At 41.4% G+C, this 71487-nt stretch overlaps 3 protein-coding genes across 24 annotated transcripts in view; 1 reads left to right on the top strand and 2 right to left on the bottom strand.

Annotated features, from left to right (window-relative positions):
- The first annotated feature begins 20402 nt into the window (after window positions 1-20402).
- Window positions 20403-56977, top strand: LOC103702521 (Tetratricopeptide repeat (TPR)-like superfamily protein). 21 transcript variants are annotated; one of them, XM_088722265.2, is made up of 27 exons: window positions 20628-21125; window positions 21947-22039; window positions 31022-31094; window positions 31956-32255; window positions 32449-32516; window positions 32619-32750; window positions 32932-32973; window positions 33674-34198; window positions 34301-34458; window positions 34538-35093; window positions 36070-36132; window positions 36239-36340; window positions 36451-36768; window positions 36849-36941; window positions 37041-37142; window positions 37241-37345; window positions 38001-38134; window positions 40204-40387; window positions 41140-41271; window positions 41402-41514; window positions 41743-41833; window positions 43299-45867; window positions 47442-47567; window positions 48621-48708; window positions 49000-49063; window positions 49148-49271; window positions 56702-56977. In XM_088722265.2, exons 1-22 carry the CDS (start codon window positions 20934-20936, stop codon window positions 45639-45641), a joined length of 5919 nt encoding a protein of 1972 aa, XP_088578391.2. In that variant the 5' UTR covers window positions 20628-20933; the 3' UTR covers window positions 45642-45867; window positions 47442-47567; window positions 48621-48708; window positions 49000-49063; window positions 49148-49271; window positions 56702-56977. The 21 variants fall into 21 exon arrangements, with proteins under 21 accessions (XP_088578398.2, XP_088578399.2, XP_088578400.2 ...); XM_088722272.2 differs by lacking the exons at window positions 47442-47567; window positions 48621-48708; window positions 49148-49271 and adding an exon at window positions 20403-20621 and having other exon boundaries at window positions 20860-20942; window positions 21064-21125; XM_088722273.2 differs by lacking the exons at window positions 47442-47567; window positions 48621-48708; window positions 49148-49271 and adding an exon at window positions 20403-20621 and having other exon boundaries at window positions 20791-20942; window positions 21064-21125.
- Window positions 56978-58703: 1726 nt separating this feature from the next.
- On the bottom strand, window positions 58704-62897 carry LOC103702588 (zinc finger protein CO3-like). Of its 2 annotated transcripts, none has more exons than XM_039129596.3 (3): window positions 61817-62897; window positions 60667-60840; window positions 58704-58981 (listed from the first exon to the last, which is right to left on the bottom strand). In XM_039129596.3, exons 1-3 carry the CDS (start codon window positions 62204-62206, stop codon window positions 58817-58819), a joined length of 729 nt encoding a protein of 242 aa, XP_038985524.2. In that variant the 5' UTR covers window positions 62207-62897; the 3' UTR covers window positions 58704-58816. The 2 variants fall into 2 exon arrangements, with proteins under 2 accessions (XP_038985524.2, XP_088578402.1); XM_088722276.2 differs by having other exon boundaries at window positions 60667-60780.
- A 5372-nt stretch (window positions 62898-68269) lies between these two features.
- Window positions 68270-71487, bottom strand: part of LOC103702520 (cytochrome b561 and DOMON domain-containing protein At3g61750) — a 5378-nt gene continuing 2160 nt past the window's right edge. The window contains exons 2-4 of the mRNA XM_008784986.5: window positions 70999-71395; window positions 70226-70509; window positions 68270-69134 (exon numbers count right to left, since the gene is read on the bottom strand). Coding sequence (XP_008783208.2) covers window positions 68874-69134; window positions 70226-70509; window positions 70999-71395 — 942 coding nt within the window. The 3' untranslated portion in view covers window positions 68270-68873. The remainder of the gene's footprint in view (window positions 69135-70225; window positions 70510-70998; window positions 71396-71487) is intronic.

The raw sequence follows: 71487 nt of genomic DNA, 5'->3' as shown, positions 1-71487 counted from the left end.
CAGGACTCAACGCCCTCCGAGTAGCGGTCTCAACTCACCACCTGCTGATGCGATTCCCCACCAGCCAGGGAGTCGGTGAAGTCCGAGGGGACCAAATGGTGGCAAGGCGATGCTACCTAGCGACCCACGAGGCAAGACGACCAGCCGAGGTGCCCGCCCCAACGATTGACCAGCCCTCAACTGAAGTTATGGAGGCACGGGTCAACCCCCAGAAAGAGCGGGTAGAGCCTGGTGAGTTGTTAATTCAAGTTCCCTTACGAGAGAACTTTCCCGAGCTAACCGTGCAGATCGGCTCTGGCCTTGGCGAAAACGAGAGGAGTCGCCTCGTCGACTTCCTACGGGACAATATGGATGTCTTCGCCTGGTCGCCTGTAGATATGCCGGGGATAGACCCGGAGGTCATGGTCCACCGACTTCAGGTGAAGCCGACCTGCAAGCCCGTGCGGCAAAAGAAGCGAGGCGCCGCCCCTGAACGACAACGAGCAGCAGCCGAGGAGGTCGGCAAGCTCCTTGAAGTCGGTTTCATCCGGGAGATATCCTACCCGGAATGGCTCGCCAATGTGGTCCTCGTCAAAAAAGCTAGCGGAAAGTGGCGTATGTGCGTGGACTACACCGACCTGAATAAAGCCTGCCCGAAGGACAGCTTTCCACTTCCCAACATTGACCAGCTCGTGGACTCCACCTCGGGTCACGAGCTGCTGGCATTCATGGACGCCTTTTCCGGATATAACCAGATCCGCATGGCGCCAGAAGACGAGGAAAAGACAGCCTTCATCACCGACGGGGGAACCTACTGCTACAAAGTGATGCCATTCGGTCTAAAAAATGCCGGGGCGACTTATCAAAGGCTGGTCAGCCGGATCTTCAAAGACCAAATAGGCCGAAACATGGAGGTCTACGTGGATGATATGCTGGTGAAAAGCAAGGCGGCGCAAGACCACATAGCCGACCTCAATGAAGCATTCTCCACACTCCGAAAGTACCAGATGAAGCTCAACCCAGCTAAATGTGCATTCGGGGTCACCTCCGGCAAATTCCTCGGCTTCATCATTACACAACGAGGAATTGAGGCCAATCCAGAGAAGATCCGAGCCCTCCAAAGGATGACGCCTCCCAGGACGGTCAAGGAGGTACAGCGGCTCACGGGCCGAGTGGCAGCCCTCGGGAGGTTTATCTCCCGCTCAGCCGAGCGCTGCCTTCCATTCTTTGCAGCCCTCAAGAAGCCGAAGAACTTTTTGTGGTCGGACAAGTGCCAGCAATCTTTTGAAGAGCTCAAGCACTTGCTGGCTTCCCCTCCCCTACTCACAAAGCCTCAACAGGCCGATCAAGCAGATCCTGCAGAGATCAGATCGTGCGGGTCGGATCACTAAATGGGCCATTGAACTCGGGGAATTCGACATTGAGTACCGGCCCAGACCGGCGATCAAAGCACAAGCACTCGCAGACTTTATAGCCGAGTGCACCATACCAGATGAGGTCGAGCCTGAACCTGAGCCACCGTTGGAACAGACCCCAAGTTTGACATGGACTCTACATGTCGATGGCTCTTCAAACTCGGGGGGTAGTGGAGCAGGATTTATTCTCACCAGCTCGGAGGGGGTCGTCGCCGAGCAGGCCCTGCGCCTCGAGTTTTCTGCTTCCAATAATATGGCGGAGTATGAAGCGCTCGTCGCCGGGCTTAAGCTAGCCAAAGAGCTAGGAGTGAAGGACTTGAAGGCCTTCAGTGATTCTCAGCTCGTCGTCAACCAAATTGTAGGCGACTTCGAAGCTAGAGACCCGACCATGCAGAAGTATCTCCAGAAGGTACGGGATCTCGCCTCGACCTTGGACTCTTTCCACATTCAACATATTGCCAGGTCGGAGAATCTCAGGGCCGACCAGCTATCAAAGCTGGCGTCCTCTCGCATGAGCGAGCTTCCCAAAGAGGCAGTCCTGGAATATCTCCAAAAGCCCAGCACAGACGAGCCCGAGCAGACTCTCTGCACCGAGCTCGAGCCAAGCTGGATGGATGGACTCATCAGCTATCTGCAAGACGAAACCCTCCCTGCTGATGTACGAGAGGCTCGCCGAATCAAGCGCCTCGCCACCCGATACATACTATACGAGGGAAAGCTCTATCGGAAATCCTTCACCTCTCCCATTCTCAGATGCCTTCGCCCAACGGAAGCTAATTATGCCCTGCGCGAAGTCCACGAAGGAATTTGTGAAAACCATCTGGGAGGACGAGCCTTGGCCCATAAAATTCTGCGCCAAGGATATTATTGGCCGACACTCCAGAAGGATGCTATGGATTTCGTCCAAAGATGCGACCGGTGCCAAAGGAACGCCAATGTTCAGCGCCGGCCCTCGGCTCCTTTGACTTCTATCAGCTCCCCTTGGCCTTTTGCCCAGTGGGGAATTGACATCCTCGGGCCATTTTCTCTGGCCACCGGGCAAAGGAAGTTCCTGGTCGTCTCCATCGACTACTTCACTAAGTGGGTGGAAGCTGAGCCCCTCGCCCGGATCACCGAGCAGAAGATGCGGGATTTCGTTTGGAAATCCATCATTTGCAGATTTGGGCTCCCCCGCATCCTTATCTCTGACAACGGTCGCCAGTTCGACAACATCCATTTCAGAGAGTTCTGCTCCGAGCTTGGCATTGACCACCGCTTCACCTCGGTCGCGCATCCTCAGACAAACGGAGAAACCGAGGTAACAAATCGTACTATTTTGCAGGGTCTCAAAACCAGGCTCGACAAATCCAAAGGACAATGGGTCGAAGACCTATACAATGTCCTGTGGGCTTACCGGACTACGTTCCGCGTCCCCACCGGCGAGACTCCCTTCAACCTGACATATGGGACGGAGGCCGTCATTCCACTAGAGATTGGGCTCCCCTCTCCAAGAGTCGAGCACCACGATGCTAGCTCCAACTCTTCGCAGCTCAGAGGCAACCTCGACCTGATCGAGGAAACAAGGGAGGTCGCCCGAGTGCGTATGGCGAGGTACCAACAAAAGACAGCTCAGTACTACAACGCCAGGGTCAAAGTCAAATCTTTCAGACCAGGGGACCTTGTCCTAAGAAGAGCTGAAACCTTCCGACCAACTGAGCGAGGGAAGCTGGCCCCGAATTGGGAGGGACCATACCGAGTCACGCGCATTCGCCGACCCGGAACTTATCAATTGGAGTCTCTAAATGGGACTCCCATTCTGCGGAGCTGGAGCTCTGAAAATCTCCGCGTGTACCACCAGTAGAACCCTAAGGGGTCCCTCATTATCCAACCAATAAATTCCATTCTATGAATTTCACTCTATGAATTTCATTTCACGATAAACTGATGGTTTGCGGACTTATTCCGAGCTCACCAATTTTCTTGATTATCCCATGGCATCAGGTTTATTCTTCTTCCCTAACCACGGTTGGGATGCCCTGATACCTCGGGATGATGGAGTACCTGCGTGGACTCCCTGAAGATGTCCATGAGTTTATGGTGCGCTCTCCATCAGCGAGCTTGGCTCGTTCTCCCACCCTGGCCACGGTCAGGATGCCCGAGACGTCGGGATATGAGTTAGCGGTCCTCTCTGACCGGGCGAGCTCGGCTCGTGCTCCATCGGCTATGAGTTAGCGGTCCTCTCTGACCGGACGAGCTCGGCTCGTGCTCCATCGACTATTGAGTAGCGGTCCTCTCTGACCGAACGAGCTCGGCTCGTGCTCCATCGACTATTGAGTAGCGGTCCTCTCTGACCGGACGAGCTCGGCTCGTGCTCCATTTATTGAGTAGCGGTCCTCTCTGACCGGACGAGCTCGGCTCGTGCTCCATCGACTATTGAGTAGCGGTCCTCTCTGACCGGACGAGCTCGGCTCGTGTTCCATTTATTGAGTAGCGGTCCTCTCTGACCGGACGAGCTCGGCTCGTGCTCCATCGACTATTGAGTAGCGGTCCTCTCTGACCGGACGAGCTCGGCTCGTGCTCCATTTATTGAGTAGCGGTCCTCTCTGACCGGACGAGCTCGGCTCGTGCTCCATTTATTGAGTAGCGGTCCTCTCTGACCGGACGAGCTCGGCTCGTGCTCTATCGACTATTGAGTAGCGGTTCTCTCTGACCGGACGAGCTCGGCTCGTGCTCCATTTATTGAGTAGCGGTCCTCTCTGACCGGACGAGCTCGGCTCGTGCTCCATCGACTATTGAGTAGCGGTCCTCTCTGACCGGACGAGCTCGGCTCGTGCTCCATCGATTATTGAGTAGCGGTCCTCTCTGACCGGACGAGCTCGGCTCGTGCTCCATATATTGAGTAGCGGTCCTCTCTGACCGGACGAGCTCGGCTCGTGCTCCATCGATTGCTGAATAGCGGTCCTCTGACCGGACGAGCTCGGCTCGTGCTCCTACCCCGACCTCGGCCGGGATGCCTCGAGACGTCGAGACGCCCCGGTTCATCGGGATGCCCCGATACGTTGGGATGTTGTCTTTATTGGCCAAACAAGCACGGCTCATTCTTTACCAGCTTCAACCAACGAGCTCGGCTCGTCCCTTCATCGATGGATTTCTCTGTCGACGCCCTCCAAAAACGAAGTCCGAGCAGAGAAGCATCTTCAGTCGCCTCGGCGCCAGGACGCACACGGTACAAGGTACCTATTTATTTAACGTCTTCACATTACTCATTATTGGATTTCTCTGCCGACGTCCTCGAAGAACGAAGTCCGAGCAGAGAAGCGTCTTCAGTCGCCTCGGCACCAGGACGCATACGGTACAAGGTACCCATTTATTTAATGTTTTTACATTACCTATTATTGGATTTCTCTGCCGACGTTCTCGAAGAACGGAGTCTGAGCAGAGAAGCGTCTTCAGTCGCCTCGGCGCCAGGACGCATACGGTACAAGGTACCCATTTATTTAATATTTTTACATTACCTATTATTGGATTTCTCTGCCGACGTCCTCGAAGAACGGAGTCTGAGCAGAGAAGCGTCTTCAGTCGCCTCGGCGCCAGGACGCACACGGTACAAGGTACCTATTTATTTAATGTTTTTACATTACTTATTATTGGATTTCTCTGCCGACGTCCTCGAAGAACGGAGTCTGAGCAGAGAAGCGTCTTCAGTCGCCTCGGCGCCAGGACGCACACGGTACAAGGTACCTATTTATTTAATGTTTTTACATTACTCATTATTGGATTTCTCTGCCGACGTCCTCGAAGAACGGAGTCCGAGCAGAGAAGCGTCTTCAGTCGCCTCGGCGCCAGGACGCATACGGTACAAGGTACCCATTTATTTAATGTTTTTACATTACCTATTATTGGATTTCTCTGCCGACGTCCTCGAAGAACGGAGTCTGAGCAGAGAAGCGTCTTCAGTCGCCTCGGCGCCAGGACGCACACGGTACAAGGTACCTATTTATTTAATGTTTTTACATTACTCATTATTGGATTTCTCTGCCGACGTCCTCGAAGAACGGAGTCCGAGCAGAGAAGCGTCTTCAGTCGCCTCGGCGCCAGGACGCATACGGTACAAGGTACCCATTTATTTAATGTTTTTACATTACCTATTATTGGATTTCTCTGCCGACGTCCTCGAAGAACGGAGTTTGAGCAGAGAAGCGTCTTCAGTCGCCTCGGCGCCAGGACGCACACGGTACAAGGTACCTATTTATTTAATGTTTTTACATTACTCATTATTGGATTTCTCTGCCGACGTCCTCGAAGAACGGAGTCCGAGCAGAGAAGCGTCTTTAGTCGCCTCGGCGCCAGGACGCATACGGTACAAGGTACCCATTTATTTAATGTTTTTACATTACCTATTATTGGATTTCTCTGCCGACGTCCTCGAAGAACGGAGTTTGAGCAGAGAAGCGTCTTCAGTCGCCTCGGCGCAAGGACGCATACGGTACAAGGTACCCAATTTATTTAATGTTTTTACATTACCTATTATTGGATTTCTCTGCCGACGTCCTCGAAGAACGGAGTCCAAGCAGAGAAGCGTCTTCAGTCGCCTCGGCGCAAGGACGCATACGGTACAAGGTACCCATTTATTTAATATTTTTACATTACTCATTATTGGATTTCTCTGCCGACGTCCTCGAAGAACGGAGTCCGAGCAGAGAAGCGTCTTCAGTCGCCTCGGCGCAAGGACGCATACGGTACAAGGTACCAATTTATTTAATGTTTTTACATTACCCATTATTGGATGCTTATGACACCGACACATTGTTGCAAGTCCGGTGAATCCCCGTCACGGGCTGACGGGTATGCAGTCCATTTGTAAAAAAAGAATCCGGTTCGCCCCGGCAACCCGAGGCTCGGATTCGAAATTCGCTGCATTAAGAAGTACCAAGTCCTAACGACCGCCCTAGGGCTTAGTCGAATTCTGGACTAGGCTCGGAAAAACGTTCCGAGCCCAAACCCTTGGTATAAGCACAAGCGTTGCTACACCATTAGTCGAAGAACCGAGCAATGGAGCTCGGCAAGCCAAACTCTAACTCAAAACCCTGTGGCGGAAAAAGCTCGGGCCCTAGAGCCCATATCCTCGGAACCTAAAACAGATCCGAGCAGAGAAACTTAAACTACAATAGACGAGTTTCCACACAAATGAATATTCATTTCAAAAGCCCGGAGGCCTAGTACAAGAGCTCGGACCCGGCCTTAACAAAGTATAGAGGCCGCTCCGGCTTACAAAAAAGAAAAAGAAGATAGGAAAAAGGGGAAAACTACACAAAGGGCTCAGGCCCGGCGACTTCAAGAACAGTTGGCTCTTCTGCGGCCGAGGCCCCCACGATGGCTTCGGGAGCTGCCTCGGTGACCTCGAGAGCGATCTCGCCTTCTTCAGCTTGACCCTCCTGGTCGGTCCCGCCAGAGGTTGGAACCTCTACCTCCGCCTCCGCTCCTGGTTTTTCGACCCCAGCGCCTGGTTGAAGCAGGCTAAGGTCGAAATCTGGGAGAAGTCGCCGCAACTGATTGCGGAAGTCCTTGAAGCCCTGGATGAGACCATTGACGCCTTCCTCTTCCATCAAGTCGCGAAACTCTTCCGATTCGCGGAAGAGCTTGACGGCGTCCTGGGCCTGCTCCCGGGCCTCCTTCTCCCGAGCCTCGTGGTAGGCGGCCTTCCGCTCCAAAATCTTTATTTCTCTTTCGCGATCCGCGAGCAGAGATTGCACGTCAAGTAGACGGATCTCGAGATCTCGGACCTTTATTCGAGCCTCCCCCACCTCCTGCTCGCGTATAGCGAGCGACGATTCGGCCTCCGTCCGGCGGGCCTCCGCGGCGCGCACTTCAGACATAATCAAAGAGTGCGCGCCCTTCTCCTCTTCAAGTTCGGCGACCAGAGTCCGAACCTCGTCTTCGGCCGCCCCTAGCTTCGCTTGAAGCACTTTCTGCTCGGCCTCAGACGCGAGGAACTTTGTTTCGGCCTCCTCGCGCCCCCTTTGATGCCTTCGGGCCCGGTCCCGATAGTCCTGGATGATGTGAATCATCGTCTCGGTCTCGTGGAGGCGCTGCAAGAGGGACATGTAAGAAACAGTTTTAAGCCGAAACACAAATTTGCACAGAGATAAAAGCTGACTTACTCGGATGGAAGAGCAAATAGCGGAGTCCATGAACTCGCCGTAGTTCATGGACCGAATTTTGGCCTGGTCGGCCGGGAGCAGCGCGACCCGAAGAACTTCGCGCGCCACTTGTGCATTATCGAGGGCCGAGTCGTCCTCGAAAACAGCCCATCCAGGAGCGTAAGGCACCCGCTCCTGAGGACCCGAAGAACCCGCCAGACCGGCCTCAGCTGGCCTGGGTGCGGCCGACCCCGTTGCTTCTTGGCTATTCCCCGGCTCAGAGCTGGGGAATTGGGGTCGAGTAAACGGCTGACCGGACCGCTGCGTGGTAGAGGTGGGGCGTGCGAGCGCCAGATCTGTTGAGGTCCTCCCTCCCTGGTCAGAATTTGGAGCTTCCCGCCGACCAGGGACTTGCGAAATCGGCACCGGACATGGAAGTGCCGTCGTGGCTCCGCCAGAGCCCACGCCCTCTCCCCGACCAGCCTCAGGGCGCACGGGGCGAGAAGCGCGCGCCTCAACTGTTGTGGTCGTCGAGGTCTTCGCCGAGGTCTTTGCTTTCTTCCTCGGCTCGGTCGGTTCTCCTGAGAGTTCGGCCGCCCTCTTCTGGAAGCGGGCGTAAAGGACTTCGCTCTTGGTCACCATTTTTGCGATGTCTGCAAAGATAAGCAAAATTAGAACATTAGAACAATAAGGAAATAAGAAATTGCTGTAACTATCCTTATCCTGAGGACGTGCCGAGCTCAAGCCCACGTTCACCAGGGCGTCCTCGCTAATGAGGCCGTTCAGCCAAATCCCGTCCCCAAGGCTGCGGATGGTATCGAAGATCTCCTGCTCACGCGGAGAAAGCTGGGGGAGCCTGTTGATGGATTTAAGTTGGGCCGGCCTCCACCTGGGGTCAAACCCCCAGGACCGTTCAGAACCCAGGAAGAAAAATTTCTCCTTCCAACCATGAATGGATGAGGGGGCACCATGAAAAAGTGGCCGACCCACCCGGAGGGCGATGTAGAGCCACTCCCCGTCTCCCGGGTTCGACTTGAAAATAAAAAGTCGCCGGAAGACGTTGACAGAGGTAGGAATCCCCTGTAGTAAACACAGTGACAGGAAACCCATCACTGCCCTCCAAGCGTTTGGAGTGAGTTGCGCCGGAACCAACTGGCATACTGCCAGCAACTCATTCACAAAGCCGTGAAGAGAAAATCGGAGGCCAGCCCAGAGTGACTCCGAGTGCACTCCGATCCAGCCTACCGGAGGATCGGTTACCCGATCCCTTCGCCTGGCGGGTTCCAAACGGAACCCGTGAAGAGGGAAAAACCACTCTTCGGTCATCTCGACCTCCAGGACACTCATGGTGGACACTACTTCACTAGGCAAAGAACCCATTACAAGAGAGGGAAATCAAAAAGAAGGGGGACCTGGGAAAGATGCCGGAGAGAAGGGACTTCGGTCTGAGGAAGACTGGAAGAATAGGAAGCTGGAAGCAGAAAGCAATAGAAAGAGGACAGGGGGCCGGGGGAGAGTTTATATAGACCTCCCCAACGGCCCGGATCAGCGAAGAAAACGCTGCGTCCCGGTTAGATGATAACACGTGTCGGTCTAAAAGACAGAACGACGCATTTAATTAGGGCTAGCGCTTCGAACATCGAAGCGCCCCATCGGATCGTGCGGAAAGGCGTCCGCAATCGAAGATCATGCGGCCCCATCATGAGCCCACGACGCGAGGACGCTTCGCAAAAAGTGCCCCAATAATGAGGCTTTTCGGAAAAGAAGAGACGCCGCCTATTAAAGGCACCTCGAAGCTTCCGATAATTTAAAACGCGCAGTAAATCGAAATTTTCGGAATTCGTAATGACCCAACTAAAGCTACTTCCCGCGCTCCAGCTGGTGGCCAACTGGAACTCGGAAGTCGGGGGGTAGTGTTGGGGAAAAAACCCCAAAGTCATACATCCACGGAGGCGCTTAGCCAAAGAGCGCCGACCGGAAAGCTGCTCGGTCAGAGAGTGCCGACCAGAGAGCTGCTCGGCCGAAGAGCGCCAGCCGGAAAGTTGCTCGGCCAAAGAGTGCCGAACGGAGAGCTGCTCGGCCAAAGATCGCCGACCAGAAAGCTGCTCGGCCGAAGGATGCCGACCAGGAAGGCGCTCGACTAGAAGGCGCCGACCAGAGTGCGCGCCAAGAGGTGCCTAACCAAAATAAGCTGCTCGACTAGAAGGCGCCGACCAGAGTGCGCGCCAAGAGGTGCCCAACCAAAATAAGCTGCTCGACTAGAAGGCGCCGACCAGAGTGCGCGCCAAGAGGTGCCCAACCAAAATAAGCTGCTCGACTAGAAGGCGCCGACCAGAGTGCGCGCCAAGAGGTGCCCAACCAAAATAAGCTGCTCGGTTAGAAAGTGCCGACCAAAGACAGCGCCGAGGCGCTCTGCTAGAAGATGCTCGCCTAAAGGGCGCCGACCAGGAGTACTCAAAGCAGCCCCGCCACAGGGCGCCCCATTGGGCGATCAGCTCGGCTCGGCACCCTTGCCGAGCCGATGCCTTAACCAAATGTTCAACCTCCGCCTAAAGTCCAAGGGACTTGACAACTCCTACGGCTTGCGACCTGCCACTATCTCCAAGCCATCAAGGCATAAGATCTCCTCAGGCGTTCGGCACGACCTGCCATTAATGCATGAGACTCCCTCAAGTCTCCGATGCACTCAGGCATTTAATGAATACGGCCCAAGACGATCTCCGGATCACTGAACCATCAGAACGTATGGCTCTCCCTGACCGCCGGTTCATTCGGTAATAAATGCACTTACCATCTACGGACCCCAGGCCCACCGCAGCCGGCGGTTCAACCACTCCAACAGGTCCGATCGACCGTGACAACTTCCTGATTCCGGTCTGATCCGGTCCCGTTCTCCATTACGCCATTAATGGGCCACATGGTGCCCAATTATTACAAAACAGGACAAACCTCCTGTCACCTCCCAGGTAACAAAAATCCTCCTATAAAAGGAAACCTGGAGGGAAAAGGGAAAGAGGACCAAAAACCAGAGAAAAAACCCGGAGTTGGAGAGAACCCTCCTAGACCGGGGAAAAAAGGAAGAAAACAGCACAGACACAATCGAACACGAGATTCTCTTTGTCTTCTCCACATACTCTCTCCCCTGCTCTCTTCACATACTTGCCCCCTCTGACTTAGGCATCGGAGGGCCGGCGCCGGGGAGCCCGGCCACCGGTTTTCTTTGCAGGACTTGCACACCCCCCCCGCAGCGGAGGACGCAGCCAGCCGGCGCACCGCCGTCCGCCCCCTGCAGCAGCGGAGCTCCTCCTTCCCCGGCTTCACGGTGGCCCCCGGGTCCAATTTCCAGCAACAGCGTGGGCGACAGAAATTAGATTAGAATGGGTAGGAGGAAAGGGTTTCCCGGTAGGTTTGTATTTGCTTTCTATTGAAGACTATATATGTTTATCCGAGCGTTTTTGATGACGGACACTGCAGGGGAAGAGGAGGAGGAGGAAGAAGAAGGGAAGAGGAAACCCCTGAAGTATTTCCGATGCCTGAGGTTTGACCACTCTTACTAAACATGTAAGAAACCTCTGGTGCACCCCTCCCGCACTGATCCATCTCCCTTCCCCAACACTCTCCACCCCCACAAACACAATACTATGAAGCTCACCATCCCCACACCTCCTCCCCTTCGAAACACTCTGTCTTCTTATCCATCATCTTCTCCCCAAGCAACCTTTAGAAAGATGGAAGCAGAGTCATCCACCACTTGCCACTGCAAGGCTTTCTTGCCTCTCACTTATCAAATCATCTTCCAATATTTCCACTTGATCATTTTAAGATCTTAAACAAAAAAAAAATAGTGTGGCTTGGATTTTTTTTTTTTTTTGACTTATCAATCCAACTAAATCATGAAAGATTTGGCAAGTCTCACCAAAATTTTAATAATTTTTTTAATATTTTTTTAAACTTTATATTCTCTTAAATATATAAAATTATATAAATATTCTTACAAGGTTGCTATTTGAGTGTATACACTTATAAATTTTTCTTTTTATATGTCTGCCCGTAAGGGTATTTCAATCTTTTTAATTACCTTTTATTTTTAACGGCAATAGATCGTATATGTACATATGCTAAAAAGAAAAAAAAAATAAAGGTATACATACAAAATAAGTATTTTATGAGGGTATACATGCAAATAGCAATTTTAGGAAGGTATTCAAATAATTTTACATATTAAGAAGAATATATATTAAAAAAATATATATTAAATTCTAACATATAAACAAAACCCTCAATGTTCATAAGGCATCATCGATCTTCACATTGCACGCTGCCAGCTAAATTGAGAGGGAGAGGATGCTCAAATGATTTCATGCACTATTGATCAGCTTCACCCGAGCCTTGCAATGCTCACATATAGCAGAGGTTTAGCAGGCTACAAGAGATTGCATCGATGCGAAGCACCAGCGAGCATGTGATAATTAATCCAAGAAGCCATCCAAGCTTCTTTTGGGGTACTCCTACGTCCATGAGTCCGAAGGACACATACGATACCGACTGTGGATATGGCTAAAATATTTGACCTACCCTTGGAAAACCTCGTTTTCCTTTTTTTTGTTAAAAAGATATGCAAACAACCAGCACTGGTATAGCATCAACAGAGAAACTTAACCAATCAGCAGTACTGTTACAAATTCTAGGGGCTCAGGAGGTACATGCAGAGGCTTACAAATTCTCGGTGGAAATGGCCCTCACGTTACATTGCTCCCTTCCGCATGAAAGCCGCAACGTGGTTTGTCTCTACGTGGACTTCAATTGCAAATGGAGGACAAGAGCTAGACGCCACTTCAGAATCAGTTGATCCACGCATTGAAGGCTCCCTTAATTTGATCGTTACTTTGTACCTTTGTTGCAGAACTTGTGACGAGCATCGATTCTTTCAAAGGTTAGATTATTTAAGGTTTGGTCATTTTCCTTCACATTTTATATATGAAATACGCAGACGCAATAGAGATTGGGAGTGTAGTTGGCCAGCTTTCGGCAAACCAAACACATGCATGTCTGTGCTGCATATTTGGATCAATGGCCTTCATATTTTCAGTTTTAAGAATCTTGCACTGAAACTATTGGCCATGTGGATACGGAGAAGAAATTGACGTAGTGCATGTTTGGGTGCGCGCGCGTTTGCATGCACTTGTCAAAGGTGACTCAAATTTTGAGTGTTTCGGTAAAAAAATTTCAGCTTGAATCTGATAGCCTTAGTATGAGTCTTGATTCATAGGTCTATCTAAATCAGTCAAACTTCGTCTGATTTAGCTATGTTGTAGCAGAGAATCCGGAGGAAGAGTTCCCCTTGGGAGTTTTTGAGACTCCGGATCGAGTCCTAGCTACTATACTGTCTCGCCGCTTCTCATGAGACAGGTTAACGGTTGAAATGGAAAAGCCAATGACAATAACGAAGGGCAATCCTCTAACTATTCCTATGAGAAGCTCCTTGCAAGTTTCATGTCCTTGGTGCCATAATTGTCGAAGCTTTTCCTTTGTTCATGATGAAGCTCATAGGCACCAACTGTGTGGATATTATAATTTCACAGTATATCCATCTATCTGTGTATATATGTGAAAGCAAATTAATGAGAAGTAACATCACAATAGTGGCAGCTGAAGAATAGTTCTAGATTGAATCCAACTGGAGCAGTAGCGTCACGTAACTACCAGCCTAAACTAAAGGACGTTTATACTGGCTGTCGTTACGTACGGCATGCATTTATCAGAGGGTTTGGGCTGTATCTTACGGTATCGATGTTAGACCACACCTTTCATAAATGTCAAAAACACACCTAACCCCTTCATTTATCTATCTGCACAGATCTCAAAGTGATCATTGCAAAATCCGATAATGGATTCATACAAAAGAAGAAAAATTCTTCCACTTCAAACCAAACCTACATCTTAGACAATTCATGTGGCAAATATGTAGAAATATACATTAGAATTTATCTGCTCAAAATAGTGTGTGTGTGTGTGTGTGTGTGTGTGTGTGTGTGTATGAGAAGTTTCAAAGCGTGTTGCTTCTTCCTATCTGTTTTGTTGAATATTTTGTCATAAACAAAATTAATCATTACTTTTTTCAAGTTTTCTATAAAAGTCTGAATTCAGATTTTCAACCATAGATAACATCAAGGAAGCAAATTCCAAGCCTCACTAGAATTGTTTCCCCCCCAGCAATCATGGTCAATCTCAAGCGAGGACATTCAGAATGAGATGAAGGAGCTTGCTTGGAGTCCTGGTCAGGGAATTTTAATTGTGCCATAGTGGATTAATATCCCCTAACATGATGCAAACTTGAGCACTGCAAGTTTCTTATAGGTAGCGATCGATTTGCTATTCAATTTTAGAAAAGAAAAAAAGCTCAGCTCCATTATAAGCAATTCATGAGCTTGCAGTCCTCACATGAGCTGCCCAAAATATCTGCTTGGTGAACATTGTTGATGGTCCGGGTATTAATTGCAACAATGTGTTAGAGCTATTGAGTCGTCAAAACTTATTGATGAGGGTGGGTGGGGGTTTGAAAAGGCGAAATGAAAGGATGAATAAATGCATAAACATTCACAACAAGAGAAGAGGATGGATAAAGTGAGCTACAAGCTCAAGCTATATCATATATCAAATAGTTTAGTAATCACAATCTGCCCTTCACCATCTACCACATAGTCTATTTATACTAGTCTAAGCATTAATCATGCTCTAACTTACTAAGCATCCATTACAATTTCCAAACCCAAAATAAATGCAGCTCCAACTTACTAAGCACCCATTACAATTCCCAAACCCAGAATAAATGCAAACACAACTTACTAGAAACACAACTTACTAAAAATTAAAGAGATAAGACTGTGACTTCATGACCAAAGGTTGCTTCTTCTACACTACATCATCCTCCCCGGGTGAGAAAGAACTCGTCCTCGAGTTGTCATCCAAAATCGCTATGATACGCCAATATGTGATGCATATGAAATGCAAGAGGAATGTAGAATCTAAACCCATAATTCAATTTGGCTTGCAAAAATGTCGTGTCCATTTTTTGCCAATAAATTTCAAAGTCTGGTAAAGCCTCGAACCGTGACCAAAGATCCTTGAGAATATCATCTTCAATTGAAAGTGCTATGAATATCTCCTCTTGACATAGGATCTTTGGATTGTTATTAAGGAAATCACTCAATAACTTTTTGAAATCAAACGAACCCTTCAAGCATTTGAACTCATGATTTCTGAAAGATGGAGTTTGGTGCCACATCATCATGTTGAAATAATCTTTAAGCTCTTTGAAGTATAGTTCTCCACATGTCTTATGAAAGCCTTCATTAAAAATGTCTACTCCTTGAGAAGGGAGTAAGAGCAACTCCTTACTCTCATCCAAGACAACAACATTAGTATCACGATAAATTTTTTCTAATGACAAAGACAAATGCTCTGAGAACATTAGACTGTTATTCCGAATTTGTTCTTCATCTGGATAAACATCATATACCGGTGGAGAATCCCAATCCACACAACATTCTTCTTTCTTAATGTCACAAACATTTTCTTGAAGATTGAAAATATTTAAACTATGCCAAATTTCATTTGAATCAAAACTTAGAGTTGCAAGCACTCTATGGATCATAAGACTTTCATCTTCTTCTAGTTCAACCTTCACATGCTTAATGTCACCTTCTTCATCATACACGGGCTGTTTTGAGCTATCAAGATCTTCTTTTTTTATAAGATTTACGTGAACATCAACATGTTTCTTTGGGCAAGTGTAGTGATAATGACCAACCTCTCCACACTTGAAACAAGAATTAGATTTATTGCCACGATCATAAAAATTTGAATTAGTACTCTTAGCATGAGAAGAGTCTCCTTTGGAGGGTGGGTAAAGACTTTGCACTTCCACAAATTTCTTCCTTCCACTACGAGCAAGCTTAGCCTCTACCTTCAAGGTTAGTTGATACGCATCATTGAGATTCCATAATCGATGCATTTCTACTTCATCCCGAATTAAAATTCTTAGACCTCCAACATACCACGCCACAAGTTGTTCTTCGGATTCTTGAAGATCATTGTGAGCCATTAGCTTGTAGAATTCTTTAGTGTAATCAATCACACTTTTAGACTCTTGACGAAAATTGTTGAATTGAGAAAAGACAATTTGAGCAAAATCCACCGGAAGGAATTTCTCCTTAAGCCTAGATTTCATTTTCTCCCAAGAAGAAATCTTAGGCTTTCCTTTGCGAAGCCGCATCTCTTGAACTCTATCCCATCATGCCGAAGCATAACCACGAAGCCTTGTAGCAACAAGCTTTACTCTTTGAATCTCCTGTGTCTCCTTGTATTCAAAGAATTTTTCAATGGTGCTAAGCCATTCAAGAAACTCTTCGGGTTGAAGGCGACCATAGAATTCCAGTAAATCAATCTTCAAAGTGCCAGAATCACGACGGAACATCCTTTTCATTCGTCCTCCATGATTGGCAAATGGATTCACATCCGATTCGTCAATGAAAGACCCACGGCTTGAACCACCTCGCTCATTACGAGCTTCTCGGCGTTCAAGATGCAAAGTAAGTTCCTCGACTTGTCTTCGAAGTGCTTGAAGTTCATCATCCCTTTCGTCCCTCATTTGGTTGCCATGTCGTCCTCTACCTCCTCGTGCCGCCATGAGAAGGAAGAGAATAACCCAAGAGTGTAATCATAAGCTCTGATACCAAATGATGAGGGTGGGTGGGGGTTTGAAACGGCCAAATGAAAGGATAAATAGATGAACAAACATTCACAACAAGAGAAGAGGATGGATAAAGTGAGCTACAAGCTCAAGCTTATATCAAATAATTTAGTAATCACAATCTATCCTTCACCATCTACCACATAGTCTATTTATACTAGTCTAAGCATTAATGCAGCTTCAACTTACTAAGCACCCATTACAATTCCCAAACCCAAAATAAATGCAAACACAACTTACTAGAAACACAACTTACTAGAAATTAAAGAGATAAAACTTTGACTTCATGACCAAATGTTGCTTCTTCTACACTACATCACTTACTTTGGTTCAACTGCTTAAACACAATATATGGTGGGTGTTTAGATTCATTTTTAGGGTTCTTGCTTGTGAGGCTGTTCAGGGTCATCAGAAGTTATCAAATTCTCATGTCCAACAAAGAGAAAGTTATCGAACTCTCAACACCATCTCAAAGCCCAAAGTAGTTAACAATTAAAGTTTTTGCTATGCAATGGACCTAATCCCACCTATCAAAAGCACAACAACAAGATTGAGAGTAAAAGTCTCTTCCAAAACTCTTCCACATGAGCACTACTCTTCCTCGCTTATCTTCTTTCGTCTGCTTGTCTCTCCGTTAATTACATGTCCCAATAGATTGGATAATATTCGTCCAAATCTGTTTTACACATGAATCGTTGTATGTATGTATGTATGTATGTATGTATATATATATATATATATATATATATATATATGTATGTATGTATGTATGTATGTATGTATGTATGTAGTATAAAAACATACATACATATATAGGCACATACAAACATGCATGCATTAAAAGGAAATCTGATTCTATTTGCTATCCAATAAAATCATATATAGCTCTCATAAACTTAAAAGGAAATGAGTGATGACATTTATATCTTTAATTTGATTTATCTTTCATAAAGTGCTATCTTTGATTTGGAGGCTGATAAAGTTGAAGTATCCAATTTATTTGTATCGGTATTTTCAATATCCTGTTTGTATCCACATCATTTTAAATAAAGTATATATAAGTATAAATTTTAGCACCAATATTCATATTTGTATCTGCCTAATAGAAATGAATATGGATACAAATTTTCCTCCTTAGCATTGATGCTATCAGAATGCGATGACTAGGAATTCATCTTCCTTTTCATGCCTTATGCCAATCCAACGTTGTCATTCCACTGTCTCTTGTAACTCCCGTGACATTCTATGGCACTGGATCAGCTATTTCTTTTTTTGAATGAAGAAAGATATTGCTTTCATGGTTGGGTTTTTCTCATACTTGTAGCAGTTGACAGTACAAGAAAAAGGATGCTCGCAGAGATCATGCTGAAGATTTTTCTCTTTCCCGTTTCCCAAAAGTCTTTCTTGGTTTGGTTTTCTCATGTACATGGGAGGAGGACAACTTGGCTCTTAACCACTGTTTGATATTGAGAGGAGACTGAACTACTGCTTATTGGAATCACAAGCTTGCAGTAGAGTAGCTCGCTGTACGTCCATGACTAATACATGACATTTCCAAGCTTTGCGGTCCGTGCCAAGTGGCAAGATAGTGCCATATTACTAGACAGCTTTTGGATGTGGCCTTAGCTTAGCTCTTTGGTTGTAGATTCTTCTAAGGGCTTGGATGGCCTTGCTTAACAACCATAGTTGACTAAATTCTTTCAAATATGGTTCTTATGGGATCAGATGATCACTTTGATAGCATATTTTCTTAAAGACTGAAATATATAATTTTTTGAGGCCAGAATTGAGCATGGGATTAACCCGACTTAACCCATTAGAAAGTAAGTCCTAACTGAATAATAATGCAGCTTTTTCTTGGGCAAAAGCAAATTGATTCATGAGCGTCAAAACTAAGCCATAGTTGAAGGAAAGAGAATTTCAGGTGCAAATTATGATCAGTTAAGGTCTGATTATTTTGTTCCTTCCGGATGGACTTGCAAATGATGAGGGAAGTCCCAACCCGATCGATCTAGGTTAAATTTAATCATCTTCTTGCATCCAAATGGTTCAAGGAGCTTTTTTTTTCTTAAAAAAAAAAAAGAAACTTATGGCTTTTCTTTGTCTTTTTTTTATGATAGAGCTTCTTTTTTTTTTTTGAAAAGACCTTTTCTTGCCAGTGAAGAGGCAAGAAATCATTGTCTGAGGTCTCCCAAGTGTAGAGAGCATACAAATGGCATTGACCACTTTCTCTCGTGTTCTCTCCATCAAAAAGATTGTTCTCTTAAAGCTAGGCAATACAAGAGTTTGATCTATGGAGGAACTGAGAATTCTAGAGACGCGTCGCCAAAGCTTATATGATGTGATGCTCACAATGTTGAGGAGTTAAGAAAGGACTTGGTGGAGAGAAGGTTGGTGATCCTCGTAGTGCCAGGTAGGTCTATCATCGACTTCAGTGGGATTGGTTCCCTTTCAAGAGCTCTATAAGAACAGGAGCCCTTGTCTTGACTACTGTTTCCCTTTTTATAAACCTTCATTACAGTGATTTCTCAATTCACTCCATGAGAGGTAAGGGCTAAATACATCTCTCTCTCCCTCTCTCTCTCTCCCTCTCTCTCCAGAAATGATTCTTTGATCCATTGCCTAGCACTGGAGATCGAGAATCTAGTACAACTTGATCATAAGTTGAAAGATTGCTTCAAATCTAACTTGGCCACTATCTTCTGAACTTGGCGAGCCATACTTATTGACCTTGCATCTTATTAAGCATTGGCAGGAGGAATATACACCGAGGAGATCACGGAAAGAAGAGGGTATTAAAGAGGGGCCAGTAGAGACCCGCCTGGTGACTTCCAAACTTGCCCTTTCAAACGAAAAAATTTGCAAACTTGTAATTGAAACCTCACCCATGCTAGTTGGATTGACATTATTCTTGCTATCTATATATAATGAAACTATATAATCGATACAAAAAACCCAATTATCATTTAAAATACAAGCCTTTTGTACCCAATCGAGTCCCTTCAACAAAGATGTAATGCCTTATCGATTACTTGATATTTCAAAAAGTAGGAGTAAATTTCATGATTTAGTTAGTTTGTCAGCTTAATATTTTGAGCCCTAAGTGAATTTCTAGCTCGCATTTCATTCCTTAAGAGATAGCTATGGCAATCTTGAAGCTTAGGTACGAAATATTACTGGTATTTGATTTTTTTTTTCTTTTTTTGGGTTGAGCTCGGAGAGGTGAGAACCATTCTACTACTCTCCACCGGATAAATATTTTGAGATCAATAGCGCATAGGATGCGGAAAAATCTCTAGGCTTGATCTCTCGCCCGAGTATCTTTTTGCAACCAAAGAACTCTCATCCATGTATGATGAATTGACTGCTACGCACCTAGGCTCTAGCTAGTGTTGTTTGTCGACAAAAAGATTATAATTTTTTTACATGAGGAAGAAAGAAAAAAAAAAAAAAATCTTCTCACCAATTTTTTGGAGCAATAAATGTGTAAGGCACTAAGACAACACTCATTTACCCACTGACTTAAACCAATTTTGGGTCCAAACCTTTAAGAATTTTGCCACCCTCTGATGAACCTAACGTAGTTGCACATTGGAATATTGGATTGGCAAATCTAAACCTCATTTTATTTGTGGAAAACCCTAGTCTAGCTAGGCTAGCATGTACAGCCAATCCCATAAGGGAAACACAAAATAGGAGGGGTAAAATTAGAAAACCATTTCCTCCGCAGATGGTGCAGCCGCGGAGCCTTTTGGGGAGCAAACGAGATCGAGCTGTCCAATCCGCATTGGACGGCTGGCATTGGTGGAGCACCCATTAGCGGCCACCCAACCACTCCAGTCCATTGGACGGCCCTAATGGCCCTCCGAAGGTAAAATTATTTCAATTCATTTTTTAATTTATTTATTTATTTATTTATTTTTTTACCTCCACAATTCACCCCCAACGAATAAAATTAAAAAAGAAATATATATATGGTAGACAGGACAAAATAAAATTTTCAGTGAGATGGCTGATGAGCCCCGATTTATCTATTTATGATTTATGAATGAGTGAATAAAAACTCCGTGGTTGATTGATTGCTGTCCCACAGGGAAGACGCCAAACTCCCGCCTGACGTTAAATCTCCACCCTTCCTCCCTTATCAGGACTCGCTCACTCCCCTCTCGTTCCTTCTCCTCTATCTTCCTATCCCGGCGTCGCTCTCTCGTTTTCTTCATTGGCGATTCCCTCTCCTTCTTCTTAGCCTCCTTCAGCTCCTTCAGAAGAGCCAGTATACAAAATCACTTCTCTTTCTCGACGCCGAGCACCGCCTTGAAGGAAGTCTTAGTCTCTTTAATTAATTTCTCTGCCGAGGTTAGAATCTTGTTAGTGCGATTATTGGAGCTACGTTTTGAGTCTCTCTCGCTCTCTCTTTTTTTTTTTTTAATGTATCTATATTGAGTGATATTATTATTTAACATGAGTGGGCTTTGAGGTAAGAGTATTCGAACACCGTCCTTCATTCATATAATTCCCATGACAGCATCTCTTCCATATAAGAAGCCATCGGCTTGTGTAAATTAGTTGAGGAATTGCTGCATCTATATTTCAGAAGGCGGCAGCGAGCACAGGAAATGTCACCGAAGGGCGGCCGAGGGAAGGCCAAGGGCGAGAAGAAGAAGAAAGATGAGAAAAGCAAGCAAACAAAAAATTCCCTGCGGCTTATTATTATTCTTTTTAATTTTAATAGATACGCGCTTCATGGTATTAGATTTGGTTGGCAGATTGCTAACTTTTTGTCTTGTTGCATTTCTAGTTCTCCCTGTGGCCATGGACATCTCCATAAATCTCCCTGATGACTCCAATGTCATTCTAAAGGTATAGATATCTCCAAACTGTCCCTCCATCATCCTCTCTGCTGTCTTTTTTTTATTTTTTTTGGGTTTTGATCCTCTCTGTTTTCTTTATCCACTGTGAAATATTCAATAAATTGTGAGTCATCTAAACAAATTATTAAAAAAAAAGCAAAAAATACTCCAGTTCGAATCGGAGATAATTTGAGCTAAGAAACGAAGGGTTGAGAGAAGAGCAGTCACGTGAGAGACGCGGTACACCGAAATTGTGTGAAGGGAGATTACCGGATTCAGAATATTTCAAAAAAAAAAAAATAAAAAAAGAAAAATAAAAGGCTGCATCGGCGAAAGCCGAATGGAGTCGTACGTCGGCGAGCCCATGTTTTCCCCGAGCTCGTCTCCCCTGCAGACTTTAAAGGTACGCGAGGGCCCTGTGTGACCGCGACCCACGTCGTACCCGGAAAGCTCAGACTTTTCTTCTTTTTTTTATACACACAAAGGTGCAAAAGTCTGAAAAGTTATATATATATATATTTAGATTTCTCTTGGAACAACTTCAAATTTTGTTCCAGCTGGTGAGAGATCTTTGCATTAGAAAGTGAACCGCCCCGGTCCGATTAGTACGGTGTTCCAACATTAATTGCATGCCCACCTTGATGGAGGAACCATTACATCTTTTTTCTAGTTCATGGAATAGGATGGTGACGGTCCTATTTGTTCGCTACCTTTGGCTTTTGTGTGTCTCCCCTAATTCCTCATAGCCATTCAATTGCAATTACATCTTTCCTTGCTTCTATTTTTCTTTCGGATGGTGGATGATGGATATTGGATGTGGGAACTGCGCAGGGGATATCGACGGACAGGATAATAGATGTACGGCGCCTGCTTTGTGCGAACACCGTCACCTGTGCCATCACGAGCTTCTCTCTGTGTCACGAGGTACGCTACCTTCCTTCCTTCGTCACTCGTTTCCAAAGATTTTTTTCCTTTATTTGGACCTCTGAGTCTGATGAGGGAACATGGAAGGGATTGTGGGTTCATTGATGCACTTGCGGTGTGTTGTTATTCGGCTATGAGATTTGGCAAAATGAAAGAAGAAATAATTAAGTGATGTAGATTTCTCAAAATGAGCACTTTCGTGGAAGTTGTGCAACTCTTCTGAATCCGCAGGATTTGTGGATATGTTTCGTAATTAATACCAACCGTTCAACTCATGTTTCATGCTTTGGAGATCGTCTCTCCTTGATTGGTGATGATGACATATAAGGAATAACAAATGAACTGTTAGTATTGCTCCATCGTCTGCCACATGGCTATAAAATGGTACTCCCCCATAAGAATGGTGTCCCATCGTAAAGAAACTTTGGGTTAGCAAGTAACGCATGTAAGATATACAATACTGATACTGATAGACGTACTGGTCACCTATCAAACCAGTACGGTACTGGTTCAGTATGTTCGGTACTGAGCCCGTACCGAGAGAACTCAACTAGAACCGAAGAAAAACCACGGGGCCGATGGAGGCCTCTCTTTTTTCCTCCCTCCTCCGCTTGCTCTCTTCTTCTCTTTTTCTTTTCCTTCGGCTTCGGTTGAGTTATCTCGATACGGGCCCGGTACCGTTTTCTACCCTCGTATTGTACCGGTCAGGGATCAGACTTGTACGGTGCGTGCTGAACAGGCTGATATAGACCGGTTTAGCATATCATGAGCGCATAGCGCCAAAAGGTTCATGCAAAAAAGATCATGATAGTCTCTCTCTGTAGGCTAGCTAGTAACCTATATAAGATTAGTTCAAAGCTAAGCAATAGAAAAGTTCCTTGTTAACCATGCGGTTCTATGGTGACGTTTCTATCTTATAAATGTTATTGATGCACGCGTCATTCCTTTTATATGTTTATGTTGAAGTGGATGTGTTCAACTCACACAGGTCAAAAGTTCGACTTTGGTGGATTCTAATAAGAAATGAAGCAGAATTACAAGTTTATCTTTTTGTTTTTTTTAAATGTGCCACCACAAAGTCTAGAACACCATGATATGCATCAGGAGTGTAACTTCACATGCTGGTCACTAACCACCCTGACATGGACTTGCAGTTCCAAAGCCAATTAATTTTATTTACCAAAAAAACCAATTAATTTCAATCATAATGCAACATGTATGACTCTCAAAATTGATTTAAATTAATAGCTTCAAAGCAAATATAATTACTGAGAAGTCAATATAAAAGACTTTACAAAGTAGGATTCGAGGTTTTATGAGTTGGATCGTATATCATTGTGGCATTATATCAAATGCATGTGTGGATGTCAAATATTTTTTGTAATATCACATGGATTAATTGCATGTGGGTGCCATATTATTATGATAAGAGCCTAACTAAATCTAAAATCTTAGGCCCGTTTGGCAAAACTTTTGGAGGGTCAAAAATCACTTTCTGGCATCCAAAAGTACTTTTAGATGAAATAAGGATGTTTGATAAAAATTTCAAAAAGTTGTTTTTAACTTTTTGAAGAAACTCTATTTTGGAGCATTTCGAAAAAATAATTTAGGCCCCATCGGATAACTATTTTTTTGACCAAAATATCCGTGCTAAAATATAACAATTTCGCAAAATATTCCTTTATAATTTTGGAAGTCTGCATGAGTTCCAACAAGAAACCCTAGTCACCGAACAGATTTCTTCCTGTGAAGAAGGTATTCCTTTTTACTATTTTTGTATGCATCCTTTTGAATCCCATTTAGAAAAATTAATATACGCTAATAATATATTAATATGTTATGTTAAATAATTTAATATTATGTTATATTATGAAAAATTAATTTATGCTAATAATTATAATATTTTATACCTTTATTATTGTATTATACTATAAATATAATATTATATTACATTATATCATAATACATTGATATGTTATGTTAAATAATTTAATATTATATTAAATTATTATGCTATAGTATACAATATTATATTACTATATTATAATAATATTATATTACATTACAGTAATATTATACTATAGCATATATTTATGTATTAATATATATTATATTTTATTATTTTCTATTGTATAATACTATGCAATGTTCTTTGTGATCATTTTGTTATACTAAAAGTAATTTTTCAGTTTGTTTATCAAACACATGGTAAAGTACCATAATACTTTAGAAATATAGTTGCCAAACAACAAACAACTTTTTATAAAATCTCTACTTCAGAAAGCTCTACTTCTAAAAGCTCTATTGCCAATAGTTCAGCCAAACAGGGCCTTACTAGCAATATGTATCCCAATTGAAAACCAAACCCCATACTTGGCTTTAAAATATTTGGGAAATATCATCTAAGGTTTCGATTAATTTGGAAACTGGGCAGCAAAGTACGTTATAGATTAAGCATCGAAAAAAAAGCTTGTGTACCAACCAAAGTAACCATGTTAGATTCATTATGATCATAATTTAAAAATTATTAAAATTTATGAAAAATATTAACTAATGCAAGCATATAAAGGTCAAGGATAAAAAATAAAGAATGAAACTTGTTGTGGTTCAAATTTGCCCCGAGGGTGACCACGCCGGAGGACTCGAAGGAGCTGCCGGAGTGTGGAGGAAAATGATGAGAGTCACCTCCCACGATTGGCGGTGTACCTGCACAAAGCCTCACCAGTAATTCCGGTGAGAGCCCTCCGACGCTCAAGTTAGAGTGGTTCTTAGTTGGTCCAGCCAAAAGTCCCTTAGGTATTACTTGATGGGGTTATTTATAGTCCCGGTAGGGGCGCCTAGGTGGCGAAGGTATGATCCGTTCCTATCATGAGTGGGGATGGCGCACAGCCAGAGCTTGCTTGTGGCACATGGTGTGGTTCGTCCTTGCGAGCGGTAAGGTGTCAACAGTCGTAGCAGATATGGCTGGAGTAGCATGGCGCTGTTTTTGACTATCGTGGGCCAGCAAGTAAAGCATGGTGTGGTGGTGTCGCAATGTATGGCCACGTAGGAGGGTGTAAACACGCACATGGGTGCGGCCGTTGGCAAGGACGAGCTCGTCAAGAGGTCGCATCATGCATTTGGCTAGGTCGGCTTGACGGGTGCTGAGGCTAGCCTGACATCCCGGATTCCGAGGTATGCTCGGCAGAGCGCTCCGAGCTCAAGGGTTGGGGCGTATTATTGGAGAGAGCGTCCCGAGCTCGGTCGGGGCGGGCCGGCGAATAAGGAAGACGCCTCGAGCTTGGTCGGGGCGGGTCGGCGATTATCCCTGAGGTCGAAGGAGCTTTTGGCGGGATCCGAGGTCGGGCTTGTTCTGGGCCGGACCAAGGTTCCGTCTGGCAGACATTGGTGTCGATTGGGCCGAAATTGGGTGGCCCTTTTGTTGTGGCCAGGATGATCTATTTTGCCCCCATCATTTGCCCTCCGATTTTCGTGGTCGAGTGGCTCTTTAGCTCGGGCGAAGGAAGTAGCTGGACTATTGGTCGTCCTGCGTCTTAGCTAAGTGCTCATGAAGATGCGCACACCGAGCTGGGTATGCATGTCTTATTAGGGACCAATTGCTTCTAGCCGTACTTTGTAAGGTGAGCTTGAATAAGTTAGGTCGTCACATCAATCGAAGAGGAAGTGGCTGTGGAAGCTCTTTAATGCGTTGCGTGCGCGCTTCCTTTTCGAAGCATCGCTGGACAGAATGCGAGGGGCCAATCATCAATGCCCCATTTTTTGAGAGCGTCCGCCATAATGATTGGCTTTTAGTACTGTGATCTGAAGAGATTTGCTAAGACGACTCCGTAGCTTGCCGCGTGGTGAAATCTGGCTGCCCCGTCGTTTAGGGAAGTCGATTGGAGCCGTTGAAGCAGGCTATATAAAGCCTTGGGGAGACCTCCAGGGTTTCTATTTCCTCTCTTCTTTCTGGCCGCCGTTGTTGCTCTCGAGCTTTCTGGGAGGCCTTTGGAGTATTTGAAAGCTTCTCAGCAAACCTCTTGGCGACTTTTCTCCTTTTGCTTTCTTCGGTAAGAACTCTAGGTAGGTGTCTTCATCCTTTTCGGTTGCTCGGAGGGGCTCTTTTTCTATCTTCTTTTGCTTTGTTGTGAGCAAGGCGATGAGGTCGCCCTCGAGAGCCATTGTTCTTGGTGCAGGCCCATCCCGGGCTCAGGTTTCTTCGTCGTCGGAGGAAGCCGAGCTCGATGGGAGTCATGACCTGTATGGGATCGACTCAGCCATGGGTGAAGAGGAGCTGGGCCAGATTCGGGCTCGATTCTTTATTCCCTCTGGGTTCACCCAAGAGCGCCCAGGGCCTAGGGCTCGAGTCGATAATCCTCCTGAGGATTAGATCAGGGTGTTTGCAGAAACACTTCGAGCGAGGCTGAGGTTTCCCTTGCATGGGTTCATAAACGAGCTCCTGACAACTTATCACCTAGTCCCGGCACAGCTCGCCCCAAACTCGTGGAGGATGATAGTGAGCTTCTTGGTCCTGTGCCTTGCACATAACCTACCCTCCTCGGTCAATGTCTTTCGGAGTTGCTTTATGTTGAAAGCCAACTCTGCGGATAAAGGGTGGTGATACTTCTCCCCTCGAGGAGGTTGCACACTCTTTCGAGGCGCGCCTTCCTCCATTCACGGGTGGAAGCGTAGATTTTTCTTTCTTTCCTCCGAGCGGCCGTGGGAGTTTGATCCAACCTGGGGTTCGCCACGGGTCGCTGTTAATAACAAGCTCCCCAAGTTGTCATAGCTCGAGCCGGCGACCTTAGACACGCTGCTCGGTCTGGAAGAAACTCCAGGGCTCCCCGATTTGCTTAATAAGGAAGTCCTGATGAATATCGGTTTGAGCTCGGCTCATCCCGAGGGTAAGGGTGATGCAGTCTCCTTCTTTCCTTTCTTTTTCTTTTTTGTATTGAATTTTGACCAAATTCTGTCGTCAGAAATTGCAGAGATGCTTTTCAACCCCGAGACTCTAATGGCTAGATACCATAAGAGGGTGGCTGCCTCTGATGGAGCTCGGTCCGAGCAAAAGAAGAAAGCCCAAGTTACTTCGGGCTCTGGCGCTGAGCAGCGCCAACTTGGGATCGTCATTGCTGAGCCTGCTTGGCCTGAGCCTGAGCAGGTTACTCCAATTGAAGCTAGGCCGCCCCCACAGGCAGCAAAGGGGGCGCAGTGAAGTGGGCGGTTGCAGCACCCGCAGGAGCTCGTAGTGCCCGGAGGGTCGTTTGGTCTCCCTCACCGAGCCTTGTGCCGGGGGACAGGTTCGGGGCTCGGTCCTCTTCTAGGGTCGTAGCTCCGCCCGAAGTTCAGTCCGCTCCCTCGGAGTTCGGGAGGAAGCCGTTCCGCCCCGAATGTCAACTGTTTGAGGACAATGCAACGCTAGAGTCTAGCGAGGTCGCCCGTGAAGTCATCCGTCGGGCCTCGCTTCCGCATGACCGGGCTCAGCTGGTGGAGCTAGGGTTGATTGGGGTTGTCAACGAAGCGTACACCACCAGTATTTTGGTAAGTGATATCACTCTTGCGTAGATATTTGACCTCGACTAACTTCTGTTTTCTTGTGCCAGCTGCTCCATCTGATCGACCTGCTAGGGAACGCCACGGTCAACTCTCGGAAGAAAATTTGGGAGTTGTGGTCAGAAGCGGTGGTCGCGGTGCGGCAAAGGAAGGAAGCCGAGGCCCGAGTCGCCGATGCTGAGCAGCGGCTGGGGGAGGCAGAGCGAAAGTCGGCGGCCGCCGAGCCGGGGTGGCAGCGGGCCCAAGCTCTTGTCAAGGCCAGGCTCGCTCGAATCCAGGAGATGGAAGCTGAGCTCCTCCAGGTACATTCAACTACCGAGGGTCGTATTTTGGAGCTCGTTTCCGCACTAGCCAACTAGAAGCGCGAGAACGAAGTTTTAAAGCTGAAGGCCGAGGAACTCGACTGGCTTGCGAAGGAGCAAGTCCTGGTGGCCGTCCAAAACTTCTGCGAGTCCGAGCAGTATCTGGATGAGCTGGCGGAGGGGGCGACTGACACCATGATCCAGGATTTTGGGAACTGCTGGGATCAGGCCCAGAGACTATGCCCTGGAGTCGACTCCAGCAACTTGCGCCCATGTCTGGATGGGGTTGCTGAGGAGGAGGTCGGAGCCGGAGTCAAAGAAAGTGAGCTTGCGGAGGCGCCTGAGCCTGTCGTCGAGGTGGTGGACCTTGTTGAAGTCACCTCAGAGGCCAAGGCAATGGTTACTGCCGAGGCCGAAATGGAAGCCGCCACTGAAGTCGAGGCGGAGAAAACTGCCGATGCTGAGGTGAAAGCCGTCTCCGAGGTTGAGCCTGAAGCGATCCAAGCATGCTAAGCCTTTTGCTTATTTTTTTCCTTTTTGTAAAGTCGGCCACTTGGGCCTCTTGTATTTTATCTGGCCTCAAGGTTGGTTTTTTTTGGTACTCGACCCTTGGCTTTTTTGATATCAATGAAGTATGCTTTTTTTTTTTAGCACTTTGTACCTTTTATCAAGTATTTGAGCTCCTTTTGCTTTGCCTTTGAAGTCCGGCTTGGGGTTTGAGCTCGTCCTGCTTTGTGTCTGGTTACCAAGATCCGAACTGCGCAGATTACGTCCGAGCCCAGCTTGCATAGCAAGAGCTGTGTCGAGTTATCGCCGAAGTCCTTGTGCTTGGCGTTCACTTCCAATTTGATCTCGGAGAGTTGGAGTCTGCTACTCCCGAGCTCGTCCGTTGGCGCGCTTTAGGCGCCCGGGTCGAACTGGCCCTGTTCCAGCTCTCGCACTATAGCTTAGAGCGTCTTTAAGATAGGAGGCCGTTGCAAGCTTTGATGTTCTCACTTCTCAGCCTTTGAGATTTCTGTAAGTCTCGCTGGGGCATTCGGACCAAGGTCGGGCCGCATTCGGACTTTTCTTGAGGTCGAGGTAGTTTGATTGACTCAGTTGCCATGTTGTTGTGCCCCGGGCTCAGCCGCGGCATCATTTCTCACAAACGGTCAACGGTGCCTTTTTGGCTCTTGGTCGACTCTGCGGGGCGTCCCCCCACTCAAATCAGGAGCGTGCATTGTCTATGGCTACGGTCGGAGGAGCTCTTCAGCGGCTTCCCGTTGATGCCGCAGGGCGGCCCCCACTCAGATCAGGGGCGTGCTTTGTCGGTAACTGTCGTGGGCCAGCAAGTGAAGTATGGCGTGGTGGTGTCGCAATGTACGACTATGTTGGAGGGCGTGGGCACGCATATGGGTGCGTCCATTCGCAAGGCTGAGTTCATCGAGAGGTCGCATCATGCATTTGGCGAGGTCGGCTTGACGGGTGCTGAGGCTAGCCTGGCATCCCGGATTCCGAGGTGTGCTCGGCAGAGCGCCCCGAGCTCAAGGGTCGGAGTATATTATTGGAGAGGACGCCTCGAGCTCGGTCGGGACGGACCAGCAAATAAGAAAGGCGCCCTGAGCTTGGTCGGGGCGAGGCGGCGAATACGGGAGGCGCCCCGAGCTTGGTCGGGACGGGTTGGCGAACACGGGAGGCGCCTCGAGCTTGGTCGGGGCAGGTCGACGATTATCTCTAAGGTCGAAGGAGCTTTCGACGGGATCCGAGGTCGGGCTAGTTCTGAGCCGGACCGAGGTTCCGTCTCGCAAGCGTTGGTGTCTATTGGACCGAAATTGGGTGACCCTTTTGTTGTGTGCAAGACAATCTATTTCGCCCCCCATCAAAACTATTACGCTTTCCTACCAACCTCCTCGAAATAAATGCAAATAATTTGCCAAACAAAGAATGCTAAGTTTTTCTAAATCAACTTTGTGCTTTGTCATTCAAAAAATAATTATGAACGAACATGTTTGATGGTAATTTTAGGAAGTACGATGCATTTTTTGGTCAAAAAAATGAATATCATGTGCAGCAAAAATGGGTAGTTCTATATACACCCCCCCTATTGCTCAGGACACCCCCCAAAAACCAAAAAAAAAAAACCCACACTAACCTTTAGTGTAATTACCATATTGCCCTTGAAATTTTCTCATACACCCCCCCTTCCTCCTCCGTTTCGTTTTGAAAAGAAAAAAAAAAACACCCCTCAAACCCCCCTTAAACCCCTCCTCCCCCGTTCCCCCTTCTCCCTCTCGTCGCCGGCATTCTCCCGATCTCCGACCACCTCGCCGGCTTCTTCCGGAACCACCTCGCCGGCTTCTTCCGAAATTTTTTTTTTTCACGGTTCGTGCTCCGTTTTGCACTGGATCGCCGAACAAAAGGCTTCTGTTCGGCTGAACAGTGCCGAACAGAAGCCTTCTGTTCGGCAACCCTCAACCGAACAGATCTGTTCGGCTGCACAGTGCCGAACAAAAGGCTTCTGTCCGGCACTGTTCAGCCGAACAGAAGCCTTTTGTTCGGCGATCCAGTGCCGAACGGAGCACGAACCGTGAAAAAAAAAAATTTCGGGAGAAGCCGGCGAGGTGGTTCCGGGAGAAGCCGGCGAGGTGGTCGGAGATCGGAAGAATGCCGGCGACGAGAGGAAGAAGGGGGAACGGGGGGTTTTGGGCGTTGGCGAGGTATTTTGGAGGGGAAGAGCGGGGTGGGGGGGGGTTTGGGGGGTGTAGAGAGCAATTTAGGTGAGGGGGTGGGGAGGGTGGGGGGTAATTTAGGAATTTTTAATTTTTTAGGGGTGTCCTTAGCAAATGGGGGGGTGTAGAGAGTATTTAATTTTTTTTTAATTTTTGGGGGGTGTCCTGAGCAATAGGAGGGGTGTATATAGAACCACCCAGCAAAAATGGATGTCATTATTATATAATCTTTTTTGTTTTAATTCTAAAATAAATTGAAACTGAATTGTTCCCTACTAAGAATTTGATCATGCGAGACCAATTTGAAGAATCACGTGGCCAGGGAAAAAAGGTTTTTATTTTTTTTATCTTATGCTGCATTTCTCCTCTCTGCCATGCACGTGGCCCAGAGAATTTTTTTAAACAATACTAGTGTCTCAGCATCAGGCCCTCCATTTCAGGTCCGAGGGCCGAGATTAAAGGACTCCGTGGACGTGGCCGCTTTAAAGCCGTGCACTCTTACCCTGGTCGAAGGTAAATACTAAACTCGCCCTCCTCCTTAATTTTTTCCATATCAATTAATAGTATCGAAGGTAAATCCCAAAGATTAAGAAAACGCCAATTTATAAAAAGAGCAAAAATAATTATTTTATAGATTTTTTTTACATACATACCCTCCTCATACTGAAATTTGCATAAATATCCTTCTAAATTGACATTTCCATGTATATCCTCATCAAACACTTGTTTTGTATATATATCTTTTTTTTTTGGCGTATATATCCATACTATCTAACGTCATTAAGAAGTTAGCGATTTAAAATTAAAATGATGAAAATATCGTTATTGAGTAAACATGCAAAAAAAAATCTTTATAAGGATATACATACAAATAGCAATTTTGAAAAGTATTCATACAATATCATACATTTAAGAGGGTATACACGCAAAAGAATTTTTAAATTTTTACATAAATATCCTTCTAAATATTAAATTTTTATGAATACTCTCTATATTGATATAAAATTTGCATTAATAGAAAATATAAAATTAAAATTTTTTGTATGTAAACCCTCTTAAATATATAAATTTTTATGAATACTTTTGTAAAGTATTATTATTATATATGTATATATCTTTATATTTTTTTTGCATATTTATCGAGTAAGGGTACTTCAGTTATTTTGAATTATAAACCACTAATTTCTTAATGGTGTGGCCATATATGTAAGAAAAAAAAAATGAAGGATATACCAGCAAAACAAATATTATATATATATAAATATTAATTTTAAAAAGATATTCACATAAATTTTAATATTTAGAGGATATGTAGGAAAAACAATTATTTTATTTATGAACTGACCGGCCGTGGCGTCGCTTTCGCTGGTGCAGAGGACTACGATGAGGAGAGTGCCGTCGCGCACGTGAGGAGGCTTCTTGACATCGTCGCCTGCACCTCCTGCTTCGGCCCCTCGCCCGCCAAGGACTCCGCCGGCAAGGATGCCAAGGACTCCGCCGGCAAGGATGCCAAGCGGAGCGCCGCCGGAGCCGGTGGTGTCGCGTCTCACAAGACGTCTCCGCCGCCCAAGGAGGCGCCGGCGGACGTCGAGGCGGAGATGAACGGCGCGTGCCCCAGGCTCGGGGCCTTCTACGAGTTCTTCTCTCTCTCCCATCTGACCCCTCCTGTCCAGTGTACGCTTCTCTCTCCTTCTCTTCTTCTTCGGATCTTTCTTTTCTGATCCACGAATAAAGAAGTGTTCTTTTTCCCAGAATCAGGAAGTGTTATGTTCTTTTTCCAAGAATCAAGAAGTGTTCTTTTCTCTCTCCGTTTCTGGGATTCAAGAATCAAGAACCTTTTTTTTTCCGTGATTGATTTCTCTTGCAGTTATAAGGCGAACGGAGAAACCTCGGCAAGAAGAATCTCCCTCTGATGACCATCTCTTCTTCCTTGAAGTACTTTTTTTTCTTGTTTTTTCCTTTCAAGAATCATTTTTCTGAAGATAATTATGCATTGTTTACTAATCCTGATGCAAAATTGGATCTAAAATTGGAAAGGCGAAGCTTTGCAATGGAAAACTGGTGGTCGTGGAGGCTCGCGCCAAGGGGTTCTACAGCCTGGGAAAGCAGCGGGTGCTTTGTCATGATCTCGTCGATCTGCTGAGACAACTCAGCAGAGCTTTCGACAATGTTGTCCATCTTCTTCCCTTCTTATTACTTCTCCCGTTGTTTTCAAATTTTTTGGATTAACGATGCTTTTTAGATGGAGTGATCCTGGAATTCGAGCATTATGATTTTGTTGCCTTGTTACATTACACTAGCGGAATCAAAATCCTAATGCAAACTTCAACACTTTCTTATGTGCTGACAGGCTTATGAAGATCTCATGAAAGCTTTCTCGGAACGTAATAAGGTTGGTATGTTGTCTAGAGAGTCTGATTGTTTCTTGTCCTTGTAAAAGGCTTGCATTGGATTTATGCTAAGTTTTACTTCTTGGCCTATACTCTTATTCTTGCAGTTGGAGATGTGTTTCTATGTAGAGAAAAACTTGAATTAAGTTACTTGGTATAGAAACCTGCTCGTGGGCTTAAAAATTGTTAGCATTTTTGTTGTTTGTAGATAAGACTGATTTCAACCTTTGCAACGGAGGATCTTATGCAACATTTGACATAATCACTTTCTTTATTCCTAGACTCCTACCTCGGTAGTTTTATTGTCCCTTACTTCTAGAATTTTTTTATGGTACCTTACGCTCTGCTACCACACCCTCTGGAAACAAAAAAAAAAAAAGAAGGAAAAAGTGTTCTCTATGTGGCAAAGTGCTAGATGGCTAAATTATATTGCTTATAAATGTCCTGATGAGTTTCTGGGTTCATCCCAGGAGCTCAGTTGGTATACATTTTATCATAATACTTTTGAATGATCTATAATATTCTGAAAGATTGTGCACCATCTTAATCATGTTGCTGTTGATGCACATGGTTGTCATAACCAGAAATCTTTTTGTTTGTTGGTGTCGATTTTATAACATGTATATCTTCGCCTTGCCAATTTGATAAATACAAGCTATCACTAGTAAATTAAGAATTCATAATTTATCTCCCCTTTTGTAGTTTGGAAATCTTCCTTATGGATTTCGTGCAAACACATGGCTTGTTCCTCCAATTGCTGCTCAGTCACCATCATCGTTTCCTTCCCTTCCAGTAGAGGATGAAACATGGGGAGGCAATGGGGGTGGTTGGGGAAGAGATGGCAAAAGTGATATGTTGCCTTGGGCTAATGAGTTTCTGTTTCTCACAACTATGCCTTGCAAAACAGCAGAGGAGAGGCAAATCCGTGACAGGAGAGCTTTCCTGCTGCACAGCTTATTTGTAGATGTTGCAGTCTTCAGAGCCATTGCAGCTGTACAACATGTTATGGGGAGAAAACATGTTATACCTTTGGCAGAGGCAGATGGAGTTTTGCACTTTGAGACAGTGGGGGATTTTAGCATCACTGTCACTAAGGATGCTTCAGATGCGAGCTGCAAGGTGGATACTAAGATTGATGGGAGTAAAACAACAGGGATGGACTTTCAACATCTTGCTGAGAGAAACCTGCTTAAAGGAATCACAGCAGATGAAAATACAGCGGCCCATGTATGACACATTCTCAGCTTTATTTATTTATTTTTTAAAACCATTTTCTCACCATCATGTACATTAGGGCCAAAGGATAAACTTGTGGGCTATTAAGTGCAGGATATTACTACATTAGGTGTTGTCGATGTGAGATACTGTGGTTACATTGCGGTCGTGAAAGTCAATCATCAGGAGAAAAGCAAAGCCAATTTTCCTTTGCAATCTGTTGATATCACAGATCAACCTGAAGGGGGAGCTCATGCTTTGAACATCAACAGGTATTCATAATTATCTTTTCTGCTATGAAGAATACTTGACATGGCTTTATTTTGTTGAAGCAATCATTGGTTATTTCAGTTTAAGAATGCTACTTCACAAAAACCGTACATCGGGAGAGAAGAGAATGTTGAATCAGTCACAAAGTTCAAAGCAAGAAGAACTCACTGCAGCACAAGCTTTTGTAGAGAAATTGTTGGAGGAGAGTCTAGTAAAACTTGAGGAAGAGAAAGCTAGCCCCAATATTTTCATGAGATGGGAACTTGGAGCCTGCTGGATACAGCATTTGCAGGATCAGAACAATGCGGAGAAAGAGAAGAAACAGACTGGTGAAAAAGATAAGAAGCAAAATGGTGCAAAGGCTAAAAGTGAGACAAGAGTTGAAGGCCTTGGGAAGCCTCTTAAGATTCTTAAGAATCTGAAGAAGAAAGCAGATTCAAGTGAACAAGGATCTTCATCTCTTGACAAAAAATCATCTAGTGAATTAGTTGGTGGGGAAAGCCAAAATGCCAATTTGCCTTTTGTGGAACCTCAGGGAGATGGCAAAGCAAGTGAGAATGGATGCACACTTAAAGATCTGTTACCTGATCCTGCATTTACACGTCTGAAGGAATCGGAAACAGGACTTCATCTGAAGGTAAGAATATTAGTGAAGAACTAGCTTCCTTGTCTTCTCTTGGAATTAATCACTTATATATCTTTGCTTCTGATGTAATGGAAATAGAACTTGCATAAAAAAGGCACTGCTTTTCAGCTTTATATGAAAGCATAATGCAGTGCAATATTTTATTTTTTAACTGTGTTATCGACAGCAGGTTTTTCATGTTCAATTTCTGATGTCAAATTCTCGGCTTTTGTTCTAATTTGGCATTTAGGTCTTTAAATTACACATCAAAGATTTGGTGCAATGCCCATATCAAACATTTTCATTTTAAAGTACCCAAGTATGGTTTTCCAGGTTTTGATGAGCTCAGATTTTTCATGCCAATAATTATGTCGCCTACCTACGAATTGGTTCTTTATGTTTCATAATTGGGCCCTTCTGGTCCCACAGGTGCTTAGTTTAGAAATTTAGAACCAATCGATGAAGAATCAATATTAGGTTGAAAACCAATGTGAGATTCTCTCAAACTTTTTTATATAACCATATAGATGGATAAGGTTGCTGTTTTTTCTTCCCTTGATATTTAATTGCTTTCAGTTGTCTAATTGTAGCCAGTTGCAACCAAATTGACTACATGCTTCATGCTAATAAATTCTTCCCAAACTGATTACTCGACTATGAAGTTAGTAGTTTTGAAATTTGGACATGGTCATATGCCAACTGTTCACTGATTTTCGCTATCATCTTATGTTTTGGTAGTTAGTTTCACATGCAGGTCACCTTTATTTTTTTCTCCTTATACTATGCTGAGAGATAACCCTCTTTCCATTCATTTAGTTATTGTACGATGTTCCACTATACCAAGCATCTGTCATAGTTTTCTGTTTCTCAACAACTAAATTGCAAGAGCTCATGGAATGTGGGTTATACCATTTATACATCAGCTAGATTAAGAATTTTTGATGTGACATCAGTGTGATGGTGAAAGAATAATCTCTTGTATCAACAGTCTCTGCAGGAATTAACTGAGATGGCTCTGAAATATTATGATGAAGTTGCTATTCCAAAGTTGGTAAGCTTCAATATTTGATTTGGCCGGTATATATTCTTTATGTACTTATTTCATGAGGGCATGATGACTCTACATCATGTTATTTGGTCCATGGCATGTGTTTCAGGTTGCAGATTTTGGCTCATTGGAACTTTCACCTGTTGATGGTAGGACTCTGACTGATTTCATGCATACTAGAGGTCTACGAATGCGCTCTCTAGGGCAAGTTGTAAGTTCGCTGTTTATAAACTGTCATTTTTACCTGGACAGGCCAACTTTACATATATTTATATCCTGCTAATTATCATTGATATCATGCATAATGATTAACTTTATTAGGTCAAGCTTTCGGAGAAGCTGTCACATGTGCAGTCCCTCTGTATCCATGAGATGATAGTAAGAGCTTTCAAGCATATTCTCCGAGCTGTGATTGCTGCTGTTTCTGATAGTGGAGAGTTGGCTATATCAATTGCTGCGGCACTGAATTTACTCCTTGGTGTTCCTGATTCCGGAGTTTCAAATTGTGCTGCCAATGTGCATCCCCTTGTGTGGAGATGGCTTGTAGCATTTCTGAAAAAGAGATACGAATGGGAACTTACAATCACAAACTTCTGTGAAGTGAGAAAATATGCTATTCTGAGAGGACTATGTCATAAGGTAACACATTCTTGTGTTGTCCGAAAACTTGTGGATGACCTGTAATTAGCCACTGATTTCACATTTTCCTTTTTCTTTAGGTGGGTATTGAACTGGCACCCAGAGATTTTGATATGGATTATGCATTTCCCTTTCACAAATTGGATATTATCAGCATCGTGCCTGTGCATAAGGTAGAAAACATAAATTTTGTTATGATTTTGGATCTGTTATTTGAAGTCAATTATACTGTAAATATGAACCACAGCATGCTGCTTTTGGATGTTTTGCAGCAAGTTGCATGCTCATCTGCAGATGGACGGCAACTTTTGGAATCTTCAAAAACAGCTCTTGACAAGGGCAAACTTGAAGATGCAGTCAACTATGGCACAAAGGTAGTTTTGTTGTCAAATATCCATGTAGATGACACTGCTTCACCATAGTTGTCCTGTCTTTTTCTTAATTTTGCATATTAAACTTTATGTGAATGCAGGCTCTAGCAAAGCTGATAACAGTGTGTGGTCCTTACCATCGGATGACTGCTGGAGCCTATAGCCTTTTAGCTGTTGTCCTCTACCACACTGGAGACTTCAATCAGGCATGTTTTCAATGTTCTTATTTATTTTCTAGCATCTCTACAAAACCTTGGCAAGGTTTGGAGACCATATGATATAGTTCTCAGGTTATCATTAATGAATAACTTTATAGTAGCCAAAACTTAGAAAAATTTTGATCCTGACTTCGAAGCAAGGTAGGTGTGCCTTGATAGTGCATGATATCTGTAACCTGAGTGCTTTAGTTTACATCTTCCATCTTTCTCTTCTCTCCCTGAACATGTTTCAGTTATAGTTTACACACTCTGGAATGCAATCAATATAAGGGAAAAGAAGAAAGCTGTTCGATTCATTGTACAGATAAGGGCAAAACTTAGTTGCACTCCCACTAATCATAAAAAAAATTATGGATAGTTCACTTCTACAGGTATGTGGATGAAGTTCATAAAATATATGACTGATAGGATTCTTCATGATGAATGTAGCATGCATCTCTTGACTTCAGATTCTAGACCATTGTTGTTGATTAAATATTACAAGTTACTGCATTTATGTACTTATTTTAATTAATCATCTTCCCTTTCTAGCTTGCTATATCCATAAAAGTAAAATTAGATGGTCTATGCAAATTTTACTTGTGTGGAGTAGATTGATTTCTCAATTTGAAACTTAAACCTGGTGTAGTTGTAATGTTTACAGGCAACAATTTATCAGCAAAAGGCATTAGACATAAATGAGAGGGAACTTGGGCTGGATCATCCAGATACGATGAAGAGTTATGGGGACCTAGCTGTGTTCTATTACAGACTTCAACACACAGAATTGGCTCTAAAGTAAGATTCCACATTTTCTGAAAATTAAAGTTCATCTAGCATGGACTTGTTTTGATGTTAATGTGATCAATTACTTTCTAATTTTCTGTCATTGCCCTTCATATTTTCATCATGTAAGAAAAATAATAAGGTTATATTTTTTTTGATTATGAAATAAGTAACTCTATTTCTGTCTGGTTGGCTCAAAAGACTTTCATATATTCATTTTTATGAAATTTATTGCACTCATGTACTTCAGGCTGTATAATCTTAGGGCCTTTAAATGATACATTTAGTGTGTAAATGAGGCTGATGTGGAGGCTTTATAATCTTAATGTCTTTAAATGATATATTATTGTGTAAATAACGCTGATGTGGTTGACAACTTAGGGCCTTTTTGGCATCATTTTTATTTCTTATTTCTTATTTTTAAAGACAAAATCACAAAAACCGAGGAAAAAATATATTTGGTGCCATTGTTTTTATTTTCTATTACTAAAAGTCATGTTCATTATTTTAGAAAAAATAAAGTAAAAAATTCTTACTTTCACTATTTTCAAAAACAAGAAACTTATATCTTTGCCGATGAGTATGAAAATGCAGCATATACACAAGGGTTCCATGCAGGTTTTCAATCCATGCTTCAGTTGGGTATCCAAAACCGGTCGTTCTGAAACTAATTGCATTTATGTTCATTTTAATGCTATACATTTGACATGATAGTACAAGAAAACAAAGGGGTTAAATATGATGCATCTTTTAATTTGCTTTAATGATGACTGGGGGCTTAAAATTTGTGTCAAATACTCATTTATTGTCTTCATCCACCACTGCATAGAGCTAGTAATGTTGGAAAAAACATATTTATTTGTACAATAAATATTGAAAAAGTATTTTTCAAGTCCTCCTCTCATAAATGCAATAGTTCAGTATATTTGAATTGTGTTGATATAGTAATGTATCATGATGAAAAAGTAGTTAGTATGATGCATTTGTAATAGAATGATGTATTTCTTTTCGCTGAAGGGAGTAGCACAGAGTTGCATCATCCGGCACTTTGTGAAGGAGCTGAACTAAATAGTTTAGGAGGAATAAGATGCAAAGAGTATCCAGATAGGAACATAATTTTAAACAGAAGGGCAATGTCACTAACCCTCATTAATGATTTAATTAATGCATATAATGCTTGGTGCTGGGTCCATTCAGTATTTCAAGTTTTGTCCAGTACTGGTAGGCATCAGATGGAACGATACATGACATTGCTGAAGCATCAACTTTAATTAGGCTTGGTTTCTCCATTTCTAAGTATCCCTGGTTTCCTTTGGATGCTTGAACTTGCCCTTTACTTGTTTTGGGTTTTGTGGGTGGAACATGATGCTTTCCCAATCCATAAAAGCTGCTTAAGTATAGCAGCAATTGTTTTCAATGGTTAATTTTTAATAGAATTTAGTTGATATATCATTCGATATTTGGCACCAAGTTAATTAGCATCATCAGGTTTTTAAATATAAAAAAGTACATCATTACCCTTTGTTGTAGTGCAATGCTATTAGCGACCCAATCAGCAACAACTAAGTTTCCCTGATTCAATCTGTGTTTTCCCCTTGGTAGCCAGAATCTTCTATCTAGGGTAACTCACCTGCTTTGAAATCTTCTTGCAATCTCAAACCAGCATGGCTTCCTAAGCACTTCCTTACTAAAAGAGTTTCTAATATATCTGCTTCCCTACACCCACACTCACATCCACTCCCGCACTCCCTCTCAATTCTGGCAACTAAAAGTTAGACCTCATCCATGAAGCCACTTAAATATGCCATCAGTTGTTTTGCATGGTAAGTTAATCTGGTTGTTTTCTGTATTGATTTTAAGGTACCAACATTTTTATTTTGTTGAGAAGGTACAGAATATCTAAAGGCTACAAAGATAAAAACAAAAAGCTATCAGATTTCCTTTAATTGGATGCTCGTACATTACTTTTTTATTTGTCATAACTTTAGGTTTTATTTGAAATTTAATTAGGCAGCACCATGCTTTCGTGAGATGTTAATTACCATCTTTTTGTGCTCCTTTTGTTTTTTTAATGTTCTCAGGTATGTGAAGCGCGCATTATATCTTTTACATCTTACTTGTGGACCATCTCATCCAAACACAGCTGCAACATATATCAACGTGGCCATGATGGAGGAAGGTCTAGGAAATGTTCATTTGGCACTTAGATATCTCCATAAAGCTTTAAAATGCAACCAGAGATTACTTGGCCCTGATCACATTCAGGTATCCTTTTGTTCTCATTCCTTAAAATCTTGGAAGCACGGATACTTCAAATCACCTGCTTGTGTTTGTATCTTATCTGAATCTGATAGCAATACTCGTCAAAATCAAATACTTCTTGCATACATTTTTAGTAATTGTGTTAAGTATCCTATTTTTCAAAATTAAAAAAAAAACACTCTAGATACTTTCTGGATACACTTTAGATAATACCTCCAACTCCAAAAATAAAGTGGTAGAAGGTCAATTTTGTAGTCTATTATGATATTAACTTTACAATATGAATTATGGAGTATGGTCTATCAAATAATGACTAAATGATGATCTTGTAAATGTTAAGTTAATTTTACTATATAAAGCATGGACTATGTTATTTTGGTAGGTATAGCCTACTATGCCCTATGGATTCTTTTTTTATATACATATATATGAATTTATGTGTATGCATGTACGTATAAAATATATACATGCGTATATGTACATATATAGATGTATACATGCATGCATGCATGCATGTGTTTACACTGTTGGGCTTGATGGTCATGATCAATAAGAAGGTGATTCTAATAAGAAGGTTAGGTCAAGCTTCCTTGGCAGCTTTTGAGTTTCACCAAAGGGGTTTGAATATTGAGCAGTGGAAGTGAAATCCTTGTGGAACCTTCTGATAACAACCTGTAGGCTTTTGATGTACTCTTTTTATGTTAAATTTCACATGTAGCCTATATTAATCTATATACCTTACCGTGAATATTCAGACTGCTGCTAGTTACCATGCCATAGCAATAGCACTCTCCTTGATGGAAGCTTATCCTTTGAGTGTTCAACATGAACAAACTACGTTGCAAATTCTTCGAGCAAAGCTTGGTCCTGATGACTTGCGAACCCAGGTACCTTGCTTGCAAATTGGTCCAAAGGAGACACTAACAGATCTTTCATCTCCTTATGTTTCTTCTCCCTGCCCTTTTCTTCTGTTTATCATGTTCTCATGCCTGGAATTTTTCTTGCTGAATCTTGCAGGATGCTGCTGCATGGCTTGAATACTTTGAGTCAAAGGCAATTGAGCAGCAAGAAGCTGCTCGCAATGGTACTCGGAAGCCTGATGCAACGATCGCCAGCAAAGGCCACCTAAGGTACAGATTGCAGAAGTTTGTGACTAGAATAAATAGCTAGACAAGATATTCTCGAAACCAGACTCGCTAACAAGCAGATTCTGTTAATACTCTGCTAAATTTCAGTACATACTCATACAGAAGAGCGAGTACTGTCATTCACTGGATATGCCAAGTTGAGCTTATTTCTTGTTTCCATTGACTTTTTCCTATAAGGAAATTCTAAATTTTTGTTATTTTGCTTGGTAGTGTGTCGGATCTCCTTGATTACATAAATCCCAACCAAGATACCAGAGGAAGAGATAGTGAGTCAGCAAGGAGGAGAAACCTCGGTTTAAAGGTGCGTTGCTCAGTAGGATTTCCAGTTTTTTTTTTTTTTAATTAAACCCTAGAAGAGCCAAGCAGCCTAACTAGCTAGACTTAGACAGTAGTAATAGAACAAAAAATGTTCATGTTAATCTTTAGGGCAAACCAAACAAAAGAGAACTACTATAATATTCTAGAAGATAGTTTTCATGTCTAAAAACAAGGAATACAAGAAAATTCATATAAAACAATATTATCTACTGTCCATACAGAGTACACTCTTGTTACCTGCTGTTAGCACCAATTGCTCAGTGGTCGGTACCGTGCGAATGTTCCTATTTCCTTATCCTTCACTTGTTTGTTTGATCCTTAACTTTTGCAAGAAATGGGAAACATGTGAATTGACATCAAACCTGTCTACAAGGTTTTGAAAAGAAGGATCATGTAACTGAACCCACAATGCATGCTAGAATTTTCGTGTAGAGATCTTCTTTCATGGTAGGTGGATAGGCACTGCAGACTTTTTTATATGGCTGTGAAAGCCCCTGGCTCTGAACTTATAGGAACCCCAACCATACCTGACTGATCTTTTGGGTCATATATGGTAGTAGTGATATGGCCTACTCTGACAGCCTCTTTTAAATTCTTCTTTTTAAATATATTGGTCTCCATATTTTCTATCATCATCATCTTAACTTCGGGAAATTATTCAGAGAGAAATTACCTGCTGCAACTGGACCCATATGAACCAACTAATATTTAGTTGACTAAAATTACTAAATGTTGTTAATTTCAGTTCATCCTGTTTTATAGATTATACAATACTAGGTTTTCAAGTGCTAGCCCATGCTGGCACATTTTTTGCAGGGCCAGTATTGACACCAGCATGTGTTGGGCTGCACCAATTTATTTTTTTTCTAAATATTTTTATCAAAAAAAGATATCCAGCCCTTTTTATTTTTTTTTTATCTAACCATGGCACATGGAAAGTGTGTTGGCATGCACAGCATGTGCTGGTGCTTAAATTCTTGGCATAATAACAGCTAACCATTAGCTGATGGGATTTGGTGCAATTTCAAAGTTGCAAGTTGCAACTGAAGTGTGCACACTCCACTTTACTAAGTTTTATGTTTCCCAATATAGCTCTTTGTTTGTTCAAGTGCTCTGCACAAAACATTTTTAACTTTGGATATATTTTCTTGCTCAGTTTAAATCTGAAATGGGATAGTACTTGAAACTTGCAAGTGATATTGCGATAGAAAACTGCTGGGAGTACCAGACGCTCAACTAGTTCATTCTAGTTGTCTAACTAAAGCTTATTGGAAATTCGATTGCATATTGCTATTTTTTCCATGCCTTCCTTAGGATTTTATATTATGTATGCTGAATCTAATGGCACCTTATATATTTATTATGTATTCATTAGAAAATGCCAATATAGTATTCTTAAATCAACCTTTCTTACAAGACCATAAGCAAGCGTTGTTATATGGATTCAGGTCAAAGGACGATCTGCTCAAAATGTGAATGTAGCAAGTTCTGATTTATCTTTCAATGACTATAATACAACTTCAGATGAAGAAAAGAAAGTCAATGAACACAGTTATAGCCAAGATAATACCCAAATGAGCAGTCAGCATGTTGAGCCTAAGCATGAAGAGGCTGATGTTAAGGAGCACCTAGCAATTTCCCAACAGCCTAAAGGACTAACTCAGGCAAATTTCACTTTTGTTAATGAGGTCTTGGCAGAGGTAAACACAGAAGCAGAAGATGGCTGGCAACATGTTCAAAGGCCAAGGTCAGCTGGTGGTTCTGGGCAGCGAATTAAGAATCAACGGGCAAATATTGGAAAGGCCTACAATTATCAGATGAATGAAGTTCCCACTGAAGCTGCTTGGACTAAGCCAAGGTTTACTTATCCAAATGGTCGTTATTACCTACTAAAGAAACGGACTGTAGTACCTGGAAGCTACACAGATCATCATCATATGAAAGTTCAGTCACCTGGAAACAAAAGTGGTCGGAAAAAATTCAGGACTGTGGTGTACAAGGTCAAGTCAGTGCCTTCATCTGATAAGACCAAAACAGCAGATAACTCTAGGAGTGCTGGTGAGAAAATGATCACTCCATTAGAACCTGAGGCAACACATTCACCTATGGATAATTTTGTACTGAAAGACCAAAGGAATGCTATAGGTGAAGTTACTGAATCACACAATAATTTAATTGTCAGTATTGGAAATTCACCATCGTACAAAGATGTAGCACTAGCGCCTCCTGGAACAATTGCTAAGACTCAGATCCAAAAGTCCAAAGATGATATCCCACTGAACCGAGAACAATTGAGCGGTAAAATTGGAACTGAGTCAAAGGAATCGTTAGCGTCCGAGAATCATGCTCAGAATTCAGCTGCTCTGGCAGAGACAGATGATTCAAAGCAAGAAGAGAGCTGTGTTCAGGACATTTGTTTGCACTCACATAAGGAAATAGAAGCTGTTGAAAAGGAAGAAGAAAGCCAGAAAACGGGTGAAGAAGAAGGTCTATCCAAATTGTTATCTCCAAATACAGAAGTGGCTTCAGCTGGCAGCGTGCCCACCGAGTGTAATTTGGATAATTATGCTTTTGGTAATGAGGTTCAAGAAGTGCAACAAAGTAAAAACCTTGATGATAAAAAATCTACAGATACACCCAGCAACTTCGAAACTGAGTGTTCAATTTCTGATGAACCTGTAGGAGAATGTCTTGATGAAGTTTCATCTGGCAGCATTGAGCCCCAAAATAATGCATGCTCTAGCGATCATCAAGAAGATCAGGAAAAGGTTGACAACCCTGATAAAACTGGTGGCAAGGATCCAAGGACAAATTTGTCATTGAACACCATTGATGTTAGAGATATCCCTATAAAGAAGTTGTCTGCCTCTGCTGCGCCATTTAGTCCATCTTCGCCGGTTGTGCTTAGTCCTGTGGCTGTAAGTGTTGGCCTTCCCCCCAGTGGTTCTATTCCTGCAGTCACACCATGGCCTATGAATGCCACTCTTCACCATGGGCCTGCAGCTGTCATGCCAACAGCGTCTCCTATATGCACCTCTCCTCACCACCCCTATCCATCTTCCCCTCGACCTCCAAACATTATACATCCTCTGCCATTATTTTATGCACCATATTCCCAGCCTCAAGCAGTACCAAACAGCACATTTTCCATGAATAGCAACATGTTTCACCCAAACCCTTACGCATGGCAACACAATATGTCTCCAAATGCTTCTGAGTTTGTGCCAGGACCAGTATGGCCAAGCTGTCATCCAGTGGATTTCTCTGTCATGCCACCTGTTGTCAACCCAATTTCTGAATCCATGATTGTGCCAAATGTGCAGTCTGACATCACTAGGGTAAGCTTAGCCCATCCATCAGAGAGTAGTGTTGGAGAAGCACTTGAAAAACAAGAGGGTACTGAGGTTTCGAGTGAGATTTCAGAGGTCAATGGTAACACAGTGGCTGAGAACTGGTCAGAAAACAAGCAGGAAGATGGAGAATCTGATGGAAATGAAGCAAAGAAAATTGAATTGAAACCTGAAATTGCTTTCGCAGAAAGCAGACATACTAGTAACAAAAGACCCAACTTGAGAAACAGTACAAAGTATGAGGGTGAGGGGAGCCTCAGCATATACATAAAGGGTAGGAGTCGTCAGAAACACACTCTTAGAATGCCTATGAGTTTGCTTAGTAGGCCATATGGATCACAGTCATTCAAAGTTACTTCTAACAGAGTAGTTAGAGGAAGTGATGTTTCAAGACCTGCCGGTCTGTCTTCCAGTGAAGATGCGGTAACCAGCAAGCAGTAAGCAAGATATGTTGATGAGATTCAGCTAGCGGCAAGGGCAAATTTTAAGTGAGGATTCTAATTTTACAGCCAGGAGGACTTGACAATCAATATCTGGCATTATCAGTCTTCAGTTTTGCTGCTGTTTTTTGGCATGTGTATCTTTTGCACAGTAAGTCAGCTATATTCATTTCTGACTGAGCTTTCAGAAAAAAACAGGGATGAGTCTCCTACGCTATCAAAGCTAGGTAATTTTATTACTTTGTCTATTAAACTTGTATATGTAAAGAAATCTGTGATGATATTCTGGATAATGAATTTATATCACCCCAGATAGATGTGGTATGTTGAAATTTAATTACCAAAGTGCATGATATTTGCTGGACATTGAATTTCAGGTAGAGGATAATTTTCTCCTTTTATACTTATTATAATTCTTGAGGACCCTATCTTGTTTTCCACTTTTCTTCTATTGCAGCACACTTCACATTTTTTTGGTGGAAAGCTGGAAAATTGCTGTATGGTTCTCGAGTGAAAAGGTTGTATCTGTTTTGACTTATAAATCAGAAAACAATGAATTATTTAAATGAGATATTAGGTGAAATCTATGTATTACGAATCATTTAATTGCTAGGTCTATTGTTGCCCTACTGTGGTGGATCTGCATCACTATAATATGCCTGCAAGCATAGATGGGGTCAAGGAGAATTATGGGAATTCAGGAATACAGAATTCAATATGGGGAGAAAGAAAAGAAATCAAAGAAATGGATGATAAAAGAAGTGGAAGTTCAGCAATGCTAAATCACATAGGACAGAGGAGAAATCTATTTGTTTGTCTCTGAAAATTTAAAGAGAAACCTTAGGATGCTGATGTAGGGGTTTGATCTCATGGAAATCTGGAAGCATGATATTAGAATGTTGTAATGATTCATTATTTCCAATTACAACTAGCAAATTCCCTCTCACAGCCCTACATGCACTAAATATTTACAAACTACAAATGTGAAAACTGAACTTGCCCCTTGCACTATACCAATGCTTTATTATGTAGGAAAATTCATCCTTTGCTTTGATCAAGACCTAAAAGCAAATATATGATGGATATTCAAGCATATTGAGGTTTTACTTTATTTGTGTCCTCGAAAACTGAACTTGCCATACTTTGATCTCTAAAGTTTGTCTACCTGTTGAAGTGTTGCATGTGCCCTCTCTTGTGTTGCTCTGCATTATTTTAACTGTTGGCATGTCATGTCTATCACTTGGCTATGTTTTCCTATTTTAAATGCTCGACATGGATTTCAATATATCGCATACAATACATGTCTGTGTTTTGATCAAATTTTTCACGTGCTGGTTAATAAAATGTCCACTTTCTAGTTTTCAGTTCTGTTTGGTGGTCTACCACATTTTAGATTGTTGGTGCTCCTTATCCATTGCCTGATGATGTATTTCGTATTTTCACATATAATATTTTTGCATCTACTCAACATATCTAATTGGATGGATTTGATGACATTCCAGTTTTCTGGTGATTAGCTCCTGTGTATGAATATTGCTTTATTATGGTAACAGAGTATGCAGGCTTTGCTTATTTCATTAAATTATATGCACCTGACATTCTTTTGCATTCTCCATACTGCAACCATAATCCACTAATTCCTTGTTTTAGATGCTAATTGGATTTTATGTTTGTGCATGACCTGCTTGTGCCCTGCATCTTTTTTGCTTTTAATTGCTTTCTCAACTGTCTGCTATTGTTGTGTTAACTAACTGTTTTTTATGATGGTTACTTAGGCCTGCCTCTTTTTTAATGGGTTCAGGTTTGTACTTGTTCCTCGAGTTCTCTAGTCAAGCGTTATTATGGTTGAGTTTAAGCCTTGCCGTTTTTGTATCTTGGCCGGAGTCTTTTTTTATTGAGCAGGGCTATAAGAGGGCTTTCTTTGCTGGTAAAAAATTTGTCATCCTAGCCAAAGCCAAGAACTAAACTTGTCTTTTTTAACAATGCTAGCACTTTCTTCTCTCTTAACTAATCCATCTTTCCTTCCATGCCTTCCATTTTAAAGTCTCGTCTACCTCTGTTTCATATACAATATTGCATAAGAAGAAGTTTAGCACTAGCTGATTATAAAATTTGAGGACAGTAATGGTGGGATGTGGGATGGTGCAAGGGGGTGGGTAACTGATACTAATAATTATGAAAGAGGTACTTTGGTGACAGAAAAAATGAAGCAAGGATGCAGGTAGTTTGATTGTGCATGAGATATGAGAAAGGAAGGTTAAAGAAACAGCTTGCTGTTGTATTATGATGTATGCTGGGAGAAAGGAGGTGATGGATGGTGGTAAATCATGAGATAGAAATGGTAAGTGATCCTGTTTGAAGTACTAGGAAGGCCTAGAGCATTGGTATGATTTATAGCATTTTATGCTTAGTTTTGACATCAGTGCCAAGCTAGGTTGATATAAGTTTATCTTGAGCTTGAAGCATTTTAAATAGTGGCATTGCTAGTTCTAAAATGAGCTGCAAAACAATCTAGCTTTGTCTGGAGCTCACCAATTCCATACTTATATTTGGTTGTCTAAATTGCAACTTAAACCAAGCCTTTCCTGGAAAATTACATTTCCCTATCCATCATGAGTGTTTGTGCATGTATTTGGTGTACACTGTACACACCTTGATACCAGTGTGAATTTTTCCGAGTTTAGTCTTTCTTTCTTTTTCATGCTTGCATCAAAATCTTATTAAATTCTTTCATTTTCCATCGCAAAAGGCTTACTATTCTCCCAAACACGAACTTCTACCATTGAGCTTCATGTAGCAAATGTATCCTTGCCCACTTTAATTTTTAGCCTCTTGTTCTTATTCAAGCAATTCTTATATTTTTCCCTATCAATCAACCATGGGGGAAATTGTTTATTGAAGGGCGGTGGTAGGGTATATGTACATTTAAAAGTTGTACACAAAGTTCTCATTTGGAGCTTAAATTTTTTCATGTGTATAGTGTATTTATGCGCATGCATGTGTATGTGGTTGCTTCATTCGATAGTTCAGCATAATCATCCACAGCTCAGATATGTCTGGACCTTGTGGTGAGTTACATGATAAATACACATAAAAGCTTTGCTTTACCCTTGTTTAATTTGGATTTCCTATTATATGCCTTTGTATTTTATTTTCTAGAGACATCTTTGATCTTATATTTTTTTTCTTCTATGTTATGTGTTGGTTGAGATTTGTGAACCCTAATAAGTTCCCAAATTATACAATGTCATGCCATAGCCTTTTATCACATGATGATGCTAGGATAATTGGCAAGTAATTTGATGTTTACTCTTAAAGCTATTCATGAGTTTCACTAACATGCAGTGTTGTTAATGCAGGTGGTCATCTCTAATCTAGTGTCTGCATAATGTTAATGAGCCATGAAAATGTAGTTTAAATGAGGTATGCATCATCAGCTGTTCTGCCATTAAACTATATTGTTGTATTGCCTTAGATTAGCCATGTAAGCAAGGTTCGCTGTGCCAGTGCCTATTGCTCCCTACCGGGCATATTATATTGTACCGGTACTGAATCAATACTTGGTAAGAGGAGGTATCGAGTGTTGGTATGCCGAATCAACCTGTACCAATAACATACCAACATAATACTGGTATGTGTCTCAAAACCAGTATTATGAACCATGCTTGTAGGTATCCAAGCTTTAGATATTGCAAGGTGTGCATTGTTAGATCTGCACATATATACGCTGAATACATGCATAAAATGTTCACATTTATTCAGACTACACCTTAGTACACTTGGATGCATGTTGTGTGATTTTGACTTAATGAGATGTTTTACATTTCCTCACTTGCTCCAGAATATTTTGAATGATAGATTTGGGAAGTTTTCCTAGAGTAAAAGTTATTTTGACAACATGACTCTATTGAACAAGTATCAAACTGCTCCTTGTGTGCATGCATGATCCTCTCAAAACCCGACAACTTGTGCATGCTAGGGTGCCAAAAAGTTCACACTAATCCTCTGAGTGCTCATGGGTGTTGGGAGCTTTTCCAAGCAAGGTTTGCCATACAATAATTTACCATACCGAGTGTACCATACCGGTATGGAATTGATACACAGTCTCATACCATACGACACTTGGTACGCCTCGTCGTCTCGTACGATACTCCGTGTCGACATTGTAATAGGATGTTACTGGTACGGGGTTCGGTACATATGGCGAACCTTGTTTCTAGGAGGAATTAGTGCTACAATTGAATCTTATAGTGAATTGTCTTTTAAAATATATTATCAACCTTCTTTTTTCCTAAGAATAGTATTGGAATCTTCCACCTCCAGTGGATCTATTTTAGCTATTTTCTGGGCATCATCCATGCACCTTTACCTAAAGTTAAACCTTCTCTACCTCCTGTATGCTTGAAGCATCTTCTCCTTTATTTTATCTAGGAGATTAATACATCTTACTTGTCATGTGCTGACCACAAGAGTGATTATACCAATAGCTTATGTGACTAGACCTCCAACCCTACAATTCTGTTTCTTCTTTCATTCAGCTCTCTATACCTGCTAGTCTTTTTAATCATATTATCCTTTTTTCCTCTTTTCCTCTTTTCCTCCCTCTTTAAGCTTTCTTGGTTACTACTATCACTTTTCCTACGTTCTACCATTTATTTATTTTCTTGATATCATTCTTGATATTTAAATTTATGTAAAACTTAACCTTTTGATATCGTATTCTTGCACTTTTCTTTCATTCTTTTTTTCTAGGGTGGATATATGGTGAGATTTTTCTTAATTTTTTTGAAGATTGCTTTTGCCTTGATCCCACCCCATAGATGGAGATGGACCATGGTGCGGAGGCTGCAAGTGATTGACAATTTATTGATTGTCACAAGTATGTTTTTATGTAGTATATCAAAGTTGTTTTTTCCTAGCTTCTTGCCTTTTCTTTGGCTAAAGCCATGTGGGACCATCTTTGGGTGAGGTATGGACAACCGGGCACATTCATGAGTGCTAGCTCACCTAATTGCCATGTGACACTCTAAGATGATTACCATTTAGGATTATTTTTGTTAACTTGCTAAGTGACCAATTGGGGTAGTATTGGCTTGAAAACCTGTAATTGATATGACTTATGATTTCAATTGTAGCATTACATGGTTGTGGCAGTGTCACTGAGGTCAATGACCATTCTAATATATGATTTTTTTTTTATATTGTGAATTACTTGGACATTATTCGTTACTCTCCACAGGTGAATCCAAGCCCATTTTTGAGGAGACTCATCTGTGCTTACTGTAATCTTCTGGAGTACTTAATCCTGCAATGGTGTTTGTGGCTCCAAAATATTCAAGTTGCATCTGTAGTACTTTCCATTCTTCCTTTAGATGCCTCTGGCTCAACCTTTTGCCATTACCATAAAATTGCTGGCTCCATGATTGAATCTTAGAGCAAGTTTATGAAGCAATACCTTCACAAGTAATATACCTCTGTTGTTTTGGGTACATCATCTCCCACCCTGAGCCTGGTCTTCACACTCAGATTAAATCATTCCTTTTATATGATCGAGTTCACTATTCATGCTATATAACTGCAATCCACCTTGGCTCTGCCTTCACCACTATATATGAAATATCATTACTGCTCTGGCCTTAATTTTTGGTATTACTCATTTATTCACGTCACCCTCAGTTTTGCACCAAGTATTAGGATCTTTACATGAGCAACCCTTGTCTCTGCTATCATGACCTTGACCTAGCTTGAGGGTATCTATTTTGACCGCAATCTCAATTTTTTTAACACACCATGGCTGTTTCTATTTTGCATTATAGTTTGAGATAATGAGATGCATGAAGCAAACTCAGTATTCCTTAATGCATTTTGAATTGACTGGTGGCTTGTCACCTTTTAAGTGCTTCCTAGCATGATATCTATCTACCTCCTTTGCGATTTTTGGTGCTCATTGGTTTTTCATGTACCTTGAGGCATTCATTGCCTTTCCACGTGTGCTGCTTTTGTAGATCAAGTCTTGTCTCCTTGAGGCATTCACGGCCTTGCTCCTTCATGCCGGTCTACATCATGTCTAGTTGACTTCACCATCTCATATGCTGTGCTTCTATTTGCTTCTGTTAGCTAGATTATACTAACACTTGCCTTTGCCACATTCCTCATCAACTTGTTTTCTTATATGCTGACGCCACCATTTTTAGCACTTCAACTTTTACCCTTACCGTAGCTTGATTGGTCATATCTATCTACTCATTTTAGTCCCTATGTGTTTCTTTCATGGATACTGTTTCATCTTCAATACTTTCCTAGTACCATCTTAACTTGCCTGCTTCCCTTGCAAGACCATTATACCTTCACTTCCTTGACTTATTAGCTACATTTGTGCAGTCTAGCTCATGGCCGCATCTTTGGTGAATGGAGATGCATCCATAAGTATGCATGGGATAACAAATCTGCGTCTTAGTGTTAACCTTAGAATAGATATATGGTGCAAATAAATTTGGTATGTTCCTTCAAATTCATCTTCAGATAGATTTTATTACTTTATATGGGTTCTCAGTTTCCAATAGACTCAAGAGCTTGGTATTCTAAACCGTGCTGAACCGGCCGATTCAGGGCGTATCGAATCGGACCGGTTGGCTTCCATCATGGTTTAATTAAATGGTTCGGTATATAAATAATCCCAACCCACAACGCCTTTAGTTTTTTTTTTTTTCCGCTTCGATTGTTGCGCCCTTCGAAGGGCTTCTGTCCCTGGTGCTCGACAATGATGCCGAACGATGTCGTGCCGCCGCCGAGGTACATCCTTCCTACCTCTCCCTCCCGTCCTCCCTCTCCCTCTCCCTCTTTCTCTCTCCTCCCTTTCTGGCTCTCCATGTGAATATACCCTAAAATGGCATGGTACGGATCCGTACCATGCTGAATCAATCGTCGGCTGGTATCCCCTCTAGCACTGGTTGCGAAACTTGCTCAAGAGTCTTGTTAATTACCCCATAAAATTAAGGAACCTCTTTGATTAAGCAACCTTTTATGAATACTGAAAGAAAAGAAGACCAATTTAAAAGAAAATTGAATTTTATTATATTGCTGACTCAGTATTTACATGGCGTAACTAAGAGCATACTACCGGTGTACATAAATGAGTATATCAAAACTCATTTACATCTATATTTAAATTTCAAAGGCATTTACAATATACATCAAATTTAATTATATCCAGTTTAACGACATGGATATCGTCACATTATAATTTATCTAGTTAATGACAAAAGTTGCATTGGTTTGGATATGCCCAGTTTTGTGGCATGGAGGTCATTGTTTTATTTTTCATTTAACTAGTTTAATGACCTGATGATATCATCCTCATTCAATTTAATGACATGATTGTCATATTGTTTTGGATTTGTCCAAATTATTTGCACGGGGCTACTTTATTTTGAATTTGTTCGGTTTAATGACATCGTGGTTATTTCATTTTCAATTCATCCAGTTTAACGACATGGTGGTCATCATTTTGGATTTATCCAATTTAATGGCTTGGAAATATAATTTTGGATTTTTCCAATTTAATGACATGGTGTTGATTTCATTTCAAGTTTGCCTAGTTTAATGACATAATGGTCATTTCATTTTGAGCCTTTCGATCAACAGTAGCTCTTGTTTTTAAAAGTTAATTTTGATATACACCATAGAATAGACAAAAATAGTCTTTAAGATATTGGATGGATAAAAGCCTAGGCCTTGTAACAATCTCAGGTCAAATATCTAAATGCCATTGTGATATGATCATGTCATGATGGTATATATTTTAGAAAATGAATAAATTTGAGTTTTGAACATGTGATAGAAATCATCTTGATCTATCAAACACATTCGATGGGTCATTGATCAAGGATCATCACGAAATTTTAAAGATATTACATCCTTTATCAAAGCATTCTTTTGAACCCTTTGGATCGGTGATTCTATATCACTTAGATGCTTCATGACATGCCGTTTCTCTATTATTTGAGTAAAATTTTATAGAATAATATATAAAAATTCCAAAGGAGGATTATGCCACAACAGCAATCCAATAGATTGCACATGTAAGATAGAGCAATGCTCCTCCATTTTCTTTAGACCAACAGTCTTTATAATGAAGTCGTGCTCCTATTATGAGATTGATATTCCTTTTGAATGGAATGGTACTTCTTCGATGAGATTGATGCTCTTTTTTTTAGTGATATTCCTTATTCAAGGAAGTACTTCTAAGAATGCTTCTTTATAGAAGAGTCTTCCAAGTTTCCAAGAAGGTATTTTTCATGATGGTAATCCGGTGGATTCCTCATATTTGATAGATCAGTATTCATTTTATTAGACTAGTGCTCTTTAAAATGGAGCAGTGCTCCTATTATGAGATCAGTGGTCTCTTTGAACGGAGCGGTGCTCCGTCTATGAGAGTGATGATCTGTTTAGGCGTTCCTTGTTTAAGTGCTTCTAAGAGTGCTTCTCTTACTGAGGAGTCCTCCAAAAATTGCAATAAGAACTCTTCCATGATGGCAATCCATTGGATTCCTCATGTATGATAGACAATTCTTTTTTATTGTAGTGGTTTATATATATATATAATATAAATATATATATATATATATATATATATATATATATATATATATATATATATATATGTAAAGCAATAGAAGGTTTTGCAGAAGATAGGAGTAACTTCTCTTTCTTTTCCTTGATCCAACTCATCTTTGGAGAAGGCTCGTTCAGATCTCTCTCCCTTCTTTATTTCAGATTGCATTGGTTCGATATTTACAAAAAGCGCTCGATAACTTCTCAAAACTGCACAATCATATTAATAAGCACTTCCAGGGCATTGGATTTTGTATAAGCATAGTATGAGCCCTTAGATTTGATGTAGGAAATCATCTCCATCGCTAGATGGTTGATTTCAAATAAGAGCAAACCTTCCTGTATTATGGGAGTATGTAGAGGGCTTGTTTATGTTCTCTGTTTAGTTTCAGCTATGAAAGAATCCATATGATTTGGTATGATGGAAGCAGAACCGTTAGATTTGATATTTTACTCCCATGTGATAATTTAAGTTGGTTTGAGCCTTTAGTTTTGACATAAATAAACTATAACCATTGGATTTGATAGCCTTTCTATTATGAGGCTATAGTTAATCTCAACCGTTACATTAGACATGCATTCCTCATCATTACTGGATTTGGTAGAAGGGTTTTGTGATCATAATGGTTTCCAACACTTAGATTAAACATACACAAATCTACTGCCATTAGTTTTGATGCTTTTCTTGTTGGCTTATGAGATCCTAATTGATCTCAGCTATTAGATCTAACATAAAGCTATTGCTGTTGGACTTGACAGCCTTTTGAATGTCTATGAAATTAGAAATGATCTCAAACTTCCGATTTGTTAAAACAAATATATATCCATGACATTTGATACGGCTTATTCTATAACCATTGGATGATTCGTGGAACTAATAAATTAAATCAAATCCCGTCCATTGATTCTGTATTTTAACTTTATGGACTTTCAGATAAATAACATGTTTATGAGTTTGAGGAAGTAATGTTTTCAAGCTAGTCCAATTAGGCATGCTTAAAAGCCATGTGATTGACAAGATGGTTATTTTCCATATTAATGGACATAACTGAATCTGGTCCATTCTTGTTCAAGCACAGTTTTATGGACCGTTAGATAAGCATTTAACTTATCGTTTTTAGGATCAAATCTAGCAATTGATTTCTTAGAAAATTTTTTAGAGGTATTTGTTTAACTGCTCATGGAATAAATCCCATCTGAACAGCTATTAAATCCAGACCATATGTCAAGAGACAAATAATCTATGAACTGCTGGATGAATGAGTTGTCTTTATATGGAAAATATATGAATTTATCATGGATCTAATTGGTGTTTTTATGGCTATTCAATTGACTGCACATCTCAAATATTGATAAATTGAGCAAATATTGTTCAATTAATATTTTAATTTGGACCGTGTATCAAGTATAGGAGGCCTATAAACCATTAGATCTGCTGAATTTTGTGAGAGTTTGTGTATCTAAAACACCTCAAACAGCATGATCATGGTTTATCCTGGGAACTCTTCACCTTAAGTCATTTTACATCGATATTTGTAACATGATATCTCTGCTGGGCTCCTCCCTTGATAGTACACAATGAATCCATCTTTCTTAGGCTTTTGTTTTAAGATCTATCTTGGAGAGAAAAGTTAAAGTGGGAGAAGGATGTATGTGGCATTCTGTATTTTTGCTTGAGTAGTATTTTTCACACATGTGCAACTTATGTGGTGTACAATCCTTCATGTCCTCATCGGAACAAGGCATCTTATTCTTGTTTCTCAAGCTTCATGCGCAACTGTCTCTGGATTATTGTCTAATACACGGTTCCACATGTGCGCTTATTTATTACTCAGGCAGACTTGTTTAAGGTCAGGTTATTCAATACATTTCATGTACAATTGTGGTTGAGGTTTTGTGCATTTTTCTGTGAATGCATTCTGTTTTGTGTAGATGCACTTTTGTGTTTGAATCCTTGTACTACCTTAACCTTCTTGCCAATCATGTGCTTATTTCTCAGGCAACTTGTTTAAGGTCAGGTTATTCAATACATCACGTATAAGTGTGTGGTTGAGGTTTTGTGCGTGTAAATGTTGTTTATGAATGCATTCTGGTAGTGTAGATGCACTTTTATGTTTGAATCCTTGTACCATCTTAACCTTCTTGAATGCTTCCCAATTGCCATCTCCTTCGTAACTTCTTCATCTGGCATGTGACTATGGATGGTAAACTGCCTTCTGCTAGCAATCGAAGCAGTATCTATTATTACCTAGATAATGATTTCATTTTCTGCATATGTGTGTTTTTTGACAATGATACTTTGGTAATCTATAACTAACTTTCTAGTGCCATGAGGTCAAACATCAATTCGTGTGCCTCATGCTGCCAGAAGCGTGGTTGTGTTTATTTCTGTGAATCTCAATCCGCAGTTTGTTTCATGGGTGGTGGTTATTCTCCTTTCTTATGCAGGTTCAAGTTGCTTTGTTGAGATCCAGGGATCTAAGAGAGCACCAGCAGTCGAGTTAACAGTTTTGGACAAAATTTATTAGATTGTATTCGTTGACCATTTTCTCTGTTTCGTTGGATAGACGGACGCATGGGTCTTCTTTCTTTTCTTTTTTTTGTTTTGAGGGAACTTTCTGCAATTTATGCTGCTGAACCAAAAATAATGCTAAATGTTGAGATCTTCTGAATTCTAATTTCCCTGCCAATTGAAATGCAATAATTATCTGTTTTGGTCTACTAGATTCTGCGTGCTTTCTTTTGTGCGAAAAGCTTGAAGTTATTCTATTGCTTCTTAGAAGGGGAAAGTAACATTATGTGCTACCTCCAGAAAAATCGGCTCGATGTTCATGCTTCACAAGTGCTGGTTTCTTACTTTCCTGGTCCTCTCGTGCCTTATTAATTTCCTGATGTGATTGCATTCCTTGTGGTGTTTGACGTGGAAATTGTTGGAACTTGGTTAGGAGGTTTTTGCAAGTTGGATTCTGGGATTATGGGTAGGTGTTGAATGAATATTCAGAGACTGCACCAAACCTCTGATTCCAGGTAGGTGTGTATTGAAGACTTCTCCAACATTTTCTTCCTCATCCCCTTCTCCGTTGCAAGAGCTGCAGTGTGTGATTTGCCTGGGTTCCTGCAAGTTCCTACTTCCCCGTCTCCTTTTCTTCCTGCAAGTTCTTCTGATTGCACTGATCAATGAAAGAAGTTGGTGGAATGTAAACTTAAGTGAAACCATCCTCGCACCTTAATACACCTAATTAATTATCTGTACTACCCAATAGTTAAGAGCAATTAGTCGTCATGCTCTGTTAACATCAGTATCTTGTGGCTAGTTGTTAGGAGGGTGTAGAATTCCTTTCTAGCACCAATATTTTGATGGTTGGTTCTCATGATCTATCTGATCTTCTTAAGCATATGACAATTTGCTGTCAGTGACTAATATTTCTTGTTTTTAGGGAACCTATCCAAATGATTGGAGCATATTACGAAGAAAACATGCGGAAATAGAGGTTGCTTTTGTAGCACTCAGGTTAAGACTAACCACTTTTTACGGTCATTTGTTGCGGCACTAATGCCCAGCAAATGGAAGATTCAGCCAGGCGTCGCTCGTTATCATGCTCTATTGAAGTTAAAAAAAAAAAAAAGAAGAACAGATGTTCACTTGAGAGCTTCAGAAGCCCGCTTTTTTATTATATGATGCTTCGAGGACTTGCATGGTAAATTTAATTGAGTTGAATTTTGGGGTTGAAATTGTTTTGCCGAATGACACAGCGTTGGCAGGCGCTGCACGTCTAGATTATGATTCAATCTTCTTCCAAGTGAATTTGGAAACTCTTTTACGAAGACGAGCTGTTGTTGTATCCTTACCCTCACGCTGAAAGCGAGTTCGTTCATGCAAGTTATCATGATTCACGCAGAAAAAAAAGTGCCACATTTTATTATAGATACTGTCGTCTGGAACAGGATGCGCATGAAGCCTTAAATTCACTTATCATTTTACTCTCCCTTTTCGTTTTTTCCTTTAATGACATGGAATGCCTCTGTTTTATGTTTTTATATCTTTTTTGAAAATAATATACAAGTTCTTAAAAAAAAATTTACAGATAATAAATAAAAGACTCAGATATGGCTAATAAGCATATCTTAGTCTTCTTAATTTTTCTTCTTTGGTTTTTAAAGAGTTTGTTAGCAAAATGGCACATAGATTCCAGCTACAGCTTCATTTGAACAGGAACTTAGATGACTTGGTTCCCACAATTTATAGTTCCGGGTCCTTGGATGACTTGGTTCCTCTTATGCTCAAAAGGATCTGTGCAGAAACTAGCTCAAATGTAAGCATATGTTCTGACTTCATGCGTCCAACAGAGTGGTTGTTGTAAACCTAATAGGCACCAGGATCCCAAAACCATCATCCATAGCTCGATATGAAAATTGTAAATTGATTTTATTCAAACTTTTAACAGCACTGCATCTTTATGTCAAGAAAGGCCATTATTACAACAGGAGACCAAGTGAACAAGGGATTTGTTCTATAAACAAAACTCAGAGAAAGCTTTTCGGTCCTTTCAAAGGCCTACCTCCCTATGGAGGAGGGGTGCATGGCTGGTAATTACTGACTCTTAACCTATTTTCTAGTCGAATATCTGCATTTTGCTGGTGAAGTTTTGCAATCTCACCTTCCTCAGACTTCGCAAATCTTCCACGTACGCGGGGTTGGCTGTCTGCTAAAGCCTTCCTGCAGGCATACTGCAAAGTGCGCAACTTTTGTCATGGCAAGAGGCTTAGTGAACTTAAAAAAAAAAAAGAACAGACGTTCACCGGAGAGCTTAGTGAAAATTAATACCTGTCATGATTAGATGAACTGGTGAGCTAAAAAGCAGAGAAATCCACTGAGAATGCAACCTTAAATATGTTAATTTGTGTGTATAAAACCCACCTTTAATAGCAAATGCCATCTAATTGTACATGTTAAGACACCTCTGTTTCTCATATTTTGTTGAAAGTAGGTGGCTCAATTATATTCAAAAAACAGCTTCACCTCTATTGTTGATATTAACTTGGCAATATTGAGATGCTTTGCATACCAATGATGGTAGGTTTAATGATCCAATGCAATAGCAGGTCTTCTATGTTGTAGCTTGGCTTCAGAAGCCCGCTTTTTTATTATATAATGCAGATACACCAGGATGGCTTGCCACACTGCATGAAGTTATGAAGCTAACTTCTATGTACTCTTTCTTCAAAAAAAGTAGCACTCTTGATTCTCTTGTTAGAGAGAGAGAGAGAGAAAGAGTCAAGGGCATGAGAAAGGTGTTTATAGCATTGAAGGTAACGACTTCAATTTCCTTCTTTTAACTAAAAATTCAGAAAATCTATCAAGAAGAATGATATATATTTCAATATATATATATATATATATATATATATATATATATATATATATATATAAAAACAAAAGAAGGGTTAAAGCTGTTCTAATGCCAAGATGTGAAACGAAGACATGGTTGACAATTGAAATTAAGTTGAATTTGATCTACACGACCGATATTTATCCTCTACATAGATTATTAAATCCATGCATATTAAGAGAATTTACATACTCATAGTTTGTAAACAATGAATAACTGGAGTCAGAGTTTGCTTAAAAATCTGATCAAATTTCCGAAAGAGAAGAGAAAAGAACAAAGAAAAGGTCATCTATGAAAGTGAAGGACATGTAAGTAGATGACTTTCACAGTCTCAACAAATCTGGAGGTTCAGTGTTCGTTGGAGTATTGCTCCAAAGAAGTGCTTTCTCATGATTCCACTCTTGGAATTGACATTGTTGAATTCTTTTATCATTCCAAGAGTATGTAATGCCAAAGACCATTATAAAAAGGATGAGGAGTTCACATAATAGAAACTTGTTGACATTCCCAACCTACTTGATCCCAACAATTGCTACAGAAAGGTTGGAAGGTATTTGGCAAGTCCAACTTCCCAAAAATTATCAATCCATTTCATCGTAGATGCTAATCTTCTCAAAGTTTTGCTCCTTATTTCTTCAAGTGTCTAGTTTATCCTTTCCTTCTTGCTGGCTCATCCTTCAGAAAGTGTTGGTCTTGCAATTTATCATACGTAGGTTTTAGATATTATCACAAGTACTCATATGAGTTTCCCTAGAAAGTGTGGGTGTAGCAATTTAAAAAGAAAATACAAAGCTCTCAAAAGTAGCTAGCAGTTATTCAGTTATTCTGAATATCATATGTCTAAGCTTTTCTTCTGTTTGTTAAGAAGTGAATGATTTATGAAATGTTTCTGCAACAGGTGAGCTGCTGCAAATACTAGTTGACGGCCACTATTGTATAATTGATGAGGAATTGCTTCTACAGCTACAAATAGCAACACGAGAGGGAGGGGAAGGGGGGGAGGAAGCGATAAGTAGTAATTACCTTGATCTTTTTGCCAAAATTTCTTTTGGTCCTCTTCTTCCTGTATCTTGAAAGCTTTTGGCTCCGTTCTTCAATCTTGTCCTCAATCTTGACATCAACATTGGTTGATGAGTGCTGAAGAAAAGAACGAACAATGTCCACGTTACCAAATATCGGTTTGCTACTTCCAAGAGTCTGCCAGAAATATTGAAAATCAATGACCTCCAACATCCTGTGGAAATTGCCAGAAACAACTGAACATCTCTTGGTATTTATATTTAATGTAAAACACGAATTACAGGTAGCTTTTAGCAGTCACATATTACACTGCAGTTCTGTTAGGTATCTTGAACTCGGCTCTTCAAATGATGATGTATATTAAGACCCAGATATAAGCCTTCTTTGGCCAATAATAAGGAAAAGAAGTGCTTGACAGGTTGCTTCTCATATGAAGAAGTTTGTTTATGGCAGAACACAGAACAAAGTTTCAACAAACTCCTACAAGTTTCCAGTTTTATCAACAGAAATTACAAATCGTTCTTAATAAAAAATTAGAATGAGTTGACTTCTGCAGAAATCACTGGAGACTGCTTGCAGCACTTCGATAGCTAAAACGCATCCTATCAGATCTCAGAAACCAAGACTCCGTTTCTTTCTTTTCCGCCTAGCTTGAAGGGAGACTGGAAATGCATACTTTACAAATATCTCAATGCAGGTGGCATCAGCGACAAAGATATCGATATTTATAAGGTAAATATGTCAATTGGCTGGATGGTGTCGAAACATAGTATTCATCAAAGCATTGACAACTCATGGGTGACTTGGAATTTGGCCCAACTCATCCAATAGTCAGTTCCTCGTAAAAAATTGATGGAGTTTCGCTTAGGCTGTTAGTCCTTACATTTTCTTCATAGAAGATATTCTGACAGTACTTGGACCAGTTCGTTTTCTAAATCATATATAACATGGATCCTACATAGGAATTAGAAGTTGATAAGGTAAAACTTCGGGCAGCAGGGTCCATTGTTCAAAAACTCTTAAACAGAAAAGCTTCTGATGTTCTAGAAGAATTTATCAGCCAGCATAGCAATGCCACAGTAGTTGGAACAATAAACTGAACAAAAAAGAAAACAGTTGGTATATAGAAAAGCAAGATTTGATTCATTCTAACCTGAATATCTCCTTCACTGTATGCTCTTCTTATTCCAAATGCAGCCCCAAGATTCATCCCTTCAAATTCAAAAAAGCTTGGTCTCATATTGCAACCATTTATGTAGTCTGCTGAGCTTAGACATCGAAAGCTATCTCTCTTCTGTACTGGCCCCTCCATGACTAACTTATTTTCTTCCTCTACACCTGGAACCGTCTCTGGTTGAAGTGCAGGAATCTTAACATCTGAAGCCTCAGGGGATGGTTCTATGATAGCAGACCTGGCTAGAAGGTCCTTTTTGCAGTCATAGAACACCTCACTCAGTAAACCCTCATTTTGAATTGATTCCATGTGTGTGACTTTAATTGCTTCTGGACTGATGAGATTTCCATTGCTAGATATCATGGACATGGCAGCTGTATCGGGATCCAACGCAAGTACTGGTTCCTCTAAGATGGGCTCTGGAGCTTTGAATAAATCTCCTTCTCCTCCAAGGTCATACTCGGATAGACAAGATATCTGCACCAGGTTGTCCTGTATAAGAAAGCCATCGATCTTAACTACTCAAGGAAATCATAAATTTGAGAAATTAGTAACATGGTAATTGCACCAAACCAAGCTTTTTAGCCCTATACATGTACTAGCATTTCTTATCCCACAATTTGGAGAACCAATGACTAAGATTTAGCTTATCTCGTCGTCTACGATGGGACAAAAGGATCAGAAACACAGATGACAGAAGGAAAACTTAATCGGTCTCTAGTTTGAATAGGTAAACATGGCATTTAAGGTTGCCATTTCTTGAAATTATTTTTGTGGCTTTTTAGTATTTATGTTAACTAAGCAACAGGCTCCAAAAGCTGGAAGCTATTAAAAAATTAGTCGACAATGTATATCTGACCTTAACCACCCCCTCGCCGTTCTTGCGCAGCCTAAGCCATGCACATGGAAGAATTAAGTCATTCTTTCGAAGAAAAAAAGACCGAACATTACAACTAGGAACAAATAAATGGCTCAAGATAACAAATAAGTGAGTTAAATAAATAATTGACTTGGAGGGCATCTAAATAGATGATGACCTCTAGCAACCTGAGCTCTTATACCATATTAAGTAACCATTGGACCGCGTAGGTTAAGCTATTAGGGAATGGGTCAAAAATACATATCAGGCCTCAACGGTTTAACGACATCAGGCCTCAATTTGGATATCAACTATCAGAACCAATAAAATATGAGGAAAGTTTTAGCAATAAAGGCGGACGGAGAATATTTATGTATATGTATATGCACATGTACATACGAAAGCGATCGCTGAAATATAATGTACTGTGCCACATCATTCTGAAGAAAGCCTGTAATTTGCATGTTGATACTGTTATCTATTTACTATAAACATTTGCAGCACATTACCAAATATTTATTAACCTTTCAGAGAACTGTAAATTCTTTCTACACTCTGGCCTAAAGAAAATTTCTCAGGCTGAGGCTTGCAAGATCATATGACAAACAGTGACAGATACTTGTTTCTGCAGGCCAAATTGCTAGAATTATATAACATAGAAGAGTCGATTACGAATATATTTATGCAAAGAGAATTTCATTTAGCATATTAAAGAACTGTGATTTCTGATAATAGAACATTGATGTCTTTTATACCATCTGTGATTACATGCATTAGTGCATATGATTTCTTTCATATTGCATAAATTTTATAACTTCATGGTCCTAAAATTCACGATTCTCCACCTTATTAGTTTTTCCCTCCTCGTTTTCTTCTCTATTTTAAAGCATTAAGGAATCGACAAAGTTTTGATATCTTAATAGTCGAGTAATACCAACTTCAATACATTGGTAGGCTGAACTGTCCTTGATTAGCTGATCAAAGCCAAAAATTATACAATTCGACATGCATGTCCTTTTTTTAAACAGTCTTGCAGTGATCATTTGTTTTCCCTAAATATTTCTTTGCTTCATGACCTTTTATATTCTTCAAGTCTACATAGATGGAATATAGGCCAACTCATCATGCTCTTGATATTTGTTCTCCCCAGTCCCCATTCATGTTGCAATCTTCTCATCTCTCTGGATCAAATTTTAAATCAGCTTCATTTAGAGGCATTCAAATCCCAATGAAAGTAGTCTTTAAAAGCTGACATAATCCAGCAAAACCAAAAAAAAAAAAAAAAGTCAGCCGGCGTTCTACTATAAAAGAGAGAAGAGAGGAATGGAAAGTAGAGAGAAATGATACCCAGCGGGGGGCAGCACTGGCGAAGAAGCTGGTGTGGAAGTCCTCCTCGTCCAGAAACGGGAGATGCTGGGTTGGCGCCACTTCTTGGCGATAGCCATCATTGAAAGGCAACAGCAGCCCTGCTCCCGCGTTCATCTCTCTCTTTCTCTGAGGCTTTCTCCAAGTACAAATTTTGAGAGAGAGCTCGGATAATGAAAGAAACTGAGGGGAAGCCCAACAGCTATAAATGCTTGTCCAAGGGGTGCTTCCAAGTCGTGCTTCGTGGAGCGGATATATCAGATGAGCCACCCGACCACCGAACAGCCTGAGCTAGCGCATCAGCAGCGACTACGTGCCCCAATATGTAGGCCCCACCTGAGTTGTGGCCAATGTGATCCGAAATATTACCTATTCTGTACTCTATATGAATACCAAAAAAAAATATATTGGCTAAGCAGTAAGCATGTAGGGAGCACATGTGATCCTGAAATATTAGCAGGGTTCGACATGGGTGATGCATGCAGAAAGCATGGATTAAATAGTTACTAGGGTTCGACATGGGTGATGCATCATGCATGGAAATAGCATAGATTGTAATGTTTTCTTTTCTTTGCATCAGGTCAAAAAAATTTTGACTTTTCGAAAGATATACATTCAACTGGGGTGAAGTATACATGGTCATTAATAAAACTCTGTTTGCGTCTCGAAGTTTTGGTGAAGGTAATATGTAAAGCTAGGTCTCTTGCATGGACTTACAATTCGGAGTTTGGTGAAACATATTTGCTAACTATGATTGTATATATAGATATAGAGTATAAGAATGTATGCTCAATCTTTCTAAATTATTCTGAAAATGAACTTTATTACACCATATAATAGGTGGCACTATGCACCTTTTATAAATTGACCCATATATTTGAATAAATTTTATTCCGACAGTACGAATGATATATGCTACAGTAGACTTTCGAGGTAATTAATAAATTATCTAATGACCAGTGCTTGCATTTATCTTATGCCGATGTAGAGGTGCGTTTGTAGATATGTGCATGATTGAAGGGTTTGACTAATATTCTTCAAATTTTGAGGTTAATGATATGAGGAAAAGTATTATGCATGCATGCATGCATGTATGTAATTAGATTTGGGATTTTACTTGCCGATGCTAGGATTTCGGCAGTTTAATTTTTAAACATAAATATAGCTGGAACACTAGACATATGAATGTATAAGGTTTTAATTATCTCACCTCATCTATAAAACGGAGAAACACATATGTGGTTCCTTTTGTATTTACTAGAATCCATCATGCATGCCAGCTCAGGATGATAAACTTCTGATAGAAAATACCTTAGAAACAAGCAAGGAGAGAGATGGAAGTGAGATTCAAGATGAAGCAAAATAAAATCGAGAAAATAGTTTATTCTCTGTTGCTACTAGAGATCGTTAGCATACATCTTTCCGTAAGTTATCATATACAATTCTCAAAGATGGCTTGACACGGACAAACTACCCATAACTTGTTTTTCATGAAAGAAGCAAATAAAAAGGAAAAAAAAAAAAAAAAGGAGATGTCCCACGTAAAACAGAAGGTGCACGTAAACGTCAGGGGCGACGTAAGCTCGGCAGTCAACTTGAAACAAAGAAAGATCTGGGCTTTGATCATTTCGATCCCGAGTAGTCCGCCCTCCAATTAGTCCAAATGCTTCAGATTCCCTACCATTATAATGAGACAGCCTTTTCCTTCACAAGCTAGTGATGCTGCTACTCTATAGAATTCTGCATATGGATGTGACAATGCTCTAGATTTTTGGTTAATGTACACCTACCATGGTATCAGTGGGGGGGGGGGGGGGGGGGGGGGGGGGGGGGGGGAGCATCAGCCATGTATGCTAATTTTAATAAGATCCATTGTCGTCCACTCTTCGATTAGTAGAGTAGCCCCAGCAAATGCTCATCAAACATTAGGTCCGAACTAGGGGTCCCCTAGTTTTTATGCTATGGATGGGTGATCCGAACTGGATCCGAATTTTTTGAATTGGATCCGAATTATACATGGATCTGATCCAACCCGAATGACACATTAGGTCAAAAATTGTAGAGGAAGACCCGACTCGACCCGATCTTCAATTGGATTAGGTCTGGGTTCAAAATTAAAACCTGAATAAGAAACCGGGTTGAGTCGGGATCATTCATGACCTGACCCATTCTAACCCATTTGCACCTCTATTTGTGCTACGCGGCGCTCTTCTTTTGTTTATATTATTTTCTTGATGGGCTTAGTTTTGGCCCACTACCAAGCCGTGGGCCCCGTGCCCATTGTCCACTCTAGTCTCGAACCGTTCCCGTCGCTCGCGCTCGCAGGAGCGCCGATCTCAGCAATTCGCCACCGTCCAATTTTCCATCAGCTGCATTTCTCCGCTACAGGTGAGGTGGTCTCGAGTGCGACCTTCCTTTGATGATGGAACTCCAATTGCACGGAGATGAAAGCTTGGCCCAAGACCATCTTTTTGATCCGAAGGTACGCCGACGACAAAGCGCGGCGTAACATCGACATCTCTGTCCTTGATCTGGGGTCTAATCCGAGCTTGATAGATTCTATGAGCCGAATGGGACACTTGAACCAGGGGCATCAGGGTTCGATCAAGCTTAGCTTCATGGGCCCAGTGAATCCACGAGAACAATATATCTTGAATTATTATAAAATTCTTCAGTTATTCTATGTTTTGTCCTTTGGCTTAGCCCTGATGATTCTCCTTCTCCATTCATGAACTAAACGGGAAATATTTAATTGCTATAAATTTTTTACACATTTGTAGACTAATTATGTACGCTGCTTTATAGATTGTTATCATGAGCTTACATGAATTTTCTGTATTCTTTTAATTTCAAAATTTTATCTCTAGACAAATTGTTCACCAAGTGACCAATTTGTGACTGTTCTTTACCGCATATGCAAGCATCCGCATGTCTGACGGTGACTCAGGAGACCAGTCAGGTGCAGCAGAAATAAAGAAAGCTACGCTTATTTCATTTGTGGCCTTTCATTTAATTTGTTCTGGAAAAATAGGGTGATGCATAGGGAATTTCATGCCCATTAATCATAAGGCATTGGACAACCTCTATTAGAACCGAATGAAAATCCTCTAATGCGTGCAAAGACCGGAGAATGGAGAGAGGAAGTGCTCCTCCGGCCGGATCGACAACGAAACCCCGAGTATACCTCAATTGGAAGAGCTCCCAAGTTTGATGCCACAGGAGAAAGAGGAAGGTCCTTTTATAGATGAACATCGGCCTTAATATGGTAGAATTTGGTTCCTTTGGACTCCTTCAGGTGGAATCGGAGTGAGGAATCGAAATCGGAGAAGAGGAAGACTCCAATCTACCACATGTGCCGAGCACATGAAGTGGGCCAGCGATCGGCCCAGGCCCAATAAAATTTTGGGTCCTTACATAGGCAGTCGAGGAAATATTGCAAAATAAAAAACTCAACCCACACAATATTCTTAGAGGATTCTTGTTTTTTAGAATCTTGCATCGTGTCGCAGATGCGTGTCTCTACGCAAAACTTGTTCAGATGTCACGGTTCATCAATCTATCGGATCAATCATCATCATCATAGGTCATAGCCAAATTTTTATACGCAACTTACTTCGGGTATCCGTTCGCATACCCCAACCCAGTCTTCTTTTTATGAGCCGCCAGGGATGAAATGGTTAGAGCAGTGCTCTTTTCAGCAAGCGAAGGCATTTCCATATTCCTTCGCTTGTTGAAAAGAGCACTGCTTTAACCATTTCACCCCTGATGGCTCTATGTTGCAAGTTTTGCCTCCCAATTTAGCGAAGGCGAGGAAAAGGTAGTTCAGCCCAGAAGTTGCTTGTCTCTTGTTTATAAACAGAGGCGTTCTGGACTCCTGTGCCACCTGAAAAGCCTCCCACGATTTACCCTTGTGGACTAGAAATTAAATCCTACATGATGTGCACCATATGACCTTGCACGCCACCAATCACAACCGCTCATTCTTATGGTGGTGCACCGATATAAGTGTTTGATGAACAAAGCTCACAGGAACGAGCGGCTATAATTGGCAGCATGCCTAATAGGATATAACATCTCCTTGTGCATAGGAAAGATGAGAAAGTAAAATATAAATAACATGGTACACCAAGGTTTTTTATTTCTTTTTAATCTAATATCCCTTGCAAAAGAAGAGAGAATAGCTCGTGGTATCTTTGAAGTGGAAGTTATCAAAAACTGTACCAAGCTACCATGTGCTCAAGCTTCCCATTCCTGACATATGAATTCAATCACAATGTATCTCTTGCTGCAACATTATACAAACTTGTAAGATTGCAAACCTTGTTTAACATTCATATTCACTTTCACACAGTTACTCCAAGATCAAAAATCAAGCAACTAATTAGACATATACTAGGCCAGAAACACCCTTAGGAGGCTGTTCCCCCTTGAATCTTTTTCCAGTATTGATGTCATGCAACTGCTTGTGTAAATGCAGCCCAACGTGAATCCTTCATGTCAAAAGGTAGACATAAATCTTCTTTAGCTCCTTAAACAGTATGTTGAGATAGCTAGAATCCAAGAGAATAGGATGCAGAGTTTACACAAAGAATTAGAACAGAACATGCCCAATTGGCAGCAATGATAGTTCAGCTTCAATCATTTTCTTGGCAGGAAAAGAAGGAACAGAGAAGGCCACCAATGTAGACAGCAAGATCCGGAAGCAGCTTCATAAAGATATGTGACAAAGCAATCTCATCAACGCTAAGATCTGCAATAAAAGCTATCTTTTCACCTCTGTAACTACAAAACCATCAATTTATGTGCTTGCATTTAAGATGCTGGAGGAGCAACAGTTTTGTTGGACCATTTTGTCCACAACATGGTTTCGAGAACAGTAACTGCTATCAAGATGACAGAAAGATTGATTCCATAGCCCACCTTCCAGCTATTCCCAGCACCTCCAACTTGAATTCCAAAAGCAATGTTAATTGCTGCGAGAAAGAGAAGCAGCCTTCCGACCCAGTGGTGGTACCAATTCCAATACTTGCGGATTTTGGAGTCTTTATCAGGTCGCAGGAAAAATGCAATCACCTGCAAAATTTTGGTTGCGATGACAACCAAAAGAAAGTATGAGTCAAGTTAAAATAACAAATAAGTCATTTTTTCCAACATCAAGTACTCAATGTGATAAACTTCAGTTTCTTTCGGTAGCCAATAATAAAAGAGAATGTAAGATATAACATAAAGTGCAGTCAATTCAATGAACTTGCTCACATTGGGCATATAATAAGAAAACAGGTGTACTTTGATAAACACATGCTGATAAAATATGATGCATGAAGAGTAAAAACATATCATGAAATGCCACATTCTAAAATAAAATGCTGGCCCCTTAAAGTTATAGCCCTGCCAACACAGTCGAATTGTGAAAACTGATGAGGTCCTCATGTAATATGCAGCCGCCTCCCAGCCGCTCTCGCCAATTCTGCCACTTTGAGCATGGGAGATGGAAGGGAATTGTGCTCATACATTTCTTTTTTTCATAACAACCGTGTCTGCGGATGAGGAAAGAGAAAGCCAGTGCAGTGATAATCGGACCCACACAAACCAGATGTACATCACAAAAGTCCACATGCTGTTCAGGCAAATCATAGTTTTGTGCTAAAGCAGCCAGATGGGCAGTAAGTTGAAATATCCGCTTTCACTCTTCTTTTTTCGTAGCTTCCAGGTGAGATACATATTTCTTCCTTGCCACTCCGGCATAGAAGGTATTTGTACTATCTACAGCCATCCAACATAGATGATGTTGATGAAGCATTACTATTGTCAACATTCATATGTTGTACCAAGAATGTTTCCTTAAATTCTTAGAGAAATAGTTGAAGGTGGCCATGATACAATAAGTAACACCACCAAAATTCAATTCTTAGCTAGAAATTAACATGAAAATGCTTGATATTCCTTCCAGAAATAGCTATTTTTGTGCGAAATTTTCAGGAATACAAATAATGGAACTAATAGGTCTGATTCATAGACCTCTCAATTTAAAAGTTCATACAGGTAACGAGAACATGCAAAAATTTTCTACTATCACAAATCTAAAAGTGGCCCAGTAATCTCTATATATAAAGTTTGCTAAAATATTTGGAATTTTTGAATTTTAGTAATATCAGATCACTGACCTGAAGAATACCTAGAACGAGGATAAAAATGCCAAGGCCCCTATGTGCTTTGACATCTGCATGCACTCTATTATAAAGCGAAATTCCAGCCACGACACCAGCAAGCCCGACAATAAATCCTGCAAACTGAATGATTACATGAAAGTAATACCAAAGTGGGTCCCATTGCCTGCAATATCTTGCAATAATGGCACCTATGGGTAGCAGAACACCCCAGCCAAATATGGCTAATGCTCCATGATTCCTTTTCAGCTGGTATGGATAGGTAGAAGTAGCTGAAGTGCCTACAGGAAAAGACTTAATGTTGGTTACAGATTTTAAGAGTCCAGTAACCCCTTTTTCTGCTATCAAGAAAGCATCAACCACCAACATAAGTTAATTATAGAAAAATGCCTGAAATCAGGAAGAAATATATGGTAATTCATAATGTCACAACTGTTCTTAACTAAAAAAATTTCAGGACGGACGCTAAGACTTAAAAGAACAAGTATGTAAGAAGGGAGACATTGAGAAGGAAGACCACTTCAGTGAATCCATTTGGAAGAATCTGCAGGACATGAGAAGTACGGGCTTCCCCAGTATCTAGCCTTAATAGTGCAGCTTTAAATGGGAAACACGCCTCTTATGTTGGTAAATTGTTTGAGATAACAAAAGAGAAATGATGTGCCTGGGAAACCACTGCTTGCATTTCAGCCATCTAAGGAACTGAATCAGGGAGATGGGAATATTATTGTAATAAAGGGTGACGGAAGATAGACTGAAGGGGGACATACCTGCTGAAAAATCAAAAGAAACTGATGTCTTATCATCATGTTCTGTAAGATGGTAATTGTTTGGCGTTTCAGATGAAAAAGCAAATAAAAGTGTCTGCTGAGTAACTGGTGCTGAAAATTTCAGTTGAAATGCTAAGTAGATATTGACCCCATAGAGAACAACTGCAGGTGCAACATCAGTAGTTAGCAACTGTCCCTCATTCACTATGACTTCTGAACTAGTCTGGCCACGCAAATAGTATTGCTTGATATGTGCTTTGCCTCCTTTACCGATAAAACCCACCATTGCACTTGAGCCAACCATCATTCCATCAATTGAAAATCCAATCCCAACCCACCCAGAAGTATATGCAGCAGAGAGCACAATGCTCGAAACATTTTCTTGGTTCTGGGAGTACTGCAAAAGGTAACATCACAATGTCACAAGAAAGGTATTTTGATATAAATTATAAAAAGAATAGATTCCTAAAGGAACATTTATGTTGCGAC

Source organism: Phoenix dactylifera, chromosome 5, assembly GCF_051530095.1.
Source record: "Phoenix dactylifera cultivar Ajwa chromosome 5, Ajwa_hap1_PhDact_Kaust_v1.1, whole genome shotgun sequence".
NCBI classification, from domain to species: domain Eukaryota; kingdom Viridiplantae; phylum Streptophyta; class Magnoliopsida; order Arecales; family Arecaceae; genus Phoenix; species Phoenix dactylifera.
The sequence above is the reverse complement of the archived record's forward strand: the minus strand, read 5'-3'. Positions and strand labels throughout refer to the sequence as shown.

Bases quoted from the DNA above. Each gene is read 5' to 3' on its own strand.
- LOC103702588 (XM_039129596.3), bottom strand. From the start codon at position 62,206: ATGTCCATGATATCTAGCAATGGAAATCTCATCAGTCCAGAAGCAATT. The intron at 60,841-61,816 runs GTTAGAATGAAT...TATTTCTGGCAG, and splicing joins ACAGTGAAGGAGATATTCAG to ACTCTTGGAAGTAGCAAACC. The intron at 58,982-60,666 runs GTAATTACTACT...CGCACTTTGCAG, and splicing joins ATTTTGGCAAAAAGATCAAG to TATGCCTGCAGGAAGGCTTT.
- LOC103702521 (XM_088722257.2), top strand. From the start codon at position 20,934: ATGAGAAAAGCAAGCAAACAAAAAATTCCCTGCGGCTTATTATTATTC. The intron at 31,095-31,955 runs GTAAATACTAAA...TCGCTGGTGCAG, and splicing joins CACTCTTACCCTGGTCGAAG to AGGACTACGATGAGGAGAGT. The intron at 34,459-34,537 runs GTATTCATAATT...TGGTTATTTCAG, and splicing joins CATGCTTTGAACATCAACAG to TTTAAGAATGCTACTTCACA.